Consider the following 72,089-nt stretch of genomic DNA (forward strand, 5'->3'; position numbering starts at 1 on the left):
GCACGGTTTTGTGTATCTGAATTTTTTGTGCATGCGTACATTTCCACTTTTGTCCATACACCATGTTTTAGTGTTAATTCTACGCACAGCATTATACATGAGGCCCCAGGTGCTCACATATTTACTTTATTACTTCACTCAAGAAATAAAGACAAAGTATAGAAATGTGAAAGCAACCAGATAATTTTTAATGTAATAGAAGAAGAAAATAGAATATAAAATTGATAAAGACTGGATATAAATAGACATAGAAAAAAGCTTACTGAAAATCAACAATGTCAAGGGTGGATGTTGTCCTGGGTGGCTTTTTATTTTAGCAATCAGTGTGATGCATATGTTTTCGTTCATAGATGTTCAACAAGATGGTTTCTCTCTCTCTCTCTCTCTTTTTCAAACGTGTCTTGGTTACTGATACTGCTTCATGAGTTGTTCCACTCCCCAGTCCTTCATATGGGCCATTATTTATATTGAAATTCCACATGAGGGCTCTGGAACATGTCACATGACATATATTTAGTTAGCTAGCTGTCCTTGTGATTGATGACTGTGCTCAAAGACTTTGATCATGTACATGCATCCCCACTGTTTTCCATTCCCTCTACCATTACCCTCTACCAGTTATAAACTGACTGAAACAGATGCATTAAAGTTATAAATTACTTGTAGAATACTTTCAGTTAAGTTGCCCCTGTACTTAAACGGCCTTAAGGGTCCTGTAAAATCTTTTGTAGTTAAGTTGGTTAAAGTTCATCCTGGTTCTTTTGCATAAGATTAAAAAACAAAATTAAGCAGTGTACAATTTAAAATATCGAAGATTGTATATTTCTGGACAAACATAATAACTATTGAGCTTGGAGATCACTGAAATGTAGCTAAGACTGTTCATTAACTTCATATTTTTCCTCTCTATCCCATTTTGGTACAAATCTGAATTTCTTTGTATTTCAAACTCATTTTCACTCTCAACTTGAACAGGAGTAGGTGGTACCATGGTCTAACAATAAAGACTATTTTTGAGAAGCTTTTACCTAAAAACATGAAAAACTGCATAAATCTTGGAATAAACCAGTAATACTGGACCAGTAAACTTAGGAGTTAACATTCAGGACAGAGTTCATAAATGGATGTCTTATGTTTCAAGCCACAACCTCTGCCGAACTGGAAACTCGGGTGCTTTTCTATGATTGTGATTCATTAATTGCTTGGAAGTGGTTCCCACCATCATTAATTTCTCCCTGACTTCCTTACAATTATATTGTAACTAATTAAGGTACTTAACCAAACAAAAAATAGATGTCAAACTTTAATTCAAACAAATTCAAACAAATTAGGTTTAAACCCATAAGGACATTAAAAAAGAAGAAATCTTAATTGATAAGTAATGTAAAACATTGCACACAAACTAGGCTAAAGGCAATACTGAACTCCAATTATTTTGGGAGGAGTCTATTATACAACAGAAAAACTTTTCAAGGTCTGTATTAATTCCTTGAGTCGGCCCTTTAGCTTCTGGATGATATCTAAAGGTTAGATTGCTTGTGGATCTCAGTTTCTCAGACAAGAATCTTCAAACTCTTCAGACATACTAAGGAACTCTGTCTAAAATAACAGATTTTAGAATTCCAAGCAATCTAAATACATGGGAGAAAAATATATCTGCCAATGTTTTAACCAAAATTAGCTTCTTGAAAGGAATGAGATGAGCACTCTTTCAGTTCCATTCAATCACGACAAAAAAGTGCTAAATTGCATAGAAGGTCATAAGGTCATCTGCAATAAAATCCATACTGCTGGATTCTCAAAGTCTACTAAGTTGTAACAGTCCTATAACATTGTAGTCTTTTCAAAATCTCGGTTACATGACACACATGACTGTCTAAATTACTGCAGAAAATCGAAATATCCTCAATATACACCTACTTGCACCATGCTATATATTCTACCACATCTGTGCCCAGAAATTTCCCACCTACAGATAAAATTCTGTGTTTGATTTGTAGGGGAAGAGATGGAATATGAATATTAGTAACTAACTGAGAACTAATAAATAAGTTAATTAACAGAAATCTGTTCATTTAGAGGAGAGGATTGCAACTTGGCATTCCAGTGTCTGAAAGTTTTTCATGGTGGTCTACTGAATTCAGCAAAGCTCTGAGTTCCTTAGTGATCTTTTTTGTTCATCCTTACCTTTGTCTATGGTGTAATAGATTTAATCAAGCTCTTCTTGAAAAGAGTTTGACTAAATGGCAATTTGGTCATGTTTGTATATTTGCCCCTTCAAAAAAGTGTAGTTAATATTAGTGAATTAGGGTATGAATGCAAATTCCAACTTGCAGCTAAAGTGTCACAACCTATATACTAATGTCCTAAACCCTCACATCCAAAATGTGAGTCTTAAATAATAGTCAAAGAACCTATCCAAAAATCAAAACCAAAACACTTTTAGATAAATTGCATACAAAAGCAGTGGCATTCATTAAAAATTGGTTTTAACTTTTAATTTGTGTGAATAAAAAATAAATAAATAAATAACTGTGTGAATACCTATATTTCTGGAGTGAAAGTCTCTGGCCAAAAGAGAGTCTATGTAAGTCCTTGATATTTTAGCAAGCAAATGACCTGAGGCTACCCTTGTTGGTTAGTTACTTTCAGATTTTTCTGGGGATGCAGCTCTGTGCCCCCTGGACACTTCCAAATTTATTGGTAGTGAATAAGTATTGTTTTAGGGTTTTTTTAACCTAATGTGATTGGACAATTGTTCACACACTATGTCATGTTGGCATCAGTGTTTCACAGTTCACACCCACCTTTAATGTTATGTAACTACAGATGAGTGAGTGTGACTTTGATGGCTACTTCAAGTGGAACTTCAGAAATTAAAGAAAATTTGGCTATTTCTTTAATTTCTTCATAAACTATTCACTTCAATGAAAAAAGAAGGTAAAGGAGCTTGAACCAGAGCTCTTGTTATAACAAATAGAGCTGACTAATTGGATGCCTTTTTGGCTTTCCCTGTTTGTTGTTTCAGAGTTTTGTTACTGACAATGACAGAGGTATGGGATCTAAAACATCTTTCTGAAAAATGCTAGCAGCATGAAAATAGTCACAGTCATCTAGACAATAGTATGAGGCTAAATTTTTTTGGCATACTTAGTATTGCTGAACAGCTAGATGAAGGCTACAGGACTGGCATTTGAAGGCACAACAAAGAGGTGACCAAAAATTGACACATACTGTCCAGATTAATAGATGAGATATACAAGGTCTGTCTGGAAAGTATCCAGCCATTTAATATGAAAAATAGATATATTTATTTAAGAAGATACAAGATACAAGAAACATTTTACATAGGACAATGACACCTCAGTCCCCTTCGAAGTAGGCACCTTGGGACCTCACACAGCTCTCCCAGCACCTCTTCCACTGTTCAAAACACTCTGAAAAATACTTTGTTGGAATTTCCATCATTTACAGTACTTTGTCGTATTTTCCTGAAACTCATCGACAGTCTGAAATCTCTACCCTTTCAAAGGTGATTTTAGTTTTGGGAAAAGCTAGAAGTCGAAGGGCACCAAATCTTAGCTGAAGGGGGGCCAAGTTACCTGGGTGATGTGATGTTTGGGAGAGATTCGCACTGTCAGTCACTGATCTTTGTTGATTGCTGCTAGTACACAATCAACATTCTCAGGTGTTCTGCTTGATGCAGGCCTTCCAGAACATGGTTCACTTTCAACAGATTCTCGACCATCTCTGAAGTGTTTGTGCCACAATTTTATTTGCACTGAACTCATTGCATCAACCCCAAAAGCCTTCTGAATTATCCGAATAGTTTCTGCAGATGTATGTTCAAGCTTAACATAGTCTCTTTGAATACAACAGCCACACAGTACACATGCTCACTCAATGGCATCTAGCGCCCTGCTGACTAGTCCTGTGAAGTTAACATTGTTCAAGCATGTACATTTCACTCCACTCTCCTTGGCTGCCAGGTTACATTGATGCTGCATAAACTGGACTTTTTACAGACAGACCTCATATATGTGTTTGTGGTTAGTAGAATATGGTGTGTCTTGGGATAATTATGGTTACAAAAATTGTGCCAATACAGAATAAAGGCTGGAAAACACTGATCTAAACAGTAGTATGAGGCTACATTTTTTTGGCAGACTTCGTGAACTGACTCAATTTAATCAGAAAGTAATTGAGAAAGTTACAGGCCTGGCAGAAAGGAGGGCAAAATTTATGTGCAAGGAAATGTAGGTACGCTGATCATAAAGGCAGAATAAGATTTAGGTTGGATGGATGTAGCGCAAGACTGATTGGAGGGCGAGTTATGTTTTAAGATGGGGTCTGTGGATCTTACAATGTGAATTTGTGCCCAGTTGAGGTAAGTTTGGCAAACTTCCATAGGACTGCACAGATTGGCAGTAACTGTAGAATAATATTAGGATGGGAATAACTCTGTGGGTGTGGTAAATGATAAACGGGGATGCATGACTTCAGAAAAATCAGAGGACTGGTGATGTTATGATGTGGATTTATGTAATACAGTGGAAATGACCAAGGACTGGGCACTTTATTAGCTGAGGCAAAATAAGATTTGGATAGGACTTATGCTATGGACATATTATAGGATAGACGAAAGTGCACATTATTGAAAGATTACGGAGGTCAGGGTACAGATATTATGATATGAGTTTTAGCAGAAAAGGAAACTGGGCAAGTTGGCAGTGGATTTGGCAATTTAGAGAAAGGTGTAGTATAAAATGTGGGTGTCAGGTACACCTGTTCCTTTCCATATCTTATGGGGAGAGTAAGGGGACTGTGGATATCATGGACTAAAGTCTTGGAGCACAGTATAATTGGGAAAGCTGGCATCAGATTGGGCAGCATGGATGAAAGGGTATAATACATTTTAGCCTGGATTTGTCCTGTGGGTCTGGTTCTGGACAGGCCAAGATGTGCATAGACACTATGATGATGACCACAAGTGCATGAGGAATGATCAGATAGATAGATAAATATGAAAGGCACTATATAATAAATAGATGTGAAAGGCACTATATAATAGATAGATAGATAGATAGATAGATAGATAGATAGATAGATAGATAGATAGATAGATAGATAGATAGATACTAAAGGCACTATTTAATAGATAAGTGCTGCTTCAGCATGTCCCCCCTAAAGCTGTGCCACCGCCCAAATTCCTTTCACTTTACCACTATACTAAAGTCTTTCAAAAATTATCAACAATCTTAGACAAAAAGCCTTGCACAACTGTAATAAGTGTATATGTTTAATACGTCACTGTGTTCTGTACAAAAATATTTTATAAATCTTCTTTTCTTTCTACTCACATGCACAACTAATTCAAAGCCAGATTTAGCACAGTGGCTCATCATGTATTACTGCTAGGCAAGCATTAGAAGACAAGACAGGGACAACTGCAAAATGGGCATTGTATACTATTTTTGTGTGTCAAAGTCAGCATGAAACTGTATCCTCTTTGCCTTGTTTGGAATGGCATAATTCACCTAAGTGGGGACCTGCACATGAAGAAAGAGTATAAAGCCTTGGAACATTGCCCAGCATATCTTTGAAGCCAATGGACAGATGGGAAATAATGTCATCCGGTCCGGAAAATTATTCCAATGCAGAGATGAAAATGGCAGACTCTCAGGCCCCCACTCCCGAACTGGGTTCTTGTCATGGCTTCTTTCGTCTGTTATGCCACATAAGCCATCATTAAAGAAAGTTCAGTTATTTCTTCTATGTGATTTCTTACCACCGTATCACCAAAGGAGGAGTATCGCCTTTTTATATTATATCTATATAGTTTTGTGTTATGTAACATGCTGCAATTACAAAAGAACGTATTCCAACAAGGGAGCTAGTGCCCGATGCTGAATACAACAACACCTTCTTAAACAGTGTTGCATTGATGATTTCAAGTGAGGTGCAGGGCCAAGTAACGATGTCCTATCAACGGATGTTGAAAGTGGTGATGTCAAAGGAAAAAAAAGGCATCACATAAAATGCAAACTGTAGTGCTAACAAAATAAAATATCCTCTCAGTGATTGCTAATAATGGAAATAATCACAAAGTCAGAATCTCCAATATCAAAAACTTAAAGAAGTAACTCTGTCTTTACAAGAAATATTATAGGAAATTTTATACAGTATTTTTAAGTTTTTAAATCATAAAGCAAATAAAGTGTGTCTATATTTTTACATCTGCTATGCATTGAATTGCTTAGACAAATACTATAATTCTATAAGGAGCACTATTCCTTAGAATAATTCTTCATAAACTACTCTGATGCACTTTTGAAGATCTCTACAGACTTCTTCTTCTTCTTCTTTCGGCTGCTCCTGTTAGGGGTTGCCACAGCGAATCATCTTCTTCCATATCTTTCTGTCCTCTGCATCTTGTTCTGTTACACCCATCACCTGCATATCCTCTCTCACCACATCCATAAACCTTCGCTTAGTCCTTTCTCTTTTCCTCTTCCCTGGCAGCTCTATCCTTAGCATCCTTCTCCCAATGTACTTAGCATCTCTCCTCTGCACATGTCCAAACCAACGCAATCTCACCTCTCTGACTTTGTCTCCCAACCGTCCAACTTGAGCTGACCCTCTAATGTACTCATTTCTAATCCTATCCATCCTTGTCACACCCAGTGCAAATCTTAGCATCTTTAACTCTGCTACCTCCAACTCTGTCTCCTGCTTTTTGGTCAGTGCCACCGTCTCCAAACCATTTAACATAGCTGGTCTCACTACCATCCTGTAGACCTTCCTTTTCACTCTTGCTGATACCCATCTGTCACAAATTACTCCTGATACTCTTCTCCATCCATTCCACCCTGCCTACACTCTCTTTTTCACCTCTCTTCCACAATCCCCATTACTCTGTACTGTTGATCCCAAGTATTTAAACTCATCCACCTTCACCAACTCTACTCCCTGCATCCTCACCATTTCACTGACCTACCTCTCATTTACACACATGTATTCTGTCTTCTTTCTACTGACCTTCATTCCTCTCCTCTCTATAGCATATCTCCACCTCTCCAGGGTCTCCTCAACCTGCTCCCTACTATCGCTACAGATCACAATGTCATCACAACATCATAGTCCATGGGGACACCTGTCTAATCTCGTCTGTCAGCCTGTCCATCACCATTGCAAATAAGAAAGGGCTCAAAGCTGATCCCTGATGTAATCCCACCTCCAACTTGAATGCATCCGTCACTCCTACCGCAGACCTCACCACAGTCACACTTCCCTCGTGCATATCCTGTACAACTCTTACGTACTTCTCTGCCACTCCCGACTTCCTCATACAATACCACAGCTCCTCTCGAGGCACCCTGTCATATGCTTTCTCCAGGTCCACAAAGACACAATGCAACTCCTTCTGGCCTTCTCTAAACTTCTCCATCAACATCTTCAGAGCAAATATTGCATCTGCGGTGCTCTTTCTTAGCATGAAACCATACTGCTGCTCATTAATCATCACCTCACTTCTTAACCTAGCTTCCACTACTCTTTCCCATAACTTCATGCTATGGCTCATCAATTTTATTCCCCTGTATTTACTGCAGTCCTGCACATCCTCGTTATTCTTAAATATCAGCACCTGTACACTTCTTCTGCACTCCTCAGGCATCCTCTCACTTTCCAAGATTCCATTAAACAATCTAGTTAAAAACTCCACTGCCATCTCTCCTAAATCCCTCCATACTTCCATAGGTATGTCATCTGGACCAACGGCCTTTTCATTTCTCATCCTCTTCATAGCTATCCTTACCACCTCCTTGCTAATCCATTGCACTTCCTGATTCACTATCTCCACATCATCCAACCTCTTCTCTCTTTCGTTCTCTTCATTCATCAGCATCTCAAAGTACTCTTTCCATCTGCTCAACACACTCTCCTCGCTAATGAGTACGTTTCCATCTTTATCCTTTATCACCCTAACCTCCTGCACATCTTTCCCAGCTCGCTCCCTCCGTCTAGCCAATCGGTACAGGTCCTTTTCTCCCTCCTTAGTGTCCAACCTCTCATACAACTCATCATACACTTTTTCTTTAGCCTTCGCCACCTCTCTCTTCACCTTGCGCCTTATCTCCTTGTACTCTTGTCTACTTTCTGTATCTCTCTGACTATCCCACTTCTTCTTTGCCATCCTCTTCCTCTGTATACTGTCCTGTATTTCCCCATTCCACCATCAGGTTTCCTTTTCCTCCTTCCTCTTTCCAGATGTCACGCCAAGCACCCTTCTTGCTGTCACCCTTACTACATCTGCTGTAGTTTCCCAGCTGTCTGGTAACTCTTCACTGCCACCCAGTGCCTGTCTCACCTCCTCCCTAAACTCAACCTTGTATTCTTTCTTTTTCAACTTCCACCGTTTCATCCTTGGCTCTGCCCTCACTTTCTTCCTCTTCTTGATCTCCAACGTCATCCTACAGACCACCATCCTATGCTGCTTAACTACACATTCCCCTGCCACCACTTTGCAGTCTTCAATCTCCTTCAGATCAACTCTTCTGCATAGGATGTAATCTACCTCCACTCTTGTACGTAATCCTATGTACCTCCTTCTTCTTAAAATACGTATTCACCACAGCCATGTCCATCCTTCTGGCAAAATCCACTATCCTCTGACCTTCTTCATTCCTCTCCTTGACACCATACCTACCTATCACCTCCTCGTCTCCTTTGTTCCCTTCACAAACATGCCCATTGAACTCCGCTCCAATCACCACTTTCTGTCCCTTGGGTACACTGTTCATCACTTCATCCAACTCACTCCAAAAATCTTCTTTCTCATCCATTGCACACCCAACTTGCAATGCATATGCACTAACAACATTTATCATCACACCTCCAATTTCCAGCTTCATAATCATTACTCTGCCTGACACTCTTTTCACTCCAAAACACTCTTGACATACTGTTCTTTCAAAATAAATCTTACCCCATTTCTCCTCCCATCCACACCATGATAGAACAATTTGAATCCACCTCCGATCCACCTGGCCTTACTCCCCTTCCATTTAGTCTCTTGTACGCACAATATATCAACCTTCCTTCTCTCCATCATATCTGCTAACTCTCTTCCTTTACCAGTCATACTGCCAACATTCAAACTTCCTACCCTCAGTTCCACTCTTTTTACTTTCCTACTCTCTTCCTGCCTCCAGACACATCTCCCCCCTTTTCTTCTCCTCCTTCTTCTTCAGCCACACAATACCCCAATTTCTGCTAGCACTCTGTTGGCTAACAGTACTGGTGGTGGTCATTGTTAAACCGGGGCTCGACCGATCCGGTATGGAAATTTGTATTGTTGTTGATTTGGCAAAATTTTACACTGGATGCCCTTCCTGAAGTAACCCTCCCCATTTATCTGGGCTTGGGACCAGCACGGAGAAACACCCTGGTTTGTGCATCCCCTGTGGCTGGGTTGAAGATCTCTACAGACAAATGTTAGAAAGAAATCTTAAATTTTCTATGTACTACATGCTTAGTTAGTCAATGCAATATGTTTTGTTCCGAAATAGGATGTCCATATAGAGTAATTGCTAAAATAATGACGCAGCAAAGAAAGCCAATAAAACAGTAATTCATATTTTTTATACTTACAATGCTAAAAGTAACAGCCACTATAACTAATTACAGCTATAATTACTAATTAAAATAAAATTTAGTAAGTGTTCTCTGAGCCCACTAAGGTGTATAGAGTCTTGCTAATGAGAATAATGATTGTAAAATAACAACACTTTTTAATTGTTCTAATGAGCATTTAGGTAATACTTTCAAAAAGGCAAGTTATCATAATGTGTAATTAAGGTAATGTGGCTAGGTGATAATTGCATGCATCTTTTATGAACACCCACTTCTACTTACAGGCATATAAAATTTTCTTTCACACTAGCTTTTTTATTTCAAAACATTTTAAAACAGAAATTAATTGTACCTTTTAGGGAAACTCAAATGCTAACATCAGGGTATGAATATGGAAGCTATTTAAGATAAGATGACATTAGTTCTATGCTATTATGCAGAGTTAGCAACCCCAAAAATATATATTTGTGTTTTATTTATTTATTTATTTGTTTATTTATTGTTTTCTTGATTTAATTAATTTTCCTGGTTAGTCACAACTCTCTTACTCTTTCCCCATTTTGATTTTATTTATGTTGATAACTTTAAACATAAAAAAACGACAACTTCAAAAGATACAAACGCTGTAACTTTAAACTTTAAGTGTATTGTACCTTACTTTTTTACTCGAAGAATATATCTCTTCTGGTTAGAAATGATTAATAGATTACCTAGTATGTGATGTCACCTGGCATATGTTAATGCAAAATAAATTACTATACCCAAAGTGCGTGTATGCCTAACGCAAAAAAGTAGAGGATGAAAAATAAAGAGCTATGGCTACGTAAATATGTCCTAATATACAGTAACTAACTTTTCTTGCTCTTTTGAACTACAGCACCTGCAAATAAAGAGATCTATGAAATTGATTCTTGGTAATGTGCCCGCGTTATTATAATCGAACCAGCTGCCAAAAAATATTGTGGCGCACAAAATTTTTCGTTTTACCAAACCTGTGGTTACTTTATTGCGACCTCGTTTACGCGATATTATGAGCCGACAGCAGTGCCTCATGTTTGTGTACGCCTACAAAAACCGTCTGCGCGGCGCGAGTTTTTCCTCAATAACTGTTAAATAGTAATCTGTACCAAACTGAGAAACGTCTCTAGATTTCTTATACACATTACTGCATTACATCGAATGTATGAATACATACACTTTTAAAGAGCGAGCTGAACCCTTTCTGTTAAATAATTGCAATTGATAATTACAACACAGAAGATGCATTACATCTTGTCCATTTTTTCCTTTTTCTCTAAGAATATATTTCTTCTGGCTAGAAATGATTAATAGGTTACATAGTATGTTATGTCACCTGGCATATGTTAATGCAAAATAAATTACTGTAGCCAAAGTGCGTAACGCAAAAAAGTGGAGCGGAGGATGAGCAATAAAGAGCCATGAATAGGTTATTTTTCCCTAATACAACTAAGTCTTCTGGCTCTTTTGAACTACAGCACCAGCAAATAAAGACATCAATGACACTAACTCTTGGTATTGTGCCCACGTTATTATAATCGAACAATTTTCTTAAAATCTGCTAAATATATTATGGCGCGTTTTACCAAACCTGAATGAATACATACACGTTTCAGGGTGAGATGAAAACTTTCTGCCAGCTGCTAAATATTTACAATTGAAAATATATACAACACAGAATTATCCGCATTGCATATTCACGTGATAATGACTGACTGACTGAGCTATCATATAACAGCTATATGTCTGACGTCTCGCTAAATGCATCTTGTCTTCATTTACAAATCTTTACGGCAAGCAATTGAAGCACAATGCAATTCAAAACAGTGTCCTTTCTGCTCGCACAAGAAAATGTACCGGTAAGTGCTGTCGTCAGACTAACCCAAGACTTGTATGATAAACGATCTATGAGAGATTTGGAAAATAAGATACAGATTAGAAAACGTGCGATTCTGGCAATGTGCGTTTAGAGCATTGACAGTGACAAATGTATGATAGTTTGTTGTGTGCTACAATTCAATATGTTGCCTGATTTTCATTGAATCACTTTTAGTTTGTTACTGACATTATATCATTGTTACAAGCTTGTGGGAGACATATACATAAAAATTGTTTTGTACTATGAACAAATTCCAATAAATCCGTACATCATCGCGTAAACATTTAAATTCCACTGCGTTTTATAGCAAGTGTGACTAGTAAAGTTGTATTCTGCTGGCATAGGGTCTACCAGCTAGGCAGGGCAGTGCTTGAATAAAAGGCATTATTTTACAGACACCTTCTAATACACTTTTAGAAGGTGGAGAGATGTTTTGTAATCATACACCAAAATGATGAAAACATGTTGAAGAAACATTGTGCTTGCTTATACTTGTACCAGCTTGGTCTTTGATCATATATACATGCTTTTCAAGTAATGATCGTTATTATATTCGAAGAAATATGTCTTTGCAGCTACTTACTACAAATGGCTCAGCATTAGTTCAGACAGATATCAAATGGTAAACGTACAATGCACCATTCATTTACTGTTTATTTGTAGAAATCGGCTTCATTCAACAGGTTTAACGCAATGTGCCGCCCACACATTTTTTCTTACGTCTTTGAAAAAACATCAATGTAAGGGGAGTGGCATACGAAGCCTGTGGCATCACGAGTTATTCCTCTGAGATAAAAAGGTGATACCACAGCAGAACGACATTCTGTATTGTAAGCATCATTTCTTAGACGACTTGGAGGAACGAGCGATTTTGTGTTGTCTTTTTGCCGCTCCCGTTTTGTTTTCTAGAACCATGGAAAGTTCCAGGCTGTGGATGAGAGTCGCAATCTGCGTGGTTTTGCTGTTCTTTGAATGCAGTGCTGAAACTGGAGACTTTGACAAAAGAGCTCTGACTGATTTATATCCCAAAGACCCTAACCTTACCAACGAAAAGGAGCTTGTAAGTATTTTTAAATACGTGTTTCGTTGAATCGGTTTGAGTTTAATGTAATTAATGTAATTGTATATTCCACTCTTTGAAGAAAATTCAGACAGTGTTGATATGCGGACTTAACTGATAAAGCTTAAAGCTCTTCAGTTGTGTTTCTTTATGTATTTACTCTTTGAAAACACTGATTAATAAAGCAATATATTATCTATTGTGGTTGTATGCTACAGTCAATGATTGTGATGATGATGATTATGTTTAATATTATTATTATTATTGTTATTATTATTAAAGATGTTTTCTTTTAACAGCTGGGAGCTTTGCAAGAAGTGCTTGAAAAACTACAGAGTAAGCGAGTGCCTGCATGGGAAAAGAAATTTGGCCAAGTTCCGACGGTAATTTAAACTTGTAATGCACAAAAGCATAATACAAAGAGCACAAAGTAAGATTTCGTGTATTCTTCACACCGCAGGCATATGTTCTATTAAAAAAGTAATACTTTTAAGGAAAATACTTGTTTTTTTTCTAATTAATAGTAATTTGTACAGTTAATAACTATACTGAAAATTCCCAGATATTTTTTAAAGAGGACGAAGGACATACTTTTGCTGAAAAACAAGAAAATTAGAATATTAAAGTATAATTTGCCATCTTTCTTTGAATTGCTTATTAAACCAATTGACAGTTTTTAAAGTCAGCCCTGCAGTCCACTACAGCTAACTGTATAGCAGTTGTTCATACCATTTACGTTTAGTAACTCGACTTCCTCCGTCCCCCCATTTTCACATACATACCCGTATCCGCTCGCACTCACTCCCTCAATAACTACGTCGTTTTTTCTTATTCTTATGCCACCTCCCTTGTCAAGCCCGTGTCCTCCTAACCTTCTCTTTCTCTGTTTTCACTCCTTCTAGTGCGACGTGGGGGAGCAATGTGCTGTCAGAAAAGGAGCTAGAATCGGCAAACTGTGTGACTGTCCCAGGGGTGCAATTTGTAACTTCTTCCTTCTGAAGTGTTTGTGAAGAACCAAGCCAAATCTGAAAAGTCCGTTGTAACAATTGTATAAAAAACTAAAAAGAAAAGATGGACACGGATTAACTCGTGACTTTTTTTCTTCCTTTTTCCAAGGTTTCTCTTTTTTGTTTCTTTTTCACTTTTGTGTGAACAAACAGAAACCATGTCAGACATTAGAAATCGTAACGTTATTTTGCACAGACCCCCAAGTAGCTGAATTTATTTACATTCATAAAATCAGATGATAATCTCTGTGAAATGATTTTATATTGTGAGCAATGTGTTTTATTCAAAATTAGATGATTTTTTAAATCCAGCATTGAAATAATTCATATTGAAAGAATGCTTGCTTCCTTCCTGCATCTAATGGTTTGATGTCACATTCACATTCACATTTTCAGATCCTAATAAAACAGTCATTTTTACATTGTGCATTTGTTTGTATTTATTGTCTAAATAACCTTTTATTTTTTTAAGATGCTGGTCATACAGATTTCTAAGTTGGCCTTTTTGGTAACAATGAATAGTAAGCAGTTTTGTTGTTTCAAAAAATGAATGTATTTCTTTCTTTTGTAGCAGATCTTCCTTTCTGATAGTTTGTTTATTATGCCAATTCAAGCACCTCTGATGCTGTCTCTTTCAGTTTCTTCTTGCAAAGTTATGCTGTTATAAATTAAGGAATATCAGTTACAGCCAAAAAATATTCTTAAAAAACTCCAGGCATGACACATTTATACTTTATTTTTGCAATTTATTAATGAATGCAGTTTATATGTGTATAAATAAAATGCAAAACTTAATTTATTCATTGCAGTACAAATATCTTTACTTGTGGTTACATCTACCTTTGTAATTTTAGGTACTATACAGTATATAAACCCCTTCATATTTTTTTGATTAGCAAATGCAGCAGTATGCTTTGACAATTCACATTGATAACACAAATCTGTATTAACAATGCTAATCAACAGCAGAAATGGAAACTAAAAGGATTATATTTCAAGCAACATCTATTGAAGCCAAGCCAAGTGATGGATTAGCTCTCTTTACAGAACTGTTTCCTCCTTTGTGCCCAGTGCTGTTGTGATAGGCTCCAGCAAACCACTAATGAACTGCAGAAATTTCAGACTGCTGTATCCCTTCATCTGTTAAAAGGACCTGATTAAATAGTTTATTTACTTTAGCACATTTATGCTTTATGGAGTGCCCATGTGTTTTGGCCTTGGAACTGCTGCAGTTTTTTTCTTTTTCTCTAGCATCTCGCCAGGTGGAGTTTTTGATTTCTCTCTTCCCTGTCCATTTGACAATAGCATCAGACTTATCATTGTAATCATTACAGACTTTTTAAATTAGTTTAGGAATTTAATCCATATTTAATGACTTTGCCATCTCTGCTACTTACTTGTGTATCTGTATTATGCATTTACATATTTATTTTGTATTTCAGTTTATTTAATTCTTTATCCTTTGAATTTTTTTCTATGTTAACTTCTTGTACACCACTTTGAGCTACATATCTTGAAAACGTGTTATAAAAATAAATGGTGTTGTGGTTTCTCTAAAAGATACATGCTTAAATATGTTTTAAATGTTTGATATGATGATGATATTGAATTGTATTTTTATGTCCGGAATCACGAGTTGTAAGGTATAGTAAAACACTCTTTGTTATGAAATTATCAAGTATTATTAGGTCTGGTCCCCATCATCCACTCTTTTTTTAAAAAGCAGGATAACATAATTAATTTACTGAAAGATCTGCAGTACACAGTCTGACAATAAACTTTGTGCCCAAAATTACAAGCTATTGTTACTAAATCGATTATATTTTTATTGAGTTAAACATATAAATGGAAGTTAGCCAGTGATCATCTTTAGAAAAAAATCCATTGACATTGAAAAAATTAATTTAAATACCAGGGGCCTCATGCATAACGCCATGTGTAGAATTCACACTAAAACATGATGTACGGACAAAAGCTGAAATGTGCGTACGCACAAAAATATTCAGATGCAGAAAACCGTGCATAAGTCAACTTCCACGCACTTCCGCTACATAAATCCCAGTTAATGTGAAAGTAACGCTCATGCACATGCCTGCCTCCCCTCCCAGACTCCTCCCAGAGTTACGCTTCTTTGAATATGCAAATCAATTTTTGTATTCCCTTAAGTTCAGCATCCTGTGAAAAGCAAAACACAGGGAAAAAAGAAGAATATCAGCACATGCAAAGAGGAGGCAAGGAAAAAGTACTGTTTGATGGTTTAAGCAGTTGTATAAACAGCAAAATGGAGTTGATCGAAAGTTTCAGAAAGTTGTCAGATATCAAAGTCGCCATGAAAAGGCGAGTCGTAGCCCACCGTCTGAGTGTCATACGGAAGAGTATTAGGGTACAGAGAAAAGTAAAAAAAAATAGGGACACAGTGGAAAAAAACGCTTGAACTGTCAACTTTAATCTTGAAATTTCCACTTTAATTATGTAGTTTATTTTGTCATTATAGTAAAGTGTTATAAACTTAATCTTAAAATGTTTTTTTTTATTAGTTTCTCAAATCCCATCGTAGCTAAAGTACCAGGTTAAATGCTTCATAGTCTATGTGTTCTTCCATTGAATCTATGTGCGTGAATCACTACTTCCTTCTTAAACAGGCTTTCTCTTATGCTGACAGTACACAGAATACATTACATTCATGATATTACAGCTCTCTGAACAATTTAAATACTAAGATGTATACTTGATATCATATTCATGATGAGATGAATTAAAGCATGTACTAAACATGGGGCCACAGGGGCGCAATGGTAGCAACGAGCTGTCGTCCCTTCCAGAGATTGTTCTTGCCTCCTGCTAGATGCTTGCTGCACCATGTGCGGCCCTCGATGAAATAATTTATTGCAGCAGTACTGTCTCTTTCAAACGTTCTAACCACTAATTCCCGTCCTTCCTTTTCTTTCTCCAGGTAACCAATCGCCACACAATCATCTCTTTAATAAATGTCAAGCCATCTGTATGCTTAGAATGCCGATTCTTCTAAACTTTTAAGGAACATTGAAATATATTCATAGTACATGTTTAATTATGCCATCAATCTATCCGTCCAGGGTCATGCCAGTCCCATGAAGCATAAAGGGCAAGGATGAAACGATCCCTGAACGGGGCGCCAGTTCGTCGCTACCACTGTCCACCGTGTTCAGATGTTTAATAACAGTATACATTATTGAAATTAAGTTTAAAATGTATCTGTATAATGTAATATATATATACTGTACCATGCGGCCGGGGCCCTTGCCCGGTCGGGACACCTCTACGCTGGGAGGACCAAGGATGCAAGCATGACCAGTATGTTACCTTCTCTGGGACGCTAGATGGCAACCCCCCCTGGGTTGCAGCAGTGCCTCAGACTCCCACAGGGCTTAATGGAAGTTGGAGTTGCTGAGCCCTCATGGGCAGTCCTTCCACCACACCTGGAAATGCTGCCAGAAAGGAAGTCATCAAGCACCTGGAGCACTTGCAGGTGCATTATAAAAGGAGCCAGCAGCCACTACTCTGGAGGCCAGAGTTTGGAGGACGAAGACGAAGCTTGCGGAGGAGGACTGGGGGAAGAATGAGAGAAATATAAAAGTATTGTGTGGAGTTGTGCTTGTGGGAACTGTCTGTCTGTAGGTACGGGGAATATGTAGCCCACAGACGAAGAAAATAAATAATTATTTGTTTTGTAAGTGTGCCTCCTGTGTCTGTCTGTGTCGGGTCGGCGCTCATATACTGCCTTTTGTCACAATACTTTACTGCATTTCATCTGAAAAATGATATCAAGAGCTCCAAGAAGATAGCGCCTGGAAATCTAAATCAACTTAGAAGCCAGTCGTCATCATCTGTAAATACACGCTCTCTTCTATTGAATTGAATTGAATTCCTTTATTGTTATTGTATGGTACAATGAAATTCAATATGCAAATCCTCCATAAAATTTTTTCCTATAAAATGGTAAAATAACAACAACAATAATAATAATAATAATATTAATAATAATACGATAAAAAAACAATGAAAAATATACAATATGAAAGCATAAGTGGCTCTGGTTGTATAATATTACAACTGTAATGCAAGTTTAGAGTGAGGTAATTGTACTTATATGTACAAATAGTTCTACCGGGATCACTTGGGTGGACTGAGTGTGTTTATATCTCTTGGGATAGGAAGAGTGCAGGAAAGGCTCTGAAGCATTTGGCAAATGGAAGAGGTTCAAATAGACTGTGCACATGGCTGAAGCAGCAGAAGCTATACCCCAGTAATTCTCTCACCTCTTGACAAAATCTGCGGTAGAGCTTTTTGATCAGCTGATGAAGAGCTGTGATTCCACACTTAGATACTACAGTGGTTTAAAATACTCAGTGGTGCACTTAGAGTAACAACGCTAAAGCAGCTATAGTATTTGGAATAGTTTGGCCTTTCCGGGCACCATTATATGGTTACAAGTTGATTACAATCAGATGCTTTAAACTAAAAAATGATATGCAGTTAATGTCAGTGTATTTCATAAAGCCACATCAGGGATGTGAATCTAAAAAAATAAAGGGAAACCACACAGGAACAGTAGCACTGCTTTGACACTGGGTGCCACCAGTTTGCAAAACCGAGCTGAAAATTTGGTTTGAGCTGGCGTGAGAATATAAGTGGCTTCATGACAAGTTTAGTGTTTTTATACATTGTGATGTGAGCGTGGAAATGGGCATACGCAACATTTTTGTGTGTACCCACCATTTATACATGAGGCCCCAGGTGCCGCAGAAAATCAACAAACATTCTGAAGCGCTGAAAACTAGAAAGATACAGAGTTCGTCTCTGATTAGTTATTGCATTTTTATATGTTCAGAAAATTAGATTTAGATTTAGATTAGACTCATAGTGAATGTCAAAATTCTTGACAGATTTCTGATTGTTCAGAACACACACATACCTCACATACAAAATGTGTCACAGTGTATTCATTTAAAGTTCACTTATCAAACTTTAAATACACTTTTTCCAATTATTTGAAAAATCATTGATCATTGAGAATGTTCAGTAGCAATTCATCATGTTAGTGTTTGTCTATTTTTCACTTCCAGTCAATTTTTTATTAAGCATTTGTTCTTATAAAAGTTTTATTTAATAGAAGGAAGAAACTAATGAAGTGTCCTGCATAGGTACCACTAACTTAAGAAACTAATTTACAAAAACTTAAGATTTAGCTCTTCAATAAGAATCAGGAGTAATGGAATAATCCAAATGAAAAATACAAATCTATGCTATATTTGTTACAAAACTAACATTCTGCTCTATCTTTTTGAACTAACTATAGGAACAATACAATTTTAACCTTTTTTAATTTATATAGGAAAAAAACTAAATGTTAACATCTACTAATGCAAAAATGTACTACTGCATATGTTTTTTTAATTGATAGAATTTTAATGAGCTAGTTTATTAAGTAGTTTTTTTTACATTTTAATGGTAATGCCATTAACATTTATAGTAAAATATTTACTGAGTCAAGTTTTTATGTGATTGCTTGGGATGGCAGAGGCAGCTTGTATTCTCCATTGTCAAAGTTATGCTGTCAGATGTCTTGTTGAATTACCAACTGAGAGAGGTCAGACAACACACACTCTAAAAATGTACTCCACTCATAATGGTTCTGATTTTAAAAATGCAATCTGAAACAGGAGTAGTTTGACCAATCCTGAAGCCAGGCGTAAGAGTGATACTTACTGGATAACAACTGGTAAATAGGTAACTCATAAAGCCCAGTTGAACTCAGGCCAAGGTGAGAGGAAGCCAGGTACAATGTCAGATGGGTGTCAAGTGGTTATGTAACAGTTCCAGACATGCTAACTCTTGGTCATGAAATTGGTTCTTTGGAAAAAGAATGTTGTTTGAGTGGCAGGTAAGTTTTAAAAGTTGCAAGATGTTTTTGATATGATACATATTGATTATGTTGTTGTTTTCACGTTTTTCAGTGTTTTATTTACCTGAATATTTTTGGTTTTTGACCCCGCGTTCACTTATCAAGTAATGGCTCTGACTTGGGATTCTTGGATTTGTTTGCTTTTATGCTTTGCCTTTAATTCACCTTTGCCATTATTCTTTAGAAGCAATTGAGCAAATTTAGGGTCAAGTTTGTTCAGGGCAATTAATCATATTAATCGTATAATTAATTATATTTTCAAAATGGAATTGACTTCATTAATGAGAACATTGTAGTGTTTAAAACAGTTACTGCAGACATGGGTTGAGAGGAATCCACGTTAGTTTCAGTTTTTAAGGAGGGGTTATTCCAAAAAAGAGTCCTGTGTCCATGGAATTGGCATGTCCATGGTGATAATTTCTATGTTTTTATTCTAGTGGGTCAAAGTATTTGGTAGCTAGTTGTCCAAACTTAAAGGAAACTAGAAAGCCCAGCCTATGGTATGATTGATAGGGTGGTATACTTGTAGTTAAAACCTTTTGGATAATTATTTTCCAGATTCATTTTGCCCTTTTGGATTTTGGAATACCTCAACATTTTATTAGTTATGAACTTGTTTCTTAGGTAGGCATTCAGACAGTTCCATTCCTGTTATAAGCAGTACATTTTAAAAAATTATTTCAGAAAAAGAACATCTTACTTTCAAAAATCCTAAATGGCTTTAGGGTTTTTTTATGTCTAGGAACATTCCTGGATGTTCTGATTAAGTTTATGTTGCCTCTGGAAAAAGGATTAATAATTTTTACTAGTGCCTCCAGTGGAAAAAGACACAAACTGATGGAAAACTGACATAGTTCCTCCATGGTTAAAGTCATCGTATATTATAACTGCAGGGTCAGAATGAGTTATCATTAAAGTGTTGATGATTGAATGAATCATTTCTGTTGCTGAGTCTCCATTTTGAGAGGGAGTAATATAAACATTAATAAGGGTGATGTAACTTATTTACATGGGTAAATAACATGGATGAATTTCAACATCCAGAATTTCAATGTCTGAATTAGAGGTTTTAACTGTTATATGCTCCCTTTTGCACCATTCCTCATTCACATTGATGAACAGTTCCCCTCCTGTGCTTTTCCCACACCACACTGGGTCTCTGTCTGCTCAAATGAAATGAAATCTTTCCTGCATTAAAACAGTGCAAAGTATATCAAGTTTAAGCAAAACACAAAATGCAAGTGTACTTGTATGTGCCATGACCCACATTAAGAGCAGACAGTTCTTCCATGTTATTTGAAAGTGATTGAACATTGCCCATTACAATGGATTTTAGACCCGTTCTAAAACCTTTTCACCTGGCTTTTCCTCTTGCAACAGCACATCACTCTCTCCATTTTTGGACTAACAACTCCCGCAGTACAGTGAAACTGAGCTGCTTACTTGCTCACGATTGCAGCACATGTAGCTGATTACAGGAGTTTAATACACTTTACTTTTAGTTTTTTAGTGTCTCTTACATTTCCAGGTGTTCCAGACATAAATCAGTCTTTGGGTCCTCTTCAGAGCTCCATGCAAGTTCACCTGCCCATTTGAAGTGCAGTCAATTTGAGACAGAACCTGGATTTGTGTTCATTTGTGTTCAATTTAAAAAATTTTTATCCAATTTCTAGTGGCTACTATCAGTGACAAGCCAGAATCCAGATCTATTTTAGTCTTAAATAACACTGTTAAAATAAGTCCAGAAACAAAAAGAAAAACAGTGAGAAATATGGGTCTTCTGTAAAAGGATGTTGCTTGTAAAGTGCCTGGTAGTAACTGTGCAAACAGCAAAATTTTGTTGAAAAAGAGCTTTATATTGGGTGGCACGGTGGCACAGTGGGTAGCGCTGCTGCTGCAGTTGGGAGATCTGGGGACCTGGGTTCGCTTCCCGGGTCTAACTTCTAACTTGATTGAAATTTTTTTAATAAATTCAGCAAAGTAGCCATCAGGACCTAATGCTTTCCCACTCTGAAGTGAGTTTATAATGTCTAGTAATTCAGACATTATTCAGTCATATCAGTTTGTCCAATTCCTCTCTACTGAGAGTATCTAGCTGCGGTACCCATAATGTATCAAAAAACACATTCGATTGTGTCTTGTGTTCTTTAAACTGAGTAGAATATGAGGACTTCTAGTAGTTTCTAAATGTTTGCATCTGTGTTGGTGATTACTGATATTGCATTGCAAACTTCCTGCTTGTGGATTTGTTGAGCTAAGATCTTAGTAGCCTCTCCATGTTCATAGTAGTGATGTCACGGTTTAAAAATGAGTTGTTCTGTTTCTTTTGTTATCAAAAGGTTGAGTTCTGATTGCAAAACCTGTGTTTTCCTAAAATGTGTCTCATTTGGAGATCTGGCATGTTCTTGATCTATTCAGGTAATTTCAGTGATTAACTCTGAGGCCTTCTTGGTTTCTGATTTATTTTTGTGGGAGAGATATGAGATAATCTGTCCTCTTAAAAATGCCTTCAAAGTTTCCCAGAGTATTCCTACAGAAGCCTCTGAGGTTGCATTTGGCTCTAAAAAAATCAATTTGCTTGGATATAAAGTATTTTAAGTTCTTGTCAGCTAATAACAGGGGTTTAAGATGCCAGCTGTGAGATGCATATGTGGGGCATAGTGATATGAGCTTCATGATCAGAGGTGCATATTCAGAGTTAACAGCAGTGTCATATTTGCAAGATTTAATCTGCAAGAAATTGTTATCTATAAATAAATAATCAATTCTTGAGTAACAATGATGTACTGGTGAGAAGAGGGAATATGCTCTTAAGTTTGGATTTAGAAATCTCCATGGGTCTGATAAGTTATGATCAATTAAAAACCATATGATTATTATGCAGTGTTAGATGTTGTCGCCCCTGTAGCTGAAGACCTATCCACGTCTGGATTTAAAACACAATTAAAGTCTCTGGCCATTATAATTTTGTGACTGTTCAAGTTAGGAAACGATGCAAATACATTTTGGATAAAGTCTCTATCATCCATTGTGTGCATAGATATTTATCAAAATCACTGTACAATTAAATAAATTACACATCACCATAACATATCGCCCTTCAGGATCAAATACTACATCTGATACTACAAATTGTTTATGAATTAAGATTCCCATGCCTCTAGTTTTCTTTTTTATAGCTGGAGTGGAATATTTAGCTAGTCCAGTCTCTTTGTAAAGGAAATTGATCCTTGCTGATTAAGTGAGTCTCCTGTAAAAATACTATCTTGGTGTTTAGACGTGTTAGGTGAGAGAATGCTTTCTTCGTCTTTAATTCGTGATTAAGACCTTTGTTTCTGAACTTTTGTTATCATTTTATAATCTTAAATTAAGGTTGTACATTATTGCATATGATAGCTTTAACCTTAATTTCCAATATTGCGAGGAGTTATGGCTATGAAGCATATTGTTGTGTTGGCACATACAATTCTGGGGATGAAAAGGATAGATCAGAAAAAGCTTGCTCTCTTTCTCTCTTCCCCAAGACTTCCTGCCCTTCCATTTTGCCTCCCGAAGTGAGGCTAGACCACACTTCACGAAATCCCAGTCCTCTGACATGCCTAGGAACAGAGCATGTCCAGAACAAAACAAGCCCCCAAGCAGTGGTTTTGAAGGAACAGAGTAGAGATATCTATTGGCCAATTATAAAGGACATGGGTAACCAATATACAGTAATAATGCTAAAACTGGAAAGATGTTAAACAAGTTCAATACAGATGCTTTATAAGGAATTTTATTTTGGTTACCTCCCCCATCACTTCTTTCACTAAGAAAGTGTCACATAAATTTCAGTAGATTCTGGGAGCCCAGACTTTTGACACACTTAACGAAATATTCACCACTGGTCCCATCCAGTATCATCCTTACAATTTGAAGTAGTTGACACTTAGCATATTGGTGTTAGGGTCTTTCTCGTTCCCAAAGTTTTCCCAACCCATGGAAATGAAATCTCTGTGCTAACATTTCCAAAAAATTAATATCAGTGTAAAAAAATTATAATAAGGGTTAAAGAAAGTTACTACCAATTAAACTTTTTTGGAAGAATTGTGACATTGGTAGGACAGACTGAGAGCTCCTTTGTCACTTTTATGAATAATAAAAGTTTAGTTTATTTAAACACTGAAAGGCAATTGAACTCAAATAAACCAACATGGACTTTTTTAATTCCTATTGGGCTGGAGACAAGAATCAAAGATAAATGCTTTATGAAGACAATTCACTAACAGCTGTGTCTGGTGTACTTCCAGATGGGCTTAAAGTGGAGAAGGACAAACAAACTGTAATTGCCTTTACTACACTATTGGCACATAGACTTATCTTGCTCAATTGGAAGAATCCTAACTATCCTATTCTAAGTCAGTGGGTAACTGATGTTATATACTATTTGAAACTGGAAAAAATCAAATTCGCAATTACAGGATCTGTACAAATCTTTTTCAAAAACCTGGCAGGATCTAATCAATCATATCATTTATTATTAATAATGAAATTATTAATTCATTTATTAATTTATCTATTTACTTATTTTTACTAGCTTAAAGTTTTACTCTTCTGGCCTAGCTCTCTTTCTCAGGGGTGGGGGTTGGTTTGTTTCTAACCTATTTTTGTAAAACTTGAGTTATTTGTATGGAATATTATTTGATTTTAATAAAATAAAAAAAGACAATTCGATAATGATGACAACTATGGAGAATCAGAAAATATTCTTTCTCCTGGAAGATTTGTACTAGCAGCTCAGAAGATATTAGAATTCTAGAAGCAAACCAAGTAATTCCTGATAAAACTCAATCTGGAGAAATGTACTCTGTTGGTTTCATTACTTCATCTTGTTTGGACAATCAAGAGTTTCTTAGATTTTTGGTACAGCTGTATTTTTGGCAGGTAAACATTTTTCATGAAATAAAGGATTGTGCTTTGGCATATGAGTTTTGTAGTAAACCAATCCAAGTAATGGTCTCCCCATGGATCTCTTCCAACTGATTTTGCCCTTAATGGGTAGGAACAACCCATGGATTTTATTACCTATTTACACTGTTCTCAGGGAAATACAGTCATTTTGGTAGTGCCAAAGTAATTTTCTAAGGTGCACTCTTCTTTTCTCTAAAGAAGTTACTTACATCTAAAAATACAGCAAACGTTTTCTTGAAGAAAATGTTTTTGTCTAAGTGGATTTTTTAAACCTGTTCATACCAGCCCTTACAGAAATATCTCCCAAGTAATCCATCCATCCATCCTCTTCCACTTATCTGAGATCGGGTCGCAGGGGCAGCAGCTTGAGCAGAGATGTCCAGACTTCCCTCTCCCTGGCCACTACCTCTTCCGGGGGAATTCCCAGGTTTTCCCAAGCCACCCGAGAGACATAGTCCCTCCAGCAAGTCCTGGTTCTTCCCCGGGGCCTCCTCCTAGTTAGACGTGCCCAGAACACCTCACCAGGTAGGTGTTCAGGAGGCATCCTGATCAGATGCCCGAGCCATCTCATCTGACTCCTTTCGATGCGGAGGAGCAGTGGCTCTACTCTGAGCTCCTCCCGGATGACCAAACTTCTCACCCTATCTTTAAGGGAAAGCCCGGACACCCTGCGGAGGAAACTCACTTCTGCCGCTTGTATTTGCGATCTCGTTCTTTTGATCACTACCCATAGATCATGACCATAAGTGAGAGTAGGAACGTAGATCGCCTTTCGGCTCGACTCCTTTTTCACCATGACAAACCGATGCAGAGCCCGCATCACTGTGGACGCCGCACCGATCCGCCTGTCAATCTCCCGCTCTATTCTTCCCTCACTCATGAATAAGACCCCAAGATACTTGAACTCCTCCACTTGGGGCAGGATCTCGCTCCCAATCCTGAGAGGGCACTCCACCCTTTTCCGGCTGAGGACCATGATCTCGGATTTGGATGTGCTGATTTAAATTCCAGCCACTTCACACTTGGCTGCGAACTCATCCAGAGAGAGCTGAAGATCACAGCCTGATGAAGCAAACAGGACAACATCATCTGCAAAAAGCAGTGACCCAATCCTGAGCCCACCAAACCGGACCCCCTCAACACCCTGGCTGCGCCTAGAAATTCTGTCCATAATAGTTATGAACAGAATCAGTGACAAAGCGCAGCTCTAGCGGAGTCCAACTCTCACCGGAAATGGGTTCGACTTACTGCCAGCAATACGGACCAAGCTCTGATACCGGTTGTACAGGGACTGAACAGCCCTTATCAGGGGGTCCGGTAACCCATACTCCCGGAGCACCCCCCACAGGATTCCCCAAGGGACACGGTCGAACGCCTTTTCCAATTCCACAAAACACATGTGGACTGGTTTGGCAAACTCCAATGCACCCTCCAGGACTCTGCCAAGGGTGTAGAGCTAGTCCACTGTGCCATGACCAGGACGAAAACCACACTGTTCCTCTTGAATCCGAGGTTTTGACTATCTGAAGGACCCTCCTCTCCAGGACCCCCAAATAGACTTTTCCAGGGAGGCTGAGGAGTGTGATCCCTCTGTAGTTGGAACACATCCTCCGGTCCCCCTTCTTAAAGAGGGGGACCACCACTCCAGTCTGCCAATCCAGAGGCATTGTCCCTGATGTCCATGCGATGTTGCAGAGATGTGTCAACCAAGACAGTGCTACAACATCCAGAGCCTTGAGGAACTCCGGGCATATCTCATCCACCCCGGGGCCCTGCCACCAAGGAGTTTTTTGACCACTTCGGTGACCTCAGTCCCAGAGATGGGGGAGCCCATTGGAAGGCATGTTAGTATGATTGAGGAGGTCTTCGAAGTACTCCCCCCACCGACTCACAACGTCCCGAGTCAAGGTCAGCAGTGCACCATCCCCACCATATACAGTGTTGACACTGCACTGCTTCCCCCTCCTGAGACGCCGGATGGTGGACCAGAATCTCCTCGAAGCCGTCCGAAAGTCGTTCTCCGTGGCCTCCCCAAACTCCTCCCATGCCCGAGTTTTTGCCTCAGCAACCACCAAAGCCGCATTCCACTTGGCCTGCCGGTACCTATCAGCTGCCTCCAGAGTCCCACAGGACAAAAAAGTCCTGTAGGACTCCTTCTTCAGCTTGACAGCATCCCTCACCGCCGGTGTCCACCAACGGGTTCGGGGATTGCCACCACAACAAGCACCGACCACCTTACGGCCACAGCTCTGGTCAGCCGCCTCAACAATAGAGGAACACAACATGGCCCATTCAGACTCAATGTACCCCACCTCCCTCGGGATGTGGTCGAAGTTCAGAGGTGGGAGTTGAAGCTACTTCTTAAAGGGGACTCTGCCAGACATTCCCAGCAGACCCTCACAACACGTTTGAGCCTACCAGGCCTGACCGGCATCCTCCCCCACCATCGAAACCTACTCACCACCAGGTGGTGATCAGTTGACAGCTCCGCCCCTCTTTTCACCCGAGTGTCCAAGACATGTGGTCGCAGGTCCGACGACACGACTACAAAGTCGATCATCGGACTGAGGCCTAGGGTGTCCTGGTGCTAAGTGCACATATGAACACCCCTATGCTTGAACATGGTGTTCATTATGGACAATCCGTGACGAGCACAGAAATCCAATAACAAAACACTGCTCAGGTTCAGATCGGGGGGCCATTCCTCCTAATCACGCCCTTCCAGGTCTCACTGTCATTGCCCACATGAGCATTGAAGTCTCGCAGCAGAACGAGGGAGTCTCCAGAAGGTATGCCCTCTTGCACCCCCTCCAGGGACTCCAAAAAGGGTGGGTACTCCAAACTGCTGTTCGGCGCATATGCACAAACAACAGTTAGGACCTGTCCTCCCACCCGAAGGCAGAGGGAGGCTACCCTCTAGTCCACTAGGGTAAACCCCAATGAACAGGCTTCAAGTCAGGGGGCAATAAGTATGCCCACATCCGCTTGCCGCCTCTCACCGGGGGCAACTCCAGAGTGGTAGAAAGTCCAGCCCCTCTCAAGGAGATTGAGTCCAAGCTGTGCGTTGAGGTGAGCCAGACTATATCTAGCCGGAACCTCTCGACCTCACGCACTAGCTCAGGCTCCTTCCCCTTCAGAGAGGTGACATTCCACGTCCCAAGAGCCAGTTTCTGTAGCCGAGGATCAGACCACCAAGGTCCCCGCCTTCGACCACCACCCAACTCACACTGCACCCGACCTCCTTGGCCCCTCCCATAGGTGGTGAGCCCATTGGAAGGGGGACCCACGTTACCTCTTCGGGCTGTGCCTGGCCGAGCCCCATGGGTGCAGGCCCGGCCACCAGGCGCTCTCCATCGAGCCCCACCTCCAGGCCTGGCTCCAGAGGGGAGCCCCGGTGACCCGCGTCCAGGCAATGGAAAACGTCGTCCAAAGTTTTGATTCATCATTGGAGGTTTGTTGAAGCGCTCTTTGTCTCATCCCTCACCTAGGACCAGTTTGCCTTGGGTGGCCCTACCAGGGGCATAAAGCCCCAGACAACTAAGCTCCTAGGATAATTGGGACACGCAAACCCCTCCACCACGATAAGGTGACGGGTCAAGGAGGGGGGTGTTACATTCTGATCAACTAAAGGTGTTTAGTGGGCGCAGGCCAGATTTCATACAACCATTAATCCTTAAAGTTAACATTGTTGTCCTCTCACACCAAATGTCAATGGGACTATAGAATAAGGTCATTCTAAAAATTGTATTACACATTATAGTATACATTATACATTGTGTACATGTATTTACACCTCATGTTGTTTTTGCATTAGGTGCTGACCATGATATGCTAATCACATTTTTTAAACTATTTGCTATTAATTATATTATATTATATTATATTATATTATATTATATTATATTATATTATATTATATTATATTATATTATCCCCATTGTTGTACAGGTTAAATCCAAAACAGTTTAAATTCAGAATAATCATGAAGTATTTCCATTAATAAAACAATATTTACAAATATTCAATAAGTATCAGTTGCTCATGTAAAGAGTTCATTTGCCGTGTTGCACTTGCAGATAATTTACTTTTCCTCCTATAGAATCAAACAGTTTAAATTCTCTTTGAAGGATGATACCGCAAAAAAATAGTTATTAGGTAGTGATATGATTCCTTTTATAGTGGGGATTTAATATGATTCAGTCTTGGAGTCCAATACCCAAAGCAGAGGCTATTAATATATAAAACTCTTGATCTGATGCAGATGGATGCCTTCTATGATTCAAAACTGTTGAAAATATTTGTTTTTTTGTTGCCAAAGTCAAAGTCAAAGCGAACTTTATTGTCATCTCAACCATATACAAGTATACAGATAGACAAAATTGTGAAGCTCAGGGTCCACAGTGTAACAACATGAAGTGCAAATAAAAATTTAAATTAAATTAGAAATGGAATTAAAATTAAACTTTAAATTTAAAATTAAAATTAAAACACAAAGACAAGACATTGATACAATGTATGGTATTATGCAATCTAGATACATACATTAAATATAGTCAATAAATATGTAATATAATAAATAAATAATAGATATAGATAATACAGAAATTATCAGTGTATGATAATAGTTGTTTAAGACATGTGTAAACAATGACAGGTCAGAATGTTTCAAAGAATGTCAAAGTGCAGTGTGCAAAATACTTAAAGGTCAGTATGAGATTTTCAGTTCTTTTCTACATGGAAAGTGGCTCACACGTATAAAAGTTCTGTTTTGAGAGGTGGTTGAGGCAGTGTGGAAGATCCCAGGGGGCGGCATGGTGTTAAGGAGTCTGACAGCTTGGGGGTAAAAACTATCCTGCAACCTGGCAGATCTGGCTCTGATCTTCTCTTGGATGGCAAAAGTGTAAAAAGTCCATGTGAGGGGTGTAAGTGGTCCTGCACAATGCTGCAAGTCTTGCGGACACTGCGTTTGTAAAATATGCCCTGTAGTGAAGGGAGAGGCACACCAATAATGTTCTCTGCTGTTGATTTAATTTGATGTTGGTGTGTTTGCATTAGGGACCCGTGACACCCTTTAACTGCAGCTTGAGTATGTTGCAACAAATAGAGGTTCAGCAGTCAATTGGTTGATGGACTGATCCATGGCTTGATCCCTCTTCTGGACACAGAACCTTTCAGTATTGATATGCATGGACCCAGTTTGGTCTCCCTTTAAGCTTTTGCATGGTGTTTGTAGTTATAAGTGTCTGGTATGGCTTTTTTCTCCTTGAATTCAGGCTATTTGTTTGTTTGCAGACCTTTATTATAGCTCAATCTCTGAGATCAAATTCAAGTGCTGTTATCTCCGATGGGCTAAGAAGAGTAGCTTCTACCTGCAGATATAAAGACTTAACAGTTGTATTCTTGTATTATTTCCCTCTACTTACCCTTTTTCTGTTTTCCCTCAAGGGTAAGTGTACTTGTCAAGTTTGTTATCGGGTTGGTCTACTGTTGCACTTTAAGATGAACACACACATACATAGCTATACACATACACAGAGACCCTAACCACAACAGTGCCTCATGAGTGACACACATGCTGATTAACCTTTAGCACTTTAAACCACACAAGTGCTTTAGGAATAACACAGCCTGTCACTCAGAGACTTACTTATTATCGGCACGAACAACATACAATGTTTTAATGATATCTCAGACCTAAATATTATTTTTGGTCTACAAGATTACATTTAAACATACAAAGACTCAGCACTCTTGACTATAGGCCATTTATCAGTCAAGAATACCTTCTTTATGTACTGTCCCTACTATTGAGTGGAGCTCTCACTCTCAGCCTAATAAACCTCACAGCACAGAGGTAATGGCAAATCTCCAGCTGCACTAGGTGCTCAAAAAATCTAACTTATTATTTCAATCACTCTACAGACATTAAGACAAAGCATAGAAAGTTAAAGGTAGCATGGTATTTATTACAAGAATAATAATAATACCACTGGAACAAAGAATAATAGAAAATAGGTACTGATAGGAAAGTCTGAATATATATAGTCTTTAGAAAAAGCTTACGGAAAAAAGTAGAGATGACAAGGATGAATGTCCCAGGGCGGCGTTTGATTTAGCAATTGATGTTCATGAAAATACTGTTAACTGACGATCGGTTGAAAACTGGTCATACGTGTCTTTGTTGTCTTCTCTGACGTTGCTCTTCCGTTGTCGCCGTTTCTGTTCTTCTTCATTGCTTTCAAAATGAGGCATATTTATTATAAAGTTTCATGCCGTGGTTTGACAACACATGAATGTTCCATGCACCTGATTGGCTGGCTGTCAATATAATGGATGAATTTTGCTCAAACTCTTTAATCTATCTTTTCCCAGATAATAAAGTTTTTTGATATTGCCTCATGTCCTCCTTTCCCAGGCTGTAAACCAAATTGTTGTCCCAGATGTCCATCCATAAAGTAATCAATAGCCTGAGGCATGGCTCAATCTTCCTTTCCCAGGTTATAAAGTAATTGAGCCACCAGCATATCTTCCTTTCTATGTTGGAACAGCTGTTTTAAAAGTGAGGTGTAAGGAAAGAAAACCTGCTTTGATTTGTCCTAAATGTAGTTAATCTGTTGTCTTGTCTTGAACAAAATATAATGGAAAATTAAACCAAAATGTACAGATTTTTTACCCCACAACAACAGTTTTTCTCAGTATTAGTTAGTATTGCAATACTTCATCTGTAATTACTGAAAGTTACTTATGAATCCCATAAAGGAAGAGAAGATGCTGGCTCTTGCACTGGTTCTTCTATTTATATTTCATGAGGTGTTAGGCCTGTTCCGTTGGGGTACCCCGTATTAACAATAACACTAGTGGTCCATACCAGGCTAAAAGTGAAACTTAGTATAATGTTGCGGATTGAGAATTCATGAAATTCCTGTATGATGAGAAATAAAAGCTCAGAGAAAGATTCCATATTTTTTGCAGTATACCTAAAGTTGCCAAATACTTGTTTAAATTAATCTTACATGTTCATTACAAAATGGTAAAATATTATAAAATTCTAAATTATTGATTGAAAATTATCAACATTTAATCTATGTCATTAATTTACACCTTTTTGTCAGTGATAGATCTTTTAGCATATCTAATGTTGCAGTATTCATAGTTATACAATTGTTTAAATTAATCTGAAATTTGTTGCAAAGCAGTAAAACATTAAAAGGTAAATTGATCATTGAAAGCGATAAGAATGGTATATCACATTTAAATTATTACACCATTTATCCCCATTGCCTTTTTGTCAGGGCAAAAGTAAAAGATATAGAAATAATGTTTAGAAAGGTGTGTTTCAACAATGTTAAAATCATTAGTTATAAAAAAAGTACCAATTTTAAGTCAGTAAAAATTTAACCTTAAAGCAGTGCTGAGATATTTTTCTTGTGCTAATGCACAAGAAAAAATGTCAGACTTAAAGACTGAGATCACAAGGGGGTGCCAATGAGCCTAAACCCAAGACATGGTAATACTTGACATACATTTTAGAAAAAGTATGATATTTAATTATCTAAGGCACATTTCCAAAATCACCTTTCCAAAAATTTTCACAAAAATAAGCAATTCTTTCTCCTTCTGTCCTCTGTTGAATGTTTCCTGCTTCCTCCTGACTCTTCAATGTGAGGCAGTAGACACATTTTAATTCGAACCCGGGAATGTTTCCAGTGTCACGCCATATCTTCGAGGAAGCACTTCCAGGCCATAGAAAAAGTAGGGTGGTCCTCTACCAACAGCAGCTTCTATCAACACCCAGGAATCCCGAAAGGGCTGCAGTTCCGGACTTCAATTCCCAAGCACAACTGTGGGTGACCCGACTGGGCTACCATATGAGGACCTCTGCTACCTAGAGTATGGGAGATGGAACAACTCCAGATCCTCAGCTACTATCAGTCCATCCATAAAACCATACCAGCTGGGTATTAATTTTCTTACCCCACCAGTCAATTCACTTAACTCCCATTAAGGTAATGAATCATCCTCCAACCCCACCGGCATGCCCATTCTCCTCCTACAAGACCTTCTAGGATCAACTCTGATATGCTCCTGTCACCACATACTGTAAAAAGCTTTTTAAATCCTTGTTGAAAAAAAAGATTAGAAAGAAAACCCCTTGTCATTTATGATGTAAGTTATGATAGTATATACCACATATAGTGTATATACAGTATATGTGAAGCCATATACCTGAAGGGTTAAATGCATTTGACCTGTTTGTTGTTATTTTTTTTTATGATCAAATTTAAATTAATAAAATGAAAAAGGAATACAATAGAACAAACCCAACAATAATAATTAATGTGTGGGCTATATAAGAACAAACACAAAACACCACCCCACCCACCTTGAGATGGTTATTTAAACAGAAACACAATAAAAGAGAGGAAAAAAGTAGACAGGTAAACAGGCACACACACACACCATGCAGAAGCACAGAGAAAAAACAATGAGGAAAGGTGGACAGGAGAGTCTGCTTCATGGTGCAACCCCCAATCAGCTCTTTACTAGCTAAACAGCATTTTTGGATAGTTCAGCCAGCAGAGTTGTTGATCCAGAATGCAGAAAGTTTTAGATGGATAAGATTATAAAGTAAACACTTCCAGTTTGCAGAAGACATAAGGATAGGAGATTTCCAGGAAGAAGCTAAAAGCAATTTAGCTGCAATGATTGCAGTCATAAAAGGTTTTGTTGGGAGAAAAGAATGGGAAAGTGAGGAAAGAGAACAAAGGTCTAGGAGGAGAAGAACTGGAGGGGAGAAAGAAATGGGGAAATAAAGAATAGCATAGAGGAATTTCGTCAAATAGTGTCAGAGAGCCGCAGCTGGAGGACATTCCCAGAACTTGTGGAGAAAGTGCCAAAGACTTTATGAGAACAAAGATGGCATAGGGGATCTGATTCTAGTCCAATTAGATAGCACCTCCAGGGAGTAGGGTACAGTTTATGAACAAATTTAAATTGTGTGTGCTAGTGATTGGGATTTTTGCCAACACAACATAGAGGATGGGGAAATGTCTCTTAGCCAGTGAGACATTATTGGTAGAGTTCTGAGGAAAGCTTTATGGAGGAGGGAATAGAGACCCAAATGAGTACAGGGGATAAATTGGAATAGGGGAAGAGAGGGGAACTCCACATATCCTGAGCACAGACCTCAGCTGCAAATAAAAAAAATAGTAAGTGCAAGGGATAGGATACCTAGATAGTAGAGAAAGGAATGCTTCCAGCCCTGACTCATTAAATATATCTCATATCACAGATATGCTAGACTGAAACCATGGGGAGGAGGAAATTGGACAGCCTCCAATATTTAGGGCAAAAATTCATATTAAAGGAGTATGGAGGTGCCACCTTAGCAGAGGACCCATCAATTTTTCTACACTTCTCCATGTATGAAGGGCATAAAACACAATAGGACCAACAACAGGAGAAAGGGGCTTCAGTCTATTAGAAAGAAAGAAAAATGAAGTTGAGCGATGGGGGAAAATATAATTTGTTTCACTAAACTAGCCTTGGAGTAAAGGCAATGTGGTACAACTTGAAATCTGGGAGGGAGACACCACTGTCCAACCTGTCACGGATCATAGTAGTGTGTTTAAATGATGGTCTCTTGTGATTCCAAAGGAAAGAAAACACCAGAGATTTAAGATTGTCAGAACTTAGATGGGGATAAAAGAGGGCACAAAGCGTTAACACAGTTAATTCATGAGAGCAAATTAATTTTAATTATTGCCAGCCTGGATTGAAATGAGAGAGGAATGTGGGACCAATAATAAATGGAGTGTCTGACACCCTTCAGAACACAGCAAAAGCTGGCAGCTCCAAGTGCCTGGACGCCAGCATAGATGTCCAGTTCCAGGTATCTGAAACACATTGTCTGTGGAATGAATGAGGAAAAAGTAAAGAGATGACAGGAAGAATTTATTGGGGAAAGAATAGATTTAGACCAGTTAATCTTATAATTGGACAGGGCTTCATAGATATTAAACAGATCAAGTACATGGAGAAGATCAGCTGGGTCATTGCCAAGATAAAGAAGAACATCTTATGGGTACAATGAAACTTTTGGGTTATATCTTTATGGGACTGATATAGTCTGAACTACGAAAAGCTACTGCCAGAGGCTCTAATGAAAAAATAAAGAGAAGCATAGAAAGAGGACAGCCCTGTCTTGCACCTTCAAACACATGAAAAAGGGTGCAAATTTGGTATTAGTAAGATGGATTGAACAATGTTTATAAAGGCTGGACCGAAACCAGTTCTACGTAGGACCTTCCCTAAAAGAAACAGTTCATCCTGCTAAATGCCTTCTCTGCATCTAGGTTAAAAATAGCAGAAGGCAATGAAAGAGTAGGAACAACATGCAAAACATGAAGAATGCACCGAATATTGTCAGCAACATGACTTAATAAAACCAATTTGATGAGAATGAATAAGTTTAGGAATCACCTCTTGCAGCCTGAAATGTAAGCACCTTTGCCAGCAGCTTGACATAAGAGTTCATCAATAATAATGGAGCAATTGGCAGGGTCCTTACATTCTTAAGAAACAGGGTAATCAGAGCCCAATTAAATAAAGGCTTGAGGTGGGATGAAGAAAGGGCAGAGTTAAGTATTTGGAAGAGTGGGACTGAGACCTGCTTCCAAAAAGCAAACAAGATTTCTTGGGCAACCCATCAGGCCCTGGAGATTTCCCAGAACTCATAAAGTCCAAAGGGTCTTTTAGTTCAAGGAGGACTATCCAGAGCAGAAGCATCTGAATCTGAAAGCACAGAGACAGGGTAGGGGTTTTAGAAATAAGTTCACATCAATTGGATCAGAGGGAGAGGATGAAAAGAACAGATAAGAAGAGAACTGAAAAAAAGACACTTATTTATTTTGTCTGGGTTTGTAGTAAGGCACTCGCTTTGGTTTTAATGGCCAAAATCATAGCAAAGGAATCAATTTTGCAAATCCTGAGAACTGGAAGTTTACTGAATCTAGATCCAGAAACACAGTAGCATGTCTGGGCGGGATGAACTGGAAATTCTGCATGATGCAACAGCAAAGCATTCAGTTCATCCCTAATGCTTGTCCCCACATGTGGGTATGAGCTCCCTAAAAGTGAGAAACAAATTTCCATGTCTTTTAATGAGATTCACAGGCCAATCCACTGGCAAAAGCAATAGCAGAATGACAAAGGAAACTTATAACGGCTGTCAAGCAAAATGCAGGATCATGAGTTGACCCAGCACTGATAGAAATAAATTCTTCAAGCTTATGGTCCAAAAAAGAAATAAATTTAGGGTTCTGAAGCAGAGATGTATTAAATTTCCATCATGGTGCCCAGGAGACCAGAGAGGGCAAAAACGTGTGGCGTACCACAATAACAATCAGAGGTAAAGGAGGAGAGGAGACTAGCATTAGTAACAGCAGAAGCTAGAGATTGAGAAACAAAAGTATAACTGAAACTTAAAAACAGTGAGAAAAAAGAAGTACGATAATCTTTAACAGTGGGGTTTATTAAATAATATGAATCAACCAGATTAAGATCAGCAACAAATTTACAGAAAATGCAAGTTGACGGAGGCAGCCAATGTCCCGGGGGAGGAGGATACTTTTCCAAGACTATGTCAAGCACAGCATTGGCATATGTGCTAATTACAAGCTTGTAGTGTGTAAAAATCTGACTTGCCAAGTCTTGGAAGATGGTACCATAAAAGGGCATGGGAGCAATAAAGCCAATTTTCCTACCTCCAAGCACAGATAGGAAATAACAGTTCCTACCATTAGAATCACATCCACAGCCCAGAACCTTAAGCTGTGTTGTGCGCCAGATAAGTATTGCAACTCCACACTTGCTGGAGGGGGGCAGATGATGTCAAGACAACCATTAACATTTAGAGGGAGCCCAAATCTCATCTTGCTTCAATAAATGCGCCTCTAATTAGGAAAGTGAATTCAATCCAGTGTCTATGTAGAAAGTAACAAAAGACCTTTTTTTTAGTTATTGACAAGGCTCCTACTTTCCAATAAGCTATATTTAAATTAACCATGTCCTCACATGAAGTGCACAGTAAAGGAAGAAAGAGTGCCAAAAATTTCATGCTCATTCCATTGGCAGCGCACACTCCCAGATAACAACTATCAAAACCGTTCAAATAACCGGTTGTGAAACTTTAAACCAGGCATGGAGGACTCCAAAGCATTCATCCCCCTAAATCCAGCTTTTCATAAATAAAGTAAGAGGTTTGCATTAAAAAAACACATCACGTGAGTACTCTTAATTAGTTTATTTTGTTTTGTTTTATGTTTTGCCTCTAGTAAAATATTAATAATACGAAATGTTCTGTAATTGAGGATATGCCACTAAAAAAACAAAATTCATTATAAAATTTGTTAAGTCAATTTATCTAGTCCTGTTCTCGTAATGGTAATTTTCATTCAGTTTATGGTCACATTCAATGCATGAAAGTATGTTTGCTTTCAAAAAGCCTGTGGGATCCAGTGTTAATTTCTAACAATATTTTTTGATTTAGTTTCAGTTTCAGTCTGCTGACTAAATTGCATTTTAGTTTTAGTCACATTTTAGTCACTTAAATATTGTTAGTTTTAGTCTACAAAAAGTAATTTAATTTTTGTCGAAAAAGGTAAATTGATTTTAGTTGATTAAAAGTAAAAGAAAATTAGTTAAACAGACAAAATCAAACGGATATCTTATTTCACATCTGAATATGCACAGAATATATTGTACCTCTAAACTAAACAACATGTAGTGATTATGTAAAAAGAAAAGTAGGTGTAGAAAGGATTTACTCCAAAAGATCTTGGTCAGATAATGGCAGCTCTGGTCTATCATAGTTTTCTGACCCTCAACATGCCTTCATTATATGTTGCTATAAGATTTTACCAAACAATGTATATGACATAAGTGCTTTTACTGCATTCTTCATATTTTAGGGGTTATGCTCATAAATATTAGTTTGCCTCCCCCCACCCCCCACACCCAACACACCAAAAAAAACCCAAATGAATAACAGTAAAGCAAAGCTGTTTTGTCATACTGGACATATTGTATTAATTGGAAGATGCTCTTCAAGCACTTCATGCACTGAAATCCTAAATAGATTTTATGTTAGTATTAACAAAAAGAGAAGCTCACTTCATCAATAATGGTGACTAGCCACTTTGTTTGAAACTTGCCTCAATTTTTAATTGCTACAGCAATTGCCCTCACTGCCACTGTGCCCGTATATGTAAGTGGATGCATGCAAGGTGTTTTCACCCGCAACCCTGAACTGTATCGACCAGTTACAAAATGGATTGAAGTACGGACAAACATGTAGCTGTGCTAATTGCAAAGCTTCCATTCCTTTATCGGGAGTGTGTAGGACACTGTATTAAGAGCGATTAACCAATCCCAACCCATTCATTTCATCTGCTGTAACAAATGCATGATGCTACAAGCTAAAACAGTTAAATCTCACATACTGAGGCTCAGCGCATCTGAATGTGCAATCAAGGCTGCACAAATCTGTTTCTTAAGTAACTCCTAATAGGATAAAACTGGCAATAACAAAATTCTATGTTTGTGTGTATGGCTTTCTTTTCATTATTAAGTATGTTTTCCCAATCAAACACTGAAATTCTCGAACATGCAGCATTGCCAGACAAGACTTCTGCTGTTTTTCTTTTTGACGTGTTGATGTGGTGCTGTATACACTGAAAAAAGTGTAACCTCCATTCAACTTAAAATAATTAAGGTAATGATTCACACTTAATATTTTCAGTCTGAACCAATATAATTCTTTTTATCTTATTGAACCCACAATTTTTAAGTTGAGGCAAATCATTTAGAGTGATTGGGTGCAATTCCCTTGTTTTATACTGAAGTAAATCTATTTTTTTAAGTTGTTACAATTTAAAATGGTTTATTGGTCGTAACCTGTTTTTATGCTATTAGAAATATTATGAACCTAACTCATTCCAATGCTGTACTTTTTACATTTATTTAAAAATCTAATGCAAATACACAAGCATTTTGCAGTGTAAATCTTAAATATACAACAAAAAAATTATTAAATGTTTCTACAGCTTTCTTGAAAGTATGTTTTATTATGAGTTCTTATACTTAAAATTAACAGTTAAGAAACAGGGTTACTTACCAGAAATCCTCCATTATAAAAGTCTGCTGCTGAAAAGCCACGTCCACTCCACTCAGCAAAGTGTTTTTCTTTTTTGGCAGTTGGAAAGCCAGCACGCTGGAAAGTTCAACTGGAAGAATATACAAACGGCCCCGCCCACACAGCACACAAACAACCTAAAATATTAGGTTAACTGAAATAGGATTTTTATGTTTATTCCCTCCACCATAACTTACTTTGATTGGGATCTGAAACCAAATATTTCAAGCTACAACACTAAATGACTAATCTTAAGTTGCTTGAAAGAGAAAATTTACATTGAATGAACAACATCAATGTTATACTTTTTTCAGTGCATCGCTACTGTAAGCCTTTTTCATATGTAGTTTTTGCTCACATTTTTCTCATGTATTATTGTACCTCCTGAAGTTATTCGTATATTTGCAGTTATGCAAAAGTGCAGTATCGACCTTAGTATTGATGTGACAGCCCTACTAGCAGCACACCTAAAATATACTGACGCACTTGACGCGTTAGTATTAGGAGGCTGAACAAGAGCCAGAGGTAACAGGATTGTCGTCGAGCAAGTGGCCACATAGATAACATTACATACCTTGGCATGAATCTCAGAATGGCGCGCCTCTAGATGCCTCTTCAGGTTGGTGTTGTTTTTTCCTGTAAGATTCTTTCTGTGAGGCTTACACTGGGCTTTATTTTCATCAGCATTGTAATTAAAGCTGGTCCAGATGTCTGACTGCTTATTTCACTCAACAATCACATTTGCAGACATAGCAGACCAGAGTAGAGCAGGATTCTGGCCGACGTGATGATTTCCTGATGGTGCCCAAACTAGTGTTAGCCAAGCATGCATGCAAGTTTTTAAAATTGAATCCCTGCATTCAACCTCGTTATTTGTTGGTGGACCACATCATGTGTAACAGAGATGTGCAAAGACCTTCACATAGCTCATTGTCCAGTTGTTTCTAACATTTTCGTTTAGTTTTTGTCAACAATGATTTTAAAAGCATTCGTCTTAGATTTCGCCATTACTGGTGCATTTTTATTTATTTTTTGTTCCATTTTCGTCACTGAAAAAATGTCGTTGACGAGTATTTTTTGTCTTAGCTTTTATCAACAAAATTATCACTGGTTGGATCATACATGGCATGTCTATTCCTTGAAAATCCGATGTATGAGGGAGCTCATATTATCTGTAACAGAGTTGAAAGATAGCACATACCTCTTGGCATTTCCTGAAGACTAAAGAATTGCAAAAAACAACTTTATATGCAATTAGTTTAAGCCATAGATTGTGAGGTCAACTCTTAAATGTCCGACTTTGTACAAACCATTTGCATCAAGTTAACTTTTTATTCAAGTAATTCAGAAGTTTGTTCTTGTATACAATTTCAAATTGCTGCCAGATTTTTACATTTCTTCTGAATACATACTTGTTTTAAGTGTTTCAAGTATAACATTCACAAACTAATATCTTTATATTTTTAATGTAAAGAATACTATTAACATTTAATTATGTAATGCGCAAATTCATAACTGTAATGTACTGTACTTAGGCACTGGTCTGCTATAGATTGCCTTGCAGCCTCTCTAACTTTATTAATAGTAGACACATTTCGTTTTTATGTAAATATAGATGAACTATTCTATTTCTATAATTGACCACTGAAAAGACCACCCCAGTCTTTGTTACATGTTCTTCTATATTATGAAAATTAATTTTTCAAAGCTGTCCAATGATACACCATATAACCCATCAATTTAATGCTTAAAGTTACAGGTACTCAATCTGCGAGATATTACACCTTCCTCTGTTTTTTGAGCCCTTCTAGATGGTATCCATGAGTGATTTTAGGGGCTGCTTAAATCTCTGAAGTGCAGGCATAATCATGGATTGCTGAAACCTGCCTGGACTTAACAAGAAATTTGTGGCATTTGTGCAACCAACTACAACTAGATTGGAAAACCAATCTTATTTGAGTGAGGTTTATTTAACCAAGTTTTGATTTCAAAAGTGCACATTGTGGAATATCCCCAGCATAAAAACCACTGTAATATAAAAAATAAAACAAAATTTAAAGTCAGTGTCTTTTTCCTTATTTTTGTTTTTTTTATTTATTTTTTTTTGCTTTTATTGGTTGAGATCTAAAATATGTCTTGTAATGGTCGGCTGGAACCCTTGCCTAGCCGGCACGTCCAAAGAATGGAATGACTGGGCTTCATCTTAAAATCGTTTAATTTACTAGTTTCTCAAATACCATCGTAACTAAAGTAGAGCGTTAAATACTTTGTTTTGTATGTGTTCTTCTATGTGCTCTATGTGTGTGAATCACTATGTGCTTCTTAAACAGGCTTTCTCTTTCTCTTTCTCCGACAGGACAGAGAATCCATTACATTTGTGATATTAAAGCTCTCTGAATAATTTAAATACTGGGATGTATACTTGATATAATTTTCATTATGATAGGCGTTAAAGCATGTATCAAACATGGGAACACGATGGTGCAGTGATAGTCATGAGCTGGTGCCCGTCCACAGATTGTTCCAACCTCACACAAGATGCTAGCTGTGCCATGCACGACCTTCTATGAAATAATTTATTGCAGCAGTACTGTCTCTCTCAAACGTACTAACCCCAATTCCTGTCCTTACTTTTCTTTTAAAAAGTACCCAATCACCACACAATCAGCTCTGTAATAGATGTTAAGCCATCTGTAAGCTTAGAACGCTGATTCTTCAAAACGTTTAAGGAACATTGAAATATCTTCGCAGTACACGTTTAATTATTCTATACATCTATCCATCCAGTGTCACGCCAGTCCCAGCAAGTATACAGCACGAGGCAGGAACAATCCCTGAACGGGGCGTCAGTTCGTCGATAGCGCTGCGACAGTGTCCTCACATGTTTAATTTATTTATTTATTTATTTATTTATTTATTTATTTATAAAGCACTTTAAAAACAACCTCAAGGCTGACCAAAGTGCTGTACAAAGAAAAACAACACATAAACACATAAGAGCTGAAGACATTCTTAATAGAAAGTATAAAAAGTATACAAATTAATTATTAACAATATACAGGTAGTCCCCAGGTTACAGACATTCGACCTGCGACTTACGAACGAGGACGCAGCTGCGACGCATGCTCCTCAGTAACTGCCGCTCTGTCATCTTCAGCCTGGGGATGCTGCAAGCAGTGGCTGGAGGTGGGCGATTTCGCTGCTCGTGCAGTGTAGTGTTCCTCGGGTGGCTCCTGGTGGCAAGTGGTGACCCGTGGTTTATAGTCACCGGGTCCACAGCTATCACTCGTGTGCAGGACGATGGTTCGCAGGCTGGAAGGAGCGGAGGGGGGCTTTTCACTGCATGCCCAGCACACATGGCTGGTAATGCTGCAAGCGGTGACCCAGTTGTGGCTGCACGGGGCAGCGGGGGTAGCATTGTAGTGTGCCTCGGATGGCTGCCTGTTGAATTGGGGTTGGGTGATTCACTGCACGCCTTTGGCTGCACCGTGTTTGTTCTTGGTGAGCGGACACTGCAAGCAGCATACTGTCGTGGAGGTGACTGTGAGGTGGGCTGCTGATCCCAGATGGAGGATAGCAGGAATCGTGGGAGATAGGGGTCCTTTCATCGGATTGGCTGGCCCAGCACTGTTTCAGCTGTGGAATGGCCAAATGGGGGAGGCAGCTTGAAGGATGTGGTCTCCAGGACTCTATACAAATACACATCTTATTATGGGATATATCATCTACTGTTAAATTCTACTCTGTACTTCTAAAATGTATATATTTTTATTTATTTATTTATTTATTTATTTATTTTTTAAATTTCTTACTATATTGAGAAATTGTTCTATGTACTGTACTGTATTGTATTGTATTGACCCCCTTCTTTTGACACCCACTGCACGCCCAATCTACCTGGAAAGGGGTCTCTCTTTGAACTGCCTTTCCCAAGGTTTCTTCCATTTTTCCCTACTAGGTTTTTTTTGGGAGTTTTTCCTTTTCTTCTTAGAGAGTCAAGGCTGGGGGGCTGTCAAGAGGCAGGGCCTGTTAAAGCCCATTGCGGCACTTCCTGTGTGATTTTGGGCTATACAAAAATAAACTGTATTGTATTGTATTGTATGAACCACGCCTCGTCGCCCCCATTCATTCTCAATAGCAAGCCTGCTTGTACTGTTACGCACATAGCAGGAAGTTGTCTCTTGTCAGTACATCAGACGTGTTGACGGGTGCCTTCCTGCTGTGATAACGTGTACAGTGCTGTGCTGAAGAGCTCATCTTAACCTTTTGTCTTCACCCTTCAAGAATGTCTCTGAAACACAAATGATGCAAGTGCTGGTGATACAGTAAAGAAGAGAAAAACCATCACCATTGAAAATCCATATTACTAACCGAGAATGCTAAACCGGATGGACGCAGGGACATCCGGCCATGGGCCGTAGCCGCAAAAAGACGTACTGCGCAGGCGCCCCAAGAAATGAGGGGCCGCGAGAAGCGGATGAGGGGCCGCGAGAGGCGGACAAGACCACAGAAAAAAGGAGTGAGCACAGAAAAAAGGAGTCAAAGAAATGAGGCGGCGCGAGCACAGAAAAAAGTAGTCAAACGCAGGCAAAGCACAAAACCCATTGCACACGAAACTAGCACACAAAAAAAAAAGAAGACGCTCGCGCACAACAGCAAGGCACCCCCCCCCCCTACAGGCAACGGACGGGACACACACCAAGAGGGGGATTTAACAAGCCCATGGAACACAAAAAAAAAGAACACAAAACCACCCCACACACCCTACAAGCAACGGATGGGACGCTCGTGCAACAACAATCCCCCCCCCCCCCCCCCCACACATCAATAAGAAGTGACACCCAAAGCCACATATCTAAAGGAAACGTCCATATTAAACATACGTCATCTCAACACCTTCACACTAGGCAGCATAGGTGGATCTCCTTACAATAAAGCACTATTAACCATTCAACTGCAGAAAAGGCTCCATATTAACCCTTTAACCGCCAACTCCCTAAATATTCCCCAAGCCAGGCGAAATCTGAACAATTTTTGTTTTTTTACTTTTTTACATTTTTTTTACATTTTTTACATTTATTCAAGCAGTATTGACCACTAAATGTTGTGCAAGTTGCCAGTGTATACACGAAATCTATAAATGTAACCTGAATTCTCAGCTAAGCAAAACATCTTGATACCAAACCGTGCCCTTTTCAATGGTAGATACTGTCGAAACTGTAAGCGGCCCTTCCACGACAATAAACTTTCATCAACTGCAACTGACGGTCCTGGCATGTAGGGCAACTGAAATGCTTCAAATAAATGATCAATCAAAGGACGTAGCTTGAACAAGTGGTCGCGGTTTGGATCTTTCTTATCTGGCTCGTTTCTGTTGTCATTCAAATGAAAGAATTTCAGCAGCAAAGAGAATCGGTTACGTGTCATGACAGCTGCAAAAATAGGTGTTGCATACATAGGATCTGTAGACCAGTACATCTCAATATCTGGTTTTCTGATTATTCCCATCAACATCAAAATCCCAATGAATTTTTTCATTTCGTTTTCATCAGTGTCAAACCAAGCACGAACACGGGAATGTGGAGGTAAATTGGGATTTTTCTCAATAAACTGTGCTGCATACAGATTTGTCTGATGAACAAAATGTCTAATCAAATCAGGTGACACAAACAGCTCATAAAACTGCTCAGCAGTGTAATTGTTTACATCAACAATAAAGCCACACGTTCCCTCAAACGAATGCAGAAAAGGTAGTTCACCACGGGCAGCAGCCCAGCTGAGATGCTGGGGATACACCCACTCAGCGCCGTCATCCAATGCGTCTTCATTCACAATATCATGCAGTGCACGTTGCTGCTCATCACTGTCACTAAAATCTTCTTCAGAACTGCTACAATCATGATCAGAACTGTCCAAAATCGCCTGCAAAGCCTCACTTGAAGTCAGTTTACGTTTCGCCATATTCACAGCTGTTACATGCGAATCACGTCACATGACCGGCCAAAACAACCACAGACTTGTCGAAATACAACGTAGTAATAATACCCACGCCAAACCGTCAGTTATACTACTTGCCAGGCATTCATATAACCTACAGGCAAATGTGCCAGATAATTCCGGCAGTATGGCGTTAGCATTAAAACAGCGGTGCCGGATATATCCGGCAGAGGGCGGTGAAGGGGTTAACAGTGAGTGCGATCCTCCTTATTACTTAACCATATTTCGCACGCTGAGGAATAAACAAGTTATGAATACACGGTCACGGGTACAAAACGATTCGGATCGGATAACGGGACCAAACACACGAACACGAATGAAACAACAAAATACATGGGGGCGCATACAATGCACTTCGGAAACTCTGGGAGAAAAAATGTCTCGGATCAAAAAACGCAAAGCTCAAGTAACCCAGTTACAGAGACGTGCCCAAATGGACAGACACAATGAACGTAGACGCATACAGCGCGCGTCTCAAAGTGCTGCATCGAAACAAGCACGATTTCAAAAGAAAGAGCTCGCGACTCAGACATACAAAAAAGGGAGCGAATAGACAGAATAAATGAACGAAGACGTGTACAACGCGCATATGACCTGCCAGAAAAAAAGCAAGCAAGACTCCAAAAGCAGAAAGCTCAACTGACCGACATACAAAAACGGACAAGGCTCGATACAAACAATGCACGACGTAGACTGAAACTGACTTTTGGCAAAGCGGAGGCGAATCAATTAAAACTACAAAATAGCGCGTCACAAATAATGGACATGCAACAACGCGGCACTCAAACGCCACAAGCAAAACATGCCCGTCGCGGACATCAACGCAAGACAACGCCTTCAATAATGAGTCCACTATTGAGGAAAATTCATTGGGATTAATGAATGTCATTTGCAATCATTGTCATTCACTTAACTTCCCAGAAGAAACAACTGGCAATACAAATAATGAATTTACATGTTGTTGTCAAAAGGGGCAGATTAGACTGCCTCCTTTACATTCATATCCTGAATATCTACAGAAGCTTCTAACTAACGATGTGCCTGAAAGTAAAAACTTTATGAACTGCATTAGATCCTACAATAGTTCATTTGCTTTTGCATCTACCGGAGTACATATCAGGCCACCACTACCCATCCAACACAGTGGTTCCTTCCCAGCATCCTGTGCCAATTTCTGTCCCAACCTCATAAATACTCCAACTGTCACTTGTTTTTTGTCTGTTGTTATGACTACAACTTTGACCATAATCTTCTCAAGAAGAACTTCACAGTATATGGGGACGGATTCCCCAACACTTTATAATCTCTCGTGTGTCTTTATTTTACAGTGGCATAGCCAGCAGGATACGAAAGTCCAAAAATGTCAGAAGAGCAGGACCTGAACGCTGTCTTGACCACCATAATGATCGAGCTCCAGACTTTGAAATTGGAGCTCACGACGACCAGGACAGAGCTGGCGGAGACCAAGACACGGCTGGCAGCTGCAGAAGCAGTAAAACCGGAGCCCGCACGACCTCCACCTCCTCTGATCGTTCCACTCACTGAGATGAACGATATAGAGTCTTATCTACTGATATTCGAGAGGACTGCCTCTCGTAATCAGTGGCAGAGGGCGGAGTGGGGCTCCATACTAGTGCCGTACTTGAAGGGCGCTGCAGAGCGTGCCTATTATGACCTCCCCAAGGAGGAAGCCGCCAATTATGACCTCCTGAAGGCCATGATCTATAAGCTCTATGGCATGACCTCGGGCCAGCAGGTGAGGGAGTGATGGCACTGGAAGTTTGACCCTGACAGCCCAGCGAGGGCCCAGGCATTCATGTTCTGGGGCAAGCTGGGGCGCAGGCTAAGGCCGGATATAAACCAGGCGCGCCAGGTGGTAGAGCAGGTGGCCTGTGAGGGTCTAATGAATGCCATGCCGAAATACCTTGCCCAGCAGGTCCGCATCCTATAAGTACATGAACGGTCTTCTGGAGATCTTAGAGTGCCAACTGGCAGTGAACCAAGGTGGGGGGGTCAGAAAAGTCTGCTCACGGGGCCGATAGGGACGTGTCGCTCCTCCTGTACCTACCCGTTGCGCTACGGAGGCTCTGGCAAAACCTAAGGAGAAGATTCCCAGCCCACTGCGCTGTTTCAAGTGCGGGGAGCTGGGACACATTCTGACAGCCTGCCCTCTCAACGCCGAGCCGATGGACAGCACTTGGCTCAAAGGAGAGGAGGTACTGTGCTCTGTCGATTCCCCTGGCTGTTCCAAACACAGGAGTGGTACTGGTGAATGGGCATTCAGTGCTGGCATTGTTTGATTCCGGGAGCAATATAACCATTGTTGCTTGCCGTTATGTTCTGCCGCGACAATGGGTAACCCAGAAAATGAGTGTGACCTGTGTACATGGGGAGACCAGACTGTATAGGTCCGCAAAATGCTTTATAACCTGCAAGGGTGACCCCAAACAACTGCTCGTCACTGTCCTGCCCGAGCCCCCCTTCCTGGTTATACTAGTCCATGACTGATCGGAAAATAAAAGCGTTAGGCAGGAGCCTAAGTTGTGTCTAATTACGGACGGACAAGAAGACGTCCCAGCTACTCCTACGCCATGCTCATCAGCGACTATTGATGACGTGGACCCTTCCACAATTAACCTCAACCTGGAAGTAAATCTGAGCGAGTGGGGATCCGGGGCGGGTATCTCCACCCCCGGTCCACCACCAAGATCCATTAACCAGCCTAGACTTCCAGTTTCAGTCTACGCCGGCTTCATTTAAAAGAGAACAGTGGAACGATGCTTCTCTGAAGTTCACCAGGAATGCCATTGTTTCTGTCGACAAACAAACACTGGAAACTCCCCCACCACCGGGACTCTACTTTGTTCTAAAAAACGATATGTTGTATCGTGCAGTGGAACATGAAAGCGAGGTCAGGATGTTGTTGTTACCTGCGAGAGGTCTGCGAGCTAGCCCACACCCACCCTTTGGCACTGAGAAAACGTTAGAGAGAGTGAAACTCTGATTCTATTGGTCCGAAATCAACGAGGAGGTCCGACGTTCCTGTTAGTCCTGTCCGGAGTGTCAGATATGTCAGATACCCAGGAGGGAGCGTGCTCCTCTAGTTCCAATTCCCCTCATTGATATACCCTTAGAAAGGATCGGTGTCAATCTTGTAGGTCCCTTGGAGCCTTCGACGAGAGGCCATAAATACATATTAGTTATGGTCAATTACGCTACTCGATACCCAGAAGCGGTTCCACTGCGAACGGCCAATGCTAAGAATATCGTACGGGAATTGGTAGGGCTTTTTACACGAGTGCGTATACCCAAGGAAGTCCTTACGGAGCAGGGTACACCCTTTACTTCGGATACGTTGAGGGAGGTTGCCAAGTTACTCCGTATTAAGCATCTCAGAATGTCTGTTTATCACCCACAGATGTACAGGTTGGTGAAAAGGTTCAGCCAAACCCTCAAACAGATGCTCTGCAAGGTAGTCAGCGAGGACGGTAAGAACTGGGACCAGTTTCTGCTTCTGGTGCTTTTTGCTAATCGGGAGGTGCCTCAAGCTTCTACGGGGTTTTCCCCTTTTGAGATTTTGTACGGATGCCAACCCCGGGGTATATTGGACATCCTAAAAGAAGGATGGGAAGGAGAGGCACTTCCCTCCACCAATATATCCATATTACTAACCAAGAATGGTAAACCGGATGGCATGGACGCAGGTTTACTAACTTAACCGGATGGCATGGACGCAGGTACACGGCGATGGGACCATGAGACGTACTGCACAGGCGCGTGCAGTGCACGTCTCATAAACCGCAATCAAAGTCGTATCCACTGCGAACGAAGGACTCACGGCCCAAAAATGAAACAGCTCAACTGACGTGAATGAGAAATGAAGCAACAAGGCGCCCATAGCTAACGACTACCGACACAGCCACGCCAAAAAGAGGATTCTCTGCTGCAGCCCGGATTCAAATGGAAGAGGCTACGGCGGCCCCACAAGTCCACAAAGATAGTACGAAAGGCACAGGCATCAATGCCATATTGTGAGTGGCACTACTATGGAGGGCGCAGGCATCACCACCATATTGTGTGTGGCACTACTGTGGAGTGAAGTTAGGAATAATGTGCTGCTTGGGGTAGAACAAACCACTGAATGCTTTACACCAAATTCAAACACAATGCAGCTCAACGATACAAACACGAGCCCACCTGGATAAGATCAATGAACGCAGGCGCCTACACCGCGCGTCTGAAACTGCAGAAGCAAAGCAGGCACGGGTTCAAAACGAACAAGCTCGACTGACGGATATACAAACGCAAGCCCACCTGGATAAAATCAATGAACGCAGGCGTCTACAACGTGCGTATGAAATGCCGCAAGCAAAGCGGGCACGGCTCCAAGACAAACGAGCTCGACTAATGTATTTCAGGATACCCAACGCCGGGGGTAGGCGAGCGACGCGAGCAGGGGGCGGAGCCCCCCTTGTTGGAATATATCGCACACTTGATAGATTGGTCTAAATCCGACCTCTGCTAAAAGAACACATGTCGAAAGCTCAAGCAGCGCAGGTGTGGAATTATAACAGGAATACCTCCCTGCGGTAGTTCCAGCCAGAAGAGCGAGTGATGGTGCTAAATTATAGGCTCATTGGCAAGGTCCTTACGAGGTTAAAGAGAGTGAAACAACCAAACCATTGACCGAGAGAGCGGGTGTATCATGTCATCTTACTAAAGCCGTGGAAGGACAGGGAAGACTGCCCTCTCACTGGCCCGTCCCACTCCCTTTTCTCAAAAGGATCTGTCCTTAACCTTGGCCACAATTTGAGTCCCCACCAGCGACAGGAGCTGGAAGCTGCGATCCTGTCTGTCAAGGCACCTAGCCACAGCTCGCTGAAACGGGCCCCTTTGGTGTGGGATGAAAAGACAGAACGGGCATTCAGTGACTTAAAAATGGCCCTTACGTCGGCACCTGTTTTGAGAACTCCTGATTTTTCTCTCCCTTTTATTCTCCAGATTGATGCTTCGGACACAGGTCTAGGTGCCATGCTGAGCCAAAGCATCGATGGTGTCGAACACCACGTGATGTCCCCAAGCCAGAAACTGATGGACCGGGAGACAAGGTATGCAGTGGTAGAACAGGAGGCTCTGGCAATAAAGTGGGCGGTGACTCAACTGTGGTCCTACCTGTTGGGTCGGGAGTTTACCCTGGTGACGGACCATGCCGCCCTCCACTGGATGGCTGTCCATAAGGAATAGAACCCCCAGGTCACCAGGTGGTTTTTGGACTTGCAGCCATATAAGTTCACATCACTTATCATCGGGGTACACTCCCGGCTAACGCTGATGCTCTCACTCAGTTTCTCGACCTCTCGGTTCAGGTCGCCCAACCTGGTGGTCTGGGCCCGGGGGGGGATGGGGAAGGGGGGTTGTTTTACTGTCATGTCATGCATGAGCGCATAGGGAACAGCTTGAAGGCCCGACAAGCAATGCGAAATCACAGGTCAGGGGACAATGGGAGTGTACTAACCTTTCTCTCTTTGTTCCTTCAGGAAAGATGAAAATCCACCGCTGTGAGTTCACCATCTGAGGATGTGAGGATGTCACCACTACCCATCCACCACAGTGGTTCCTTCCCAGCATCCTGTGCCAATTTCTGTCCCCACCTCATAAATACTTCGACTGTCATTTGCTTTTTGTCTGTTGTTATGACTACAACTTTGACCATAATGTTCTCAAGAAGAACTTCACAGTATATGGAGACAGATTCCTCAATACTTTATAATCTCTCGTGTGTCTTTATTTTGCAATATATATTTATATATACTAGGGAGCTCTGCCCCCTGCTCGCTTCACTTGCCAACCCCTGGGCGGGCACTACCCACTTTGTGGATCTGCCACTCGCATATGGGGAAGCGGATCTATAATTTAAACATATTGTTATTTTCATGGGAATTGTTACATATGCATAATAGAACTAACTATTTTACATTACAATGAGTAATTAACCATAGTAAAAAATAGTAAAACATAATAAATTGATAGAAAATTATGTTTCATGTTGCGTTAGAGGTATTCATTGTGTTATACGTTTTCATTCTTTTCAGTGTTTGTGCAGATATTGCATCAGGTAGTGCCATGTCAGAAGTGGTCACACTAGAAGGTGATAATAAGGGAACAGTGACTGTGTCATTAAATCTTTGGGGTGGTTCTACAGCTATTTTCTCAGTATTTTGTTATATCTTCACTACTGGATTTGGATTTTTTTATGTCAGTCTCACATATTCACTGAAGTTGTCAGTAACTGATCAATATGCCTTCTCGACATGTTGTGGTCATTAGTTTCCACCGTGTAAGACACTTGACCTGCAAAATCAACATGAATTCTATGCCATGGCTCAACCAGCCACTTCCATGGATGCGAAGGATCAAATTGAGGAACATTACTCATTTGCTGACAAATTGGGCAGGCCTTGGCCTTTTCTTTGATGGTTACAGCAAGGCCCGTCCACTGAAAATAACTGCGATTTCCTTCAAGGATGCAGCTCATCTAGCACCTGCTTCCTTAATGGTGAGGGAATAATTACTCTATAGCCCCACAGTAAACATTCTCCTTGGACTGTGAGCTCCTTCCACCATGTCTGGTAAGGTTTCAGTTCCATAGTTGGTTCTCCTTTCCATTCATGAGTCAACATATCCTTGACTTTATATAAGACAGGATCAGTATGTGTGAACTTTCTTACTTGTAATGCTGTAGGGTACAGTATTTCCTTGAAATAAAATATCTCTCTCTGGGATGGCTTAGGGGATGTGAAAAGTAAGGGAAGTCTACATAGACTTCTAGTCTATCAGGATTGTGAATGGTACTCAAATATTCTGTACCATATATTGTACAGTTGTGCAAATAGTAACAAAGCCCAGTGCTACATTTAACTGGCAGACAGTGAAGGAACACCCACATTAGCGCAAAAATGGATGTCAAAGGATGATGATCAGTCAAGAGAGTGTATTGTCTACTAAAGAGAAATTGGTGGAATTTCTTAATTCCAAAAATAGTTGCACGTGCTTTACTGCTCTATCTGGCCATGAAGACCCTCTGCCTTATTAAACGTCTTTGATGTAAAAGTGATTGATTGCTCTTCTCCAGTCTGCATGATATATGAAATGACTGCACCTGCACCATAGGGTGATGCATTGCAGGACAGTCTAATGGGCAGTGATGGGTTGAAGTGTATGAGAGCTTCTAATTGCGCAAAGGCAACTTTAGCATTTTTAGGATCCTCTTCACAGTGAATGGTCCACTGTCAATGCATTTATTTAAAAGCTCATAAAGTGGTTTCAGCATGCTAGCTAAGTTTGGAATGACTTAAGTAGCCAATCCACAAGAAGAGCAAGTATTCTTTGAGCAGGCAGTGAGAGCACAAAATTGATGAAATCATAAGGGATCTATAAATAAACAACCAATTAAGGTTTCTGAATTTTATACAATAAGTGCAAAGAAAATGTACAGCTGACATCCTGGATTTGGGCCACAGTGCCTGCTGCTGTATCGGAGCTGTGGGATCTCTCACAATTACAGTATATCTCACATGTCATCATGTGAACAGAGTGAAATATGGTAAGGAATTATCTGTATCTGATAAATCTCCCCTGGGCTCTGGAGACAAGCTGCAAAGTACAAAGGATACAGAAATTCCTCAATTAACCCAATATACCCCTGAAAGCCCGAAAATCAAATTGTGTGGGGGTCTTGAAAAAAAAAGACATACAGATGTTATAGTGTTACAAATTACACCAGAGACCTTTATTGTGATTCTCATTTTGTGGCAAAGTGCAGAAAGGTGGGTGTTGCATAAGGGTGGGCAGGGAAAGATGTCTCAATGACAGCAACCCAAGTGCATCATTTAAATCATGATGGTTTAAGAAACAGGACAGAGACTTTCTTAGTAATTAAATTAATTGGAAACACAGGCAAGTGTTAGTTCTTTCATTTACAGGGCAACATCTCAGTAATGATAAAGAGTGTGGTAGCAATTACTAGCAAATTGTACTGGTTACTAATTTTTGGTAAAAGCAAGAGGCTAGCTGTGTCTTGTTCCTATTTTGTATCTGTTTTGGAGGTGTTTCAGTATGTTGTTGTTCTAGTTGTATTTATTTAATGGTATAATCTATTCTTGCATTTTGTATTGTAGTTTGTACTGTTGTATTGTATTTCTGCAGTGATAGATTGGCCATCTAGCTATTTGAAGAGGGTTACTTGTGTTCTATTTTATGTATTGTATTTACCCCATTTTTGACACCCATTGCATGCCTCACCTACCTTGAAGGGGATCTCTCTCTGAATTGCCTTTACCAAGATTTCTTCCATTTTTTGTTTCCTACAAGGGACTTTTTCCTTGTCTTCTTAGGGAGTCAAGGTAATGCTGTAAAAATTGGCACCATTTCTCTGATGAGACATAAAACCAAGTTCCTGACTGTCTGTGGACATTAAAGATGACTGGGCATCTTTTGAAAAGAGGAAGTTTTATACTGATTTCCTGGCTAAATTGCCCATAATGGTGTTGTCCATTCTGCACCCCTAATCATCTCCTTTCTCCAATTGGCTATTACATTCACCCTTTCACCACCTAATAGCTAATATTTGGTGAGCATACTGGTACAAGAATGGCTGTCATTTAATCATCCAGGTGTATGCTACACATTGGTGGTGGTTAAAGTGGTTCCCCTCTGTCTATATGTGCTTTCAGTAGCCAGAAAAAGAGCTATATAAATTAAATTATTTTTATTATCAAATACTTGTATTCTGATAATTTTGTCATAAAATATAAAATATATGCAATATTTACAAAACAACAAACAGACATAGAAATAAACAAATGAGAAAACCAAAACTTCTTCTTCTTCTTTCAGCTCCTCCCATTAGGGGTTGCCACAGCGGATCATCTTGTTCCATATCTTCCTGTCCTCCACATCTTTCTCTGTCACACGCATTACCTGCATGTCTTCTCTCATCACATCCATAAACCTTCTTTTAGGCCTTCCTCTTCTCCTCTTGCCTGGCAACTCTATTCTTAGCATCATTTTCCCTCAAACTGAGCTGACCCTCTAATGTACTCATTTCTAATCCTGTCCATCCTCATCACACCCAATGCAAATCTTAGCATCTTTAACTCTGCTACCTCCAGCTCTGTCTCCTGATTTCTACTCAGTGCCACCACCTCCAAGCCATATAACAAAGCTGATCTCACTACCATCTTGTAGACCTTCCCTTTCACTCTTGCTGATAACCGTCTGTCACAAATTAATCCTGACACTCTTTTCCACTCATTCCACCCTCCCTGCACTCTCTTTTTCACCTCTCTTCCACAATCCCTGTTACTCTGTAATGTTGATCCCAAGTATTTAAACTCATCCACCTTCACCAACTCTATTCTCTGCATCCTCATCATTCCACTGACCTTCCTGTAATTCACACAAATGTATTCTGTCTTGTTCCTACTGACCTTCATTCTTGTCCTCTCTAGAGCATATCTGCACTTCTCCAGGGTCTCCTCAACCTGCTCCCTACTCTCACTACAGATCACAATGTCATCAGCAAACATCATAGTCCAAGGGGACTCCTATCTAATCCGATCTGTCAACCTGTCCATCACCATTGCAAATAAGAAAGGGCTCAGAGCTGACCCCTGAAGTAATCCCACCTCCACGTTTAATGCATCCATCACTTCTACCACAGACCTCACCACTGTCACACTTCCCTCGTACATATCCTGTACAAATCTTACATACTTCTCTGCCACTCCCAACTTCCTCATACAATAACACAACTCCTCTCAAAATACCCTGTCATATGCTTTCTCGAGGTCCATAAAGAAACAATGCATCTCCTTCTGGCCTTCTCTATATTTCTCCATCAACATCCTCAGAGCAAACATTGCATCTGTGGTGCTCTTTCTTGGCATGAAACCATACTGCTGCTCACTAATTATCACTTCCCTTCTTAACCTATCTTCCACTACTCTTTCCCATAACTTCATGCTGTGATTCATCAATACCATCCTGTAGTTAATACAGTTCTGCACATCCCCCTTATTCTTAAAAATCAACACCAGTACACTTCTTCTCCACTCCTCAGGCATCCTCTCACTTTCCAAGATTCCATTAAACACTCTGGTTAAAAACTCCACTGTCATCTCTCTTAAACACCTCCATGCTTCCACAGGTATATCATCTGGACCAACGGCCTTTCCATTGTTCATCCTCTTCATAGCAGTCTTTACTTTCTCCTTGCACTTCCTGATTCACTATCTCCACATCATCCAACCTTCTCTCTCTCTCTCATTCTCTTCATTCAGCAGTCTCTCAAAGTACTCTTTCCATCTTCTCAACACATCCTTCTCGCTTGTGAATATGTTTCCATCTTTATTCTTTATGACCTTAACCTGCTACACATCTTTCCCAGCTCGTTCCCTCTGTCTAGCCAATTGTTACAGGTCCTTTCTCCCGCCTTAGTGTCCAGCCTGTCATACAATTCATCATATGCCTTTTCTTTAGCCTTCACCACCTCTCTCTTCACCTTGCGCCTTATCTCCTTGTACTCTTGTCTACTTTCTGCATCTCTCTGACTATCCCACTTCTTCTTCACCATCCTGTTTCTCTGTATACTCTTCTGTACTTCCACATTCCACCACCAGGTTTCCTTTTCCTCCTTCCTCTGTCCAGATGTCACACCAAGCACTCTTCTAGCTGTCATCCTTACTACTCCTGCTGTAGTTGCAAGCTGTCTTCTGACTCTTCACTGCCACACAGTGCCAGTCTTACCTCCTCCCTAAACATAACCTTGCAGTCTTCCTTTTTCAACTTCCACCATTTGATCCTTGGCTCTGCCCTTACTCACCTCCTCTTCTTGATCTCCAACGTCATCCTACAGACCACCATACTATGCTTTCTAAATATAATTTCTCCTGTCACCGCTCTGCAGTCTTTAATCTCTACGAGAAGAAGAGACAAGAGACATGGCAAGGTTTGGGGCAGCCACCCGTATAATTCAGTATCCTGGCTGCAAAGGTAAATGCTTTGTAGTTTAGTCAAGTTTACAAGACAGAGTCCAAAACAGATCTGACTTCCAGGGAAAAGGTGTGAGGCTTTATAGGAAGTTTGGGGGAAGTGATGTCGTCCTCGGGGCCGGGGCTGGAAGTGATGTCGTCCTCGGGGCCGGGACTGGAAGTGATGTTTCCCAAGTCGAGGCGGTGGCTCCTGGTGGGATTTCCCAGGAAAGGCCTGCAGAGAACTTAGAAAGAGCATCAGTGCAATTAATATAGGTGCTGAAGGGGCGATTAATATAGGTGCTGAAGTCAGAGCCTTTTTTAAGTCACTGAATGCAGTCCCCGTTTTGTCAGACCATACCACTAGGTTGGGAGCTCTTTTCTTCGTCAAGTCGGTCAAGGGCACTGCTCTCTCGGAGAAGCGAGGCACAAATCAGCGGTAGTACCCTGCCAAACCGAGAAAGGATCAGACTTGCCACTTTGTTCGCGGACGGGGCCATGTCAGTATGGCATTTAATTTGGAACACTGTGGCCTCACAGTACCCCGGCCCACCAGGTAGCCCAAATATTTGGCTTCTCTCAACCCGAAGAAACATTTCTTGGGATTGATTCGAAGCCCGGCCTCTCCTAGTGCCCGCAATACCGCTGTATGTGCATCTTCCACGTGCAGGAATAGATGACGACGTCATCCAGGTAGGCAGCACAATACGAGTTATGAGGTCGGAGCACTTTGTCCACCAGATGCGGGAAAGTTTCAGGTGTCCCATGTAACCCAAATGGAAGGACACGATACTGCCAATGCCCGCAAGGAGTGCTAAACACGTTTTTTTCCTTCGTGGACTCCGTTAAAGGAACCTGCCAGTACCCCTTCATCATGTCAAGTGTGGTCAAGAATTTAGCTGATCCCAGCCTCTCGAGAAGGTCGTCCACATGAGGCATGGGATAAGCATCAAACTGGGAAACCTGATTAAGCCAACGGAAGTCATTGCAAAATCTCCAACTGCCGTCGGGCTTAGCAATCAAGACGATGGGACTAGACCAGGGACTACAACTCTCCTCAATCCCTCCTAGTTACAGCATTCGCTTGATTTCCAGTTCCACCTCAGCTTTCTTTGCCTCCGGGAGTCTATAGGGCCACTCTCGGATGATCACCCCTGGGTCAGTCAATATGTCATGTGCAACCACAGAGGTCCGGCTGGGTTGTTCACTCACCACCTCTGGGACGGAGCGGATAGCTGCTTCCAGCTCCTGCCTCTGCCTGGGAGATAACTGCTTGCCGAAATTAAGGGAACTTGTTTGAGCAAAGAGTGAGTGGGGCTGAACGGAGGAGAGATTGGGGTCCCTCTACTTCCACGGTTTCAGCAGGTTCACATGATACACCCGCTCGCTTGGTCGATGATTGGGTTGTTTCACCAAATTGTCCACCAATCCCTTCCTCTCCTTAATTTCATAAGGGCCCAGCCAATGGGCGAGCAATTTGGAGTGAGAGGTGGGCACCAACACCATGACGCGACCCCTTGGACGGAACTCCCGGAGAGTCGTGCCATGGTCATAAAGGCGGGCCTGTGCTGCTTGCGCCTCCTTCATATGACTCTTTAGAATGAGTCTAATTGTATCAAATCTATCATGCAACTGGGCGATATATTCCACAATATTTGTCGAGGGAAGAGCCTCTTCTTCCCAGCCCTCTTTTAAGATATCTAATATACCCCGGGGCTGTCATCCGTATAACAACTCAAACGGTGAGAAGCCCGTAGAGGCTTGGGGGACTTCCCAGTAGGAAAAGAGGATGAGGGGGAGGAGTTGATCCCAATTCCTCCCATCCTCGCTGACCATCTTACGAAGCATCTGCTTGAGAGTCTGATTGAATCTCTCCACTAACCCATCGGTTTGAGAATGATACACCGTGGTTTTTAAATGCTTTATCTTCAGTAACTTGGCAGTCTCCTTGAATGTTTCTGAGGTAAAAGGCATCCCTTGGTCCGTTAGGACTTCTCTAGGGACGCCAACTCGCGCAAAGACTCCTACTAGTTCCTGTGCAATTGTTTTGGAAGTAGCCGAGCGCAAGGGATCGGCCTCAGGGTATCAGGTCACATAATCCATGAGGACGAGTATATATTTATGTCCTCAGGCTGAGGGTTCCAAAGGTCCTACTATGTCGACCCCAATCCGGTCAAAAGGGACCTCAATCAGGGGAAGGGGGACAAGAGGAGTGCGGTCCCTCCTGGGAATTTACCACAGTTGACACTCCGGACAGGAAATGCAAAAACGGCGAACCTCCTCATTAATCCCCGGCCAAAAAAACAGAGCTTGATTTGCTCTAGTGTTTTGTCGGAGCCGAGATGGCCCCCAAGAAGGTGGGAGTGTGTAACTCGCAGACCTGCCGCCGGTAGTTTCGCAGGACTAGCAGCAGTTTCCGGTCCTTCCCCTCATGCTCTACGACCCGATATAACAAGTCATTTTCAATGACAAAGCAAAGTCCCTGTGGGATGGGCTGATGCGTGCGTTGGCTGGTTGACGAGGACCACTGCGTTCTTTGCATGTTTCAGAGAGTCGTTATTCCATTGTTCTCTCTTGAAAGAAGCCGGCGTCACTTTAAACTGAAAGTGCAACTCAGAGAGCGGGTCCGGTCTGACCTCAAGGGGCAGAGATTCCTCCCAAGCTGCCGGGGCACTGGTAGATGACATAGTAGCCCTCGACGGTCCAGGAGTTTCTGCGTAACTATCTTGGCCTTCCGCCCCACTCTCTGTCGGCTGATTACATGGCGTGAAGGCAGCATGAGACGAGTCTTTCTCACCTATAACTAGGCCCAAAGCTTGTCCAGGAATACTCACTAGTCTACCGCTGTTACTTTCAGACCAGTCCCACCCTAGGATTACTGGAAACAGTGAGTCTTTTAAGGGTTCCTTCCAGACATACGTAACACCGGGTGGATTTATACACGTGGACATCTCTGTGTATAGATTTAAGACTGGTCTTTCTTTTAATCCACTGTTGCGGTAAAACATAACGGCGAGCAATGACAGACACGTTACTGCCGGAGTCAAACAAGGCTGTCACTTTATGTCCATTAAGGAGTACCTCCCCAGTATGGGTATCCACCAGAGGGTTGCTAAGGGCACACAAACAACATCGCCGTGTCCCCCTGCAGTCCACCTCGTTCCCCGAAAGGTCGCAGGCCAGGCGGTCCGGCAACTTCGGAACAGGCTCCGGATTGAGCGGGAGGGACTTCCTAAGTGGGACATAGTTCCCATGGATTCTACTAAGGGGCCGTTCTGCCCCCCCAGGTTTCAAGGCCAGCCTTGGGGTCTTTAGGAGTTGAAAAAGCTCCTGCATGGAATGGAAGTCATCCCAGGCCGGCTGAGCAAAGTCCTGGGGTAAATGCTGCAGCAGCAAAAAGCAGGCAACCTGCTGCACAGTTTGTAGTGGGGTCCTTTCAATGGGCCGTAGCCACAGACCCACCTGCTGCCAAAGAGCCATAGCTTGTTCTGGGAGTGCTCTTTTTGGGTTAAACTCCCAGGATTGCAGTTCCTTCACCCGCTGGCCTGGGGAAAGCCCATCCTTATCAGGGACCTTGGTCCCGATGGGCAGCTCAGCTCTCCTACCCCAGAGAGCATAATGAGCCCCTTTTGCGTCCTCCCCAGAAACCAGCCCACGCCTGTGGGTCCCTTCAACACTCTCTACCAGATAGGGCTTCAGCCCAGGGTTGCCCTTGTGGAACGGAGCCTGCACCGGGTACTTCCCGACCCCCCGATGCACTCCCCGCCCAGAAACTCGGCCCGGTACTTTCCTACCTGGTTTGTTTTAAGGTCCTGCCCGGGTTCTTCAGGGACATCATCCTGCCGACTACGCCACTGTGAGAAGAAGGGACAAGAGACATGGCAAGGTTTGGGGCAGCCACCCGTATAATTCAGTATCCTGTCTGCAAAAGTAAATGCTTTGTAGTTTAGTCAAGTTTACAAGACAGAGTCCAAAACAGATCTGACTTCCAGGGAAAAGGTGTGAGGCTTTATAGGAAGTTTGGGGGAAGTGATGTCGTCCTCGGGGCCAGGACCGGAAGTGATGTCGTCCTCGGGGCCAGAAGTGATGTTTCCTGAGTCGAGGCAGTGGCTCCTGGTGGGATTTCCCGGGAAAGGCCTGCAGGGAACTTAGAAAGAGCGTAAGAGCACCCCGCACCCCCGGGCAGATGTATTACCATTCATCTCTAAGCCTTTCAGCTGCCTCCTATACACACGTGTGTGACATCTCCTTCAGATTCACTCTTCTGGATAGGATATAATCTACCTGTTTGCATCTTCCTCCACTCTTGTACATCACCCTATGATGATTTGGGGCATACCAGCCTTGTGCAACATGACATTCAGACACTGCCTAGTAATCCGGTGAAACAACCGCCACGTCGTATGGCACAGGATAAGCAACTCAATGCAGACCAACAAATACAACAAAGCTTGGACTCTGGACTCGCTCAACATAGCAATAGTAGTTGGGCCTCGCCAATAGTTATGGTCCGTAAAAAGGACCAGACATACCGCCTCTGTGTGGATTACAGAGCTCTGAATGAGCGTACAGTTAAAGATGCATACCCATTGCCCTGCATCCAAGACACCCTAGATACACTGTCCACAGCCAAATGGTTCAGCACCTTGGATTTGGCCGTGGGGTATTGGCAGGTAGAGTTGACGCCCAGGGCACGCAAGGCAGCAGCTTTCTGCAGCAGAAAAGGGCTCTTCGAATGGAACGTCATGCCATTTGGTCTGTGCAATGCTCCTGCGACATTTCAGAGACTAATGGATCGTGTTCTGGCTGGCATGCAGTGGAAGACCTGTCTGGTATATCTGGACGATATTATTGTGTTGGGGAAAGATGTTATGGAAATGCTTGGGCGACTGGGACAGGTGTTTGACAGACTACGGCAAGCCAATTTAAAGCTGAAACCAGTTATGTGCTGTTTGTTCCGCAGACAGGTGGCTTACCCTGGGCACATTGTTTCAGAGCACGGCATTGCCACAGACCCCCGGAAAATTCTAAAAGTTCAAGAATGGCCCCGACCTACCAATGTCTCAGAGGTCCGCCAGTTTGTTGGCTTGGCTTCATATTACCACCGCTTTGTGAAGGACTTTGCCACCATAGCTCATCCACTGCATGAACTCACCAAGAAGTATGCCCATTTTCATTGGACTGAGGAATGTCAGGAGTCATTTGAGAATCTAAAGAGACTACTTACTACTGCTCCCGTTCTAGGATATCCCCTTGATGATGGTGATCTTATTCTTGACACAGATGCTAGTGCTTGTGGAATTGGGGCCATTCTTTCCCAAATGCAGAACGGGGAAGAAAGGGTGTTAGCCTATGGGAGCAGAAGGCTGTCATCAACAGAACAGAATTATTGCACCACAAGAAGGGAGCTGTTAGCCGTTGTGGAGTTTACCTCTTATTTCCGCCAGTACCTTCTAGGAAGATCCTTCATAGTCTGTTCTGATCATAGCAGCCTGCGTTGGCTTATACAACTGAAGGATCCCGAGGGCCAGTTGGCAAGATGGCTTGAGAAACTTGCTGAATACGATTTCCGTGTGGTCCATCGGCCTGGACGCCAACACTCCAATGCTGATGTCTTATCAAGAAGACCCTGCCATATTACCTGCACCTGTAAGATACCAGAACCTTCATCGGTAAGTAATTGCCTTCATCAAGCTGTCCAGTTCAATTTGAATGATGACCTAGGAAAAGAAAACCCTGGGACTATAAACCCGGAGCTTCCGCCAGTGGGGGTAGAACTACCTGTCATTTCCGAGTCTCTGGTGAGAGAAATCGATGATGATGATGAGCAAGGTGAGAACAAAAATATTAATTTGTCTCAAAAGGGTGTGGAGAAGATTCATCTTCTGGAAGCCAATAAGCCAGTTTTGTTCTATGGTTGGACAACTGAACAACTACATGCTACTCAAATGGCAGACCCTGACGTTGCCCCGGTGGGCAAGTGGATTGACAAATGAAGAAGATGTCCTACATGGGCAGAAGTTTCGCAGCACAGCCCAGCCACCAAAACATACTGGAGCCAGTGGAAAAGGTTGTATATCCGGGAAGGCATCCTACTGAGACATTTTTACTGCACTGAAGGCACTGAGTTCTATCCCCAGATTGTTTTGCCCCATGAGTTTCGTACAGAGGTGCTGAAGCAAATGCATTATGGCCCAGTTGGGGGTCACTTTGGAGTGGAACGAACTTTAGCACGTTTGCAGACCAGATATTATTGGTACCAAATGCGGGAAGACGTAGCACTCTGGTGTCGCACATGTACCAACTGTGCAGCTAAGTCACGGCCTTCAAAGTGACCTCAAGCACCTATGGGGACTGTTCGGGTTGGAGCACCCATGGAAAGAGTTGCCCTTGATTTGATGGGCCCCCTGAATGAGACTGCAAGGTATAATCGTTATATTCTGGTAGTACAGGATTATTTTACTAAGTGGGTTGAAGCTTACTCCCTACCAAATGATCAAGCTACTACAGTTGCTGAAGTATTTACTGGAGAATGGGTGTGCCATTATGGAGTGCCATACAGTCTACACAGTGACCAGGGTTCCAATTTTGAATCTGAAGTATTCCAACGGATGTGTGGGTTGTTAGGAATTGAGAAGACACATACTATTCCATTCCGACCCCGATCAGATGGCCAAGTAGAACGATTTAATGCTACTTTGCAGAAAATTCTTGCTACAACAGCTGAGCGTTGCCACTGGGACTGGGACCTCATGACCCCATACGCCATAATGGCTTACCGAGCCACGAAACACAGTTCGACTGGTTTTACACCCAATATGATGTTACTTGGACGAGAAGTAACGGAACCTATTGACATTGTTGCTGGCTTGCCCCTAAACTATGATCACGATCAAACCCTTCCACAACATGTGATTCAGCTCCGAGAAAGATTGGAGCTTGCACATCAGATTGTAAGGGATGCTCTAGGACAGTCTGTAGTTCGTGCTAAGAAACAATATAATAAGAACATCTGTAAAGTTCAGTACAAGATTGGGGATGCTGTCTGGCATTTGGTGAAGGGAACCCGAAGAGTAAAGAATAAAGTGCGGAAGTTCTTGCCATCTTATGAAGGACCATATTTTGTTCTCGGCCATTTAGATGATCTGGTGTATCACATCCAGAAAGGCCCAAAGACAAAGTGGAAAGTAGTACAGTAATCCCTCGCTATATCGCGCTTTGCCTTTCACGGCTTCACTCCATCGCGGATTTTATATGTAAGCATATTTAAATATATATCGCGGATTTTTCGCTGCTTCGCGGGTTTCTGCGGACAATGGGTCTTTTAATTTCTGGTACATGCTTCCTCAGTTGGTTTGCCCAGTTCATTTCATACAAGGGACGCTATTGGCAGATGGCTGAGAAGCTACCCAACTTACTTTCTCTCTCTCTCTCTTGCGCTGACGTAGGGGGGTGTGAGCAGGGGGGCTGTTCGCACACCTAGACGATATGGACTCTCGTCTAAAAATGCTGAAAGATTATCTTCATGTTGCTATCTTTTGTGCAGCTGCAGCTGCTTCCTGAAACGACATGCTGAACGGTGCTTCGCATACTTAAAAGCACGAAGGGTACGTATTGATTTTTTTATCTGTCTCTCTCTATCTCTCTCTCTCTCTCTCTCTCTCTGCTCCTGACGGAGGGGGTGTGAGCTGCCGCCTTCAACAGCTTTGTGCCATGGTGCTTCGCATACTTAAAAGCCAAACAGCACTATTGATTTGTTTGCTCCTTTGAAGAGGAAGATATGTTTGCATTTTTTTAATTGTGAGACTGAACTGTCATCTTTGTCTTGTCATGGAGCACAGTTTAAACTTTTGAAAAAGAGACAAATGTTTGTTTGCAGTGTTTGAATAACATTCCTGTCTCTCTACAATCTCCTGTGTTTTTGCGCAAATCTGTGACCCAAGCATGACAATATAAAAATAACCATATAAACATATGGTTTCTACTTCGCGGATTTTCTTATTTCGCGGGTGGCTCTGGAACGCAACCCCCGCGATGGAGGAGGGATTACTGTACATCATGACAAACTGAAACCGTATCAATGGCTGGGTCTTTCAAAGTGCGGAAATGTGGAAGACCACTGAAATACTACCACCTAACCTTGATACAGACCTTGCTGAACAAGATGTTGATTTATCATTGAATCATGTTGATTCATCGGATTGGCTGGCCCAGCACTGTTTCAGCTGTGGAATGGCCAAATGGGGGAGGCAGCTTGAAGGATGAGGTCTCCAGGACTCTATACAAATACAAATCTTATTATGGGATATATCATCTACTGTTAAATTCTGCTCTGTACTTCTAAAATTTATATATTTTTTTTTTTTTTTTTATTTCTTACTATATTGAGAAATTGTTCTGTGTACTGTACTGTATTGTATTGACCCCCTTCTTTTGACACCCACTGCACGCCCAATCTACCTGGAAAGGGGTCTCTCTCTGAACTGCCTTTCCCAAGGTTTCTTCCATTTTTCCCTACTAGGTTTTTTTGGGAGTTTTTCCTTGTCTTCTTAGAGAGTCAAGGCTGGGGGGCTGTCAAGAGGCAGGGCCTGTTAAAGCCCATTGCGGCACTTCCTGTGTGATTTTGGGCTATACAAAAATAAACTGTATTGTATTGTATTGTATTATCAGTGCTGTTTAAGAATCCTACCCTGGAAGGAGGAGACGAGAGGGACGTGGACCTTGATAATGACAAGATTTGGAGCCCATTAAGTCCAAATCAGCCTCCTCTGAACGCCACCTTCGGTTACACAAATGAAGACAGGCACCCTACTAGAGGGGGTAGTGCGGAGCTGCAAACCATGGAAGAGAGTAAAAACTTGTTCTTTGTTATTTTTCTTATATTCATATGTTGTAATGTACTCTGTTGCAGAGAGAGGAAAGTTATGCAATATAGGAATCTATATATATATATGTGTTACTTAGGTTATGTTTTTTTTTTCTTAGTGCTGGAATGGTGCTGTTATTCACCATCCAGCAGTGGGGGCAATGTTGGGATCAGAGCTTAAAATTGACAGCCTGACATCCCGATCATACTGAATGTGGGATGTGGGTGGAGTTGTCGGTGTTGAGGGGTGGAGTTTTGAATATAGATTGTAAAAAGGAGGAAGTCTTGTGTGTGTGTATTGTGTTGGATTGTAGCAGATCTCTCTCTTGGTGTTGGTCTCTGTTAACTTGAAAACAAGCACCTAAAAAGTATTTTCAATAAAGTTAACTTTGGAGCCTTCAAGCCTTCTGTGTCGCTCCTTGCTGAAAATTAGGACAAGGGAACTCAGGGACAGGGTTTTACCCCAGAGCACGTGGCTCTGGCCCTGGAGCTTCACACCACTGAACACGACGAAGGAGAAGCTCCCCTGCGTCACCCCCGACCACGGTCCGGAGACAGACAGGAAAGGTAACACTTGTTTAAAGTTTCACAGCCGGCTACTTGAACAGTTGTGGTAGTGGTTATCTGTTGAGCATGTGCTGCCACTGGGATGGGCATGATTTTTTGGTCTTTCTGTCTTTCTTTCTTTCTGCCTTTATTGTTCTCTTCACGTCAGACCATGGCTAATTTAAATATAGCTTCTTGGAAAGTTAGAGTCTTGTCAATAGCTGTGAATGGTCTTATGAAACTGATTCCCTATACAGACACAGGATTGAACTTGCTTTCTTAATTTAAACACATTTACTTAACCAAGATGTGATTTGGGCTTCCTCTAAATGTTACATGGTTGTCTCAACATCATTTGCCCCCTGCTGTAAGTGTGGATTTCCAATTCCTCCTCCTCCTACCTCCTGTTATCTCCTGTCTGTGCTTGGAGGTAGAAAAATTGGATTTATTTCTGTGTATGCTCCCATCCCTTTTCATGGCACTTCTTGGCTAGTCAGATGCTTAAACAGTATGACAATGCGTTTGTAATTGGCACATATGTCAATGCTGTGCTTGATCCCAGTCCTGGATAAATATCCTCATCCTTTCCTGGGACATCAGCTCTCTCCTTCAGCTAACAACTTGTGTAAATTTGTTGCAGATCTTAATCTGGTTGATGTATATTTTTTTAATTAATCCCTATGTTAAAGAGCACTCTTTTTTCACCACTAAAAGTTTCAGTTTTGCATTGATTACATTTTTGTTTCTTGCTTTCAAGCTCCCTGTTACTTATGCTAGTCTCCTCTAATCCGGCCTCTCTGATCATAAGATGCTATGGATGGTTTTGTCTCTGGTTTCCTGGGCACCACAATTAAAATTGAATTCACCTTCTGTCAGAGCCCTAAATTAATTTCTTACTTGGCTCCTTAGCTGAAAGAATGTATTTCTGTCAAAGCCAGGTCAACTCAAGATACTGCCTTTTGCTCTATACTGTAGCTATTAAAGGTTTCCTTCACGATGCTACTATTGCCTTTGCCAGTGGCTTGGCATGTAAATCTTGTCAAAAGATCTCTTCTTCTTCTTTTGGCTGCTCCCATTAGGGGTCGCCACAGCGGATCATCTTTTTCCATATCTTCCTGTCTTTGGCATATTGCAGTATTACAGCCACCATCTGCCTGTCCTCTCTCATCACATCCGTAAACGCCCTCTTAGGCCTTTCTCTTTAAACCTGGCAGCTACATCCTTAACATCCTTCTCCCAATATACCCAGCATCGCTCCTCTGCACACATCCAAATCAACACAATCTCACCTCTCTGACTTTGTCTCCCAACCATCCAGCCTGAGCTGACCTACTTATTTCTAACTGTCAATAGATCTCTGATCACAAATTACAAAAATTATCTGTTGCTTTTAAAGATCTCATGTCCCAGTGTGGTGAACCACATGCATAGAATCCACATTGTTGGCCCTTGAAATGAATTAAAGGCTCTGCTGTTAGTTGTCCCGAGTTTCTGGTTTACCCCAGCAGGGCACACTGCTATGATTCTGGATCCTGACCCAGTAAACTTCTTTTTCTCAGACTTCAGAAATGTGATTCATTCACTATGATTGTGGCCATTGTGGGGTACAGCCCGGATACAGACAGGTAGACATGTTGGTTTCACCACACACACGTTTATTGTACATAATATTTACAGTAGAAGTGCACATTCCCAGTGCCTCAGCAACAATCACCCCTTAAGTCCTTGGCCACACTCACAATGCCTTTACAGTCTCTGGTCCACCTCCACTCCTCTTCACCAAGCTTCGTCCTCTTCCACCCGACTCTTGTCCCTGACTGGAGGGAGGCGGCCCCTTTTATACACCCCGGATGGACTCCAGGTGAATCCTAAGGGCTTCTGTAGCCACACCCCTTTGTGGCGGAAGCTCTGTTGGTGTATCCGGAAGTCCTCCGGGTGTCCCCAATACTCTTCCCCCCAGTACTTCCGGGTGTGGCGGAAGTACTGAGGTCCAGGGCTCCCAAGGCATCGGGGTGCCCCCTGGTGGGGACCACGGGCCCCTACAGGGTTGAGCTTCCAAGCTCTGTACCCGTGGCCCCCACAGCAACAAGGGAGGACGCCCCCTCGTGTTCTGGAGGAGGCACAAACCCTCCTCCGGTCCTCCTGGGCATCCCGGCAGGGCAAGAACCCCCGCCGGGTACCACACCATTAAAACCAAGGAAAGGTCTCTTATTGACCCAGACAAAATAAATATATATTTTTTTCAATTCTACTCTGATGTGTTCTCTTCATCCTCCCCCTCTGATCCCGATGATGTGGACGCATTTCTAAAATCCCTGCCCCCACCCTCAGAGCAATTGAAGTCAAAGACCACTGCTCTGATTGCTCCACTTTCACTGAATAAACCAAAAGAGGCTCTAAGCTCTATGAGTTCTGGGAAATCTCTGGGACCTAGTGGGTGGCCCTGGGATTTTTTCTGCTTTTTGGAAGCATCTCTCAGCCCAACTCTTCCAGATACACCATTCTGCCCTTTCTTTCTCCTATCTTAACCCTTCATTTAATCTTGAGCTGATTACCCTATTACTTAAACAAGGTAAGAACCTAACCCAGAGGTCCTCAATCACAGTCCTGGAGGGCTGCAGTGGCTGCAGGTTTTTATTCTAAATAGTTTCCTAATTAGAAAGCAGTCAATGCTGATAATGGAACTTGGTATTGAACTGTTTGGCTTGTTAATGCTTGCATTTTGAGTTTAATTGCACTTAGAGTTTCCTTCTGTGAGAACATTATCCAAGTGGTTTGTGGACCAGAATTGATTTAAACTTAATGGTCCTTCCAATTCCCCTCTCATTTATTTCTAAACATTTTTATCACAGATACTTCCTGGTAAGCACGTGAGCTGGAGAACGGCTAATTTATTGGTTACCTACATCTCATCATCAACTAATGTTTGATTAAGAAAACAGGCAACAATTTAAACTTAAATGCAGCTGCTGAAATCTAAAATGGGCAATTAAGAGTTCAGTAACAGGCAAATGAACTAAAATTAAGCACAAAAAACATATTGCTTTATTAGTAAATAAAAGGGTCCTAATTAAGAAATTGGTTAAAGTGAAAACCTGCAGCCATAGAAGACCTCCAGGACTGTAATTGAGGACCTCTGATATACAAAGTAACTAAAATTTGTATTTGATGAATGAAACCACTAACAAGGCATAAAGTTAAACACCAACTATTGTTATTCAACAAAGATTGAGTTCTAATTAGGACATTGGCTGGAATGAAAACCGATAGCCACTGCGGCCCTACAGGACCGTGATTGAGGACCACTGACCTGAACGATTGCTTCAGTTATCATATGTTATCACTGATGAATTCTGATGTCAAGCTTCTGGCAATGATGCACTCAAGTCAGCTGCAGATGGTGTCAGGTCAGGTCAGGTTGTGGAGCATGCACTGGTACAGTGCGTTGCTGCACCCACCACATGACTAAACAGCTCGGATCACCGTTTGACAACCCCCAGGCAGACACATGGTACAGTCCCACCCTCCGGATATGACCATCTATCTATCAAGTGTTATTTTTGGCCAGGTCCAGCTGCTCGGGTTCCTTAGCAATGAGAATCCTGTGAGCCACATGGCTGTAGTGCCATAATTAATGTTCCCTCACAATGCAGGTAATGTGCCTCATTCAGGACTTCGTGACCAACCGCTCATTCAACACAAAGTCAAACCAGCAGTACCCAAGGATTCTCCAAAGAGACGCAGTGCCGAAGGAGTCCAGTCTTTATCTCAAGTCACTAGAGGGCATCCATATCTTGCAACCATATTGCAAAACCGGAAACACCAGGACTCTAAAGACTTGGAAATTCCTCCCTTTGCAAAAATATTGAGAGTGCCACACACATTTTCCAGCAACCTCATGATTGACCTCATCAATCAATCAATCAATCAATTTACTTAACTTCATAGGAAGAGTCACCACAGACATGAATGTTGCTGCAAAGGTAGGTAAATTTCTTGATGAATTCTGATGAGAACCTCCATTACAGCATCATTGGCAAAGTCAAGACCAATGAATCTTTTTTCACCAACAGATGCCCCACAGCTGCTAGACCCCATGACCCTGCCCAACACCCAGTTCCATGAAAGCATTGAACAAAGTCAGAGCAAGAACACACTCCTGGCGAACCCCAGAATCAACTGGGAAGAATGCAGATGTTCTGCCTGAACTCTGCACAGCACTCACAGTACTAGTTTACAGGCTGGCCATGACATCCAGCAATTTCAGGGGGATCCTGCAAAATCTGAGGATGTCCTGCAGGGCAGCTCGATCAACTGAGTTGAACGCTTTACGACAATCAACAAAGGCTGCAAAGAAACTCTGCTGCTATTTGAATTTGTGATCAATAAGAACCCTTAGTCTAGGATGCGGTCGATGGTAGACTTCTCAGGCGTAAAACCAGACTGCTCCGGTTGTTGATAGGTAAGCAAGTGAACCTATTGAGGATGACCCTAGCAAGGACCTTACCTGGCACCAACAGCAGTGTTATCCCCTGTATTTCATGCAAAACAGGTTATAATCTTGCCCTTTACAGATAGGAACAACAAGTCCCACTTTCCAGTCAATTGGCATGATGCCCATCTCCTCTTCAGAGTAGTACCGAGCGTAAACAGCTTAAGCACAGAGCAGCGGCGTCTCCCACAGGCACGTAGCCCTTCGCAAACACCCGAGTAAGTTCAACTGAAGTAAAGCCGACAACTGACCAAGAGAAATAGCCGGCAGTAAGAAATCAAAGTTGATCACCCAGTGGGTGGTGGAAACTTAAAGCCGACGGTCTCTTAGTGATTCAGCCAAACACGGAAAACAGCGAAGCACCAAAGTTACTACAAAAACGGAGATGATGATATCAGTGCTAAATGTAAGTTCTATCTGCTCCCTGCCCGTTGAGGGCACGTTTATATGTTTTGTGTCCTGCAGCATGTACAGTTCAGGTTTCCTGGCTGACAGTGTAGACCGCTTCACCTGTTAAAAGTGTATACAGTAATCCCTCCTCCATCGCGGGGGTTGCGTTCCAGAGCCACCCGCGAAATAAGAAAATCCGCGAAGTAGAAACCATATGTTTATATGGTTATTTTTATTTTGTCATGCTTGGGTCACAGATTTGCGCAGAAACACAGGAAGTTGTAGAGAGACAGGAACGTTATTCAAACACTGCAAACAAACATTTGTCTCTTTTTCAAAAGTTTAAACTGTGCTCCATGACAAGACAGAGATGACAGTTCCGTCTCACAATTAAAAGAATGCAAACATATCTACCTCTTCAAAGGAGTGCGTGTCAGGAGCAGAGAATGTCACAGAGATAGCCCTATTGATTTGTTTGCATTTCTCTCTGTTTGGCTTTTAAGTATGCGAAGCACCGCGGCACAAAGCTGTTGAAGGCGGCAGCTCACACCCCCTCCGTCAGGAGCAGATAAAGAGAGAGAGACAGAGTTTGTTTTTCAAGCACAAATCAATACGTGCCCTTCGAGCTTTTAAGTATGCGAAGCACTGTGCAGCATGTCGTTTCAGAAAGCAGCTGCACAAAAGATAGCAACTTGAAGATAATCTTTCAGCATTTTTAGAGGAGCGTCCGTATCATCTAGGTGTGCGAACAGCCCCCCTGCTCACACCCCCTACGTCAGGATCACAGAAAGTCAGCGCAAGAGAGAGAGAGAGAAAGTAAGCTGGGTAGCTTCTCAGCCATCTGCCAATAGCGTCCCTTGTATGAAATCAACTGGGCAAACCAACTGAGGAAGCATGTACCAGAAATTAAAAGACCCATTGTCCGCAGAAACCCGCGAAGCAGCGAAAAATCCGCGATATATACAGTGGTGTGAAAAACTATTTGCCCCCTTCCTGATTTCTTATTCTTTTGCATGTTTGTCACACAAAATGTTTCTGATCATCAAACACATTTAAGCATTAGTCAAATATAACACAAGTAAACACAAAATGCAGTTTGTAAATGGTGGTTTTTATTATTTAGGGAGAAAAAAAAATCCAAACCTACATGGCCCTGTGTAAAAAAGTAATTGCCCCCTGAACCTAATAACTGGTTGGGCCACCCTTAGCAGCAATAACTGCAATCAAGCATTTGTGATAACTTGCAATGAGTCTTTTACAGCGCTCTGGAGGAATTTTGGCCCACTCATCTTTGCAAAATTGTTGTAATTCAGCTTTATTTGAGGGTTTTCTAGCATGAACCGCCTTTGTAAGGTCATGCCATAGCATCTCAATTGGATTCAGGTCAGGACTTTGACTAGGCCACTCCAAAGTCTTCATTTTGTTTTTCTTCAGCCATTCAGAGGTGGATTTGCTGGTGTGTTTTGGGTCATTGTCCTGTTGCAGCACCCAAGATCGCTTCAGCTTGAGTTGACGAACAGATGGCCGGACATTCTCCTTCAGGATTTTTTGGTAGACAGTAGAATTCATGGTTCCATCTATCACAGCAAGCCTTCCAGGTCCTGAAGCAGCAAAACAACCCCAGACCATCACACTACCACCACCATATTTTACTGTTGGTATGATGTTCTTTTTCTGAAATGCTGTGTTCCTTTAACGCCAGATGTAACGTGACATTTGCCTTCCAAAAAGTTCAACTTTTGACTCATCAGTCCACAAGGTATTTTCCCAAAAGTCTTGGCAATCATTGAGATGTTTCTTAGCAAAATTGAGACGAGCCCTAATGTTCTTTTTGCTTAACAGTGGTTTGCGTCTTGGAAATCTGCCATGCAGGCCGTTTTTGCCCAGTCTCTTTCTTATGGTGGAGTCGTGAACACTGACCTTAATTGAGGCAAGTGAGGCCTGCAGTTCTTTAGACGTTGTCCTGGGGTCTTTTGTGACCTCTCGGATGAGTCGTCTCTGCGCTCTTGGGGTAATTTTGGTCGGCCGGCCACTCCTGGGAAGGTTCACCACTGTTCCATGTTTTTGCCATTTGTGGATAATGGCT

General features: G+C 41.3%; 1 protein-coding gene and 1 long non-coding RNA gene across 2 annotated transcripts; both read left to right on the forward strand.

Moving 5' to 3' along the window:
- The first annotated feature begins 12,313 nt into the window (after positions 1-12,313).
- cart3 (cocaine- and amphetamine-regulated transcript 3) lies at positions 12,314-13,660 on the forward strand. The gene is made up of 3 exons (XM_028822966.2): positions 12,314-12,590; positions 12,890-12,973; positions 13,493-13,660. The coding sequence occupies exons 1-3, from the start codon at positions 12,444-12,446 to the stop codon at positions 13,598-13,600; spliced, it is 339 nt and encodes a 112-aa protein (XP_028678799.1). The 5' UTR covers positions 12,314-12,443; the 3' UTR covers positions 13,601-13,660.
- A 5,798-nt stretch (positions 13,661-19,458) lies between these two features.
- Positions 19,459-50,351, forward strand: LOC114667959 (uncharacterized). The gene is made up of 3 exons (XR_003718811.1): positions 19,459-19,520; positions 49,681-49,787; positions 50,217-50,351. It is a non-coding gene; the product is annotated as an uncharacterized LOC114667959 (long non-coding RNA).
- Positions 50,352-72,089: the final 21,738 nt, after the last annotated feature.

The sequence above is a fragment of the Erpetoichthys calabaricus genome, chromosome 17 (genome assembly GCF_900747795.2).
Source record: "Erpetoichthys calabaricus chromosome 17, fErpCal1.3, whole genome shotgun sequence".
NCBI lineage: Eukaryota > Metazoa > Chordata > Cladistia > Polypteriformes > Polypteridae > Erpetoichthys > Erpetoichthys calabaricus.

Excerpts from the sequence above, each read along its gene's own strand:
- cart3 (XM_028822966.2), top strand. The coding sequence starts at position 12,444 with ATGGAAAGTTCCAGGCTGTGGATGAGAGTCGCAATCTGCGTGGTTTTG. Across the intron at positions 12,591-12,889 it reads TTACCAACGAAAAGGAGCTT|CTGGGAGCTTTGCAAGAAGT; the intron begins GTAAGTATTTTT and ends TTCTTTTAACAG. Across the intron at positions 12,974-13,492 it reads AATTTGGCCAAGTTCCGACG|TGCGACGTGGGGGAGCAATG; the intron begins GTAATTTAAACT and ends CACTCCTTCTAG.